This window comes from Papaver somniferum, chromosome 10 (genome assembly GCF_003573695.1).
Source record: "Papaver somniferum cultivar HN1 chromosome 10, ASM357369v1, whole genome shotgun sequence".
Lineage (NCBI taxonomy): Eukaryota > Viridiplantae > Streptophyta > Magnoliopsida > Ranunculales > Papaveraceae > Papaver > Papaver somniferum.
In genome coordinates, this window is record NC_039367.1 from 6,423,160 (window position 1) to 6,495,248 (window position 72,089).

Genomic DNA, 72,089 nt, shown 5'->3' on the forward strand with positions numbered 1-72,089 from the left:
ACTAGTTCAAATGACTCAAATGAACTAGTTAGAGAGTTGTTCAATTGCATGGAAATCTTATGTAACTACACAAGACACAATTGAAGCAAAAACGATTTGATTCACTCGAATCGGTTCATGAACTTTATAGCCACGGTTTGCAATTGCATTCCTTAGTTTATATAAATATAAGTTGAAAAACAATCATCTTTAGATATAACCAACTCAAGTTCGCGGACAGGGTTCGCGGACTTAAGTTCTCGGAAGGAGTTTTCAAACTCCAGCAGATTTTCTCGGGTCGAGAACTTCTGCCAGTTCGCGGATTGAGTTCACGGCTCTTGTTCCGGTTCTCTTGATCAACAAAGTTCGCAAATTTTGGTTCAAGGAATAAGGACTTATAGATATATGTGTTTCCACACAATGCTTATATCCAACATTGGTTATGTAATCTGAACTCTCATTTCAATCATTGAAACATTCTTAGAGGACATTATATAGTTGTTATTCACAAACCATTTTTCGTCAAAGCAATTTTCAAAGTGATTGAAACATAACATGACTTTCGTCACTAGGTAAATAGGCGAGATAAACTCGGCTCGAAATAGAAAATGTGTATAATCAAAGTCCATATAGCAAAACGACTTTTGTCTCAAGATAGGAGATACAATAGATAGACTTTTGAGTGATAGATAAGTTTAAGTCTTCACATACCTTTTTGTCGATGAAGTTCAACCAGTTCCTTGCGTAGTTCTTCGTCTTGTATGATGATCCCCCATAGAGTTCTTGAGCTCAACTACACTTTCTATCCTAGCCCGAGACTTAGCTATAGTAGAATATAAATCAAGACTTATAGTTTTGATCACTAACATGCTTGAGATAGCAACACATGCGAGTTCGACCGAGCAATGCTCTAACAATATCCCCCTTTGTCAATTTTAGTGACAAAACTATCAATACATATGAAATACAAAAAATATAAAGAAACTTTTGTAGCTCCTATTCCACATGCCTAATCTTCAACATTACTCGAAATTTTCGTCACTTCCAAGTACTCCAATGATCCCAAAGGTTGTAAGTTCAACATCATCGTTGTTGAAAATCCGTAGCTATAACAATGAGAAAACAAAGTTCTCGATCATTGTTATACATAGTCATAGTATCATTACACAGCATCAAAGTTCAATTGTATCACAACTTCGACAACAATACTATGGTGATATGTATCACTCCCCCTTAGTCAATACTCCATCTCACATGGAAACCACTCCCCCTTACATAATGAACCAAAAACCATATGTATTTGTAGTGTGACCTACATATTAATTCTCACACTTTTTGTCAATAAAATTGGCAAGGTACAAGAACGGGATCCTAATGAAATTTCCGAAAGAGACAATTCATGACCAAAAGAAAGCACATGTCAACTTGTTTAGATGCAATCATATAGACGAAGCTAAATGCTTTCATCAAGGAGTTTTAAAGATACAAGATAATCCCTATAATATTCCACAGCCGCACTCCCCACAAAGATTTGGCAATTAAGAACAAGTTCAAAAGAACTCTCCCCCATAATATGTCATTCCCGAAAGAACAACAAGAGAGACCTTAATTTCAAAATAAAAGAAGGATTTCTTTGGACATAACAAATCACATACGAATATGAATTTGAATCCAAACATACTTAATTAGATTAATCACAAGAGAACCCATAATTAATATAATCAGAAATATGCAACCAAATTAACCACAAAAAGTGATAAATTTAATTGTCATGCTCGACATAAGAGAACTTACGGAGCAAAAACTAAGTTAATCACAAAAAGATAATCAACTCAGTCGATAGTGCTCAACATACGAAAACTTACAGAGCCTCACAGTAATACATAAAAGATTATGGATCAGGGAAGATCAATACTGCGAGATACACAAGGATTCATTCTATTTTCCATCACTATTCGCATAATGACATTCAATAGACATAATCCTTGGAAACAAAAGATTTTAACCTATCTTCCATCAATGATTGACATAATAGGCTTAACTTTTGTATTTGTCAAAAGTCTATTCATTCTTTTATCAATACATGAATATCGACTTACGAAAGACTTAACTTTTGACAAGGTATGGGACAATCATAGTTCACGGACGCAAACACACATATCCCATAACAATTTGCAATATATAAAACCATAAAGATTAATACTGCAAAAATCATCTTCCAACAATTTTAGAATTTAAACAAATACACCTAAAAACATGAAGATGAAAACGTTGGACATAGCTATGTGTAATCACATTAATGACTATTCCAAACTCTAGTTATTCTTCTAAATAAAACTGTTGATGGTGGTTTTTAGTTTAGGGCTAAATTTGTAAAACCCTGCATTTAATAGGCCGTCACTGTGCAAAGAGACAGAGCCATGTGAAAGTGATAAGTGTTCAACCTCTTCACTGATGTGATTTTCAATTGAGTTGTAGTAGTAGGTTCGTTGAGACTTGTGAAAGCAATATATTTTAGACTTAATTTTAAAGCAAAGAAAATAAAGCAAATAAATGTTGATATGTTGTGAAAATTATGGAGAGGCTGGGGTTAGGATTTCAGCATTCATCAATACTTATGTGGTTCTAAATTAATTTATATCATGCAATTTAAACAATTGATTCGATTCTAAAGTATTGCCAAAATCAGATTCCCAAAATATCAAATGTTAGTCGCAAGTATAACGCATCAAGAGTCTAAAACTAAGCATGCATCATCAAGAGAAAACACATTTGATTAATAAAAATCATTTAATTTATTTTTTTATCAATGCAATTAATCATATAAAAATATTGCATAAATTTATAAAATAAATATTACCACATAATTCTTGAAAGAATGGCTTCCTCCGTCGCCCCAAGGATTGGGTTTAGCTCATCGCTAGGAAAACACGCTCAAAATTCATTTTTATTGCTCAAAGGTGGTGTACAAATGATGAAATGGGAGAGAAATCAATTAAAACCGGGTTTGTAACAGTTATAAGTGTTACAAACCGAACTGTTACAGGGAACGATAGAACCTAACTGTCGTTGTTACTGTAGCAAAACTTCCTTTGTGGGTCTATGTTCTTCGTGTTCTTCAGCTAATGCAGCAGCAGAAAAGATTTCTCTGCAGCTCTGATTTACGCACTGTCCTTCTCCAAACTCTCCGTAACTCTCGTAACTCGTTATATGACCCAAGGGACTCTATTTATACCTGAAAGATGCATCGACTCCTCCATAACTTCACAAATTCTCGGCAGTGAAAGAAAATATTTTCAGATATTTTCTTTCCTATTTTAGCTTCTTACGCGTTTTAAAGCTGCAAACTCTCCTTGTTTAACTCTTACACGCCTCTAGCATTCTCCCAACACATTCCAAACTCTCCCAGCAATAGCAGATGCGTGAAAATCTTCCCCCTTTTTCACGTACTCCCCTATTTTGCTCCATGACACGATTCAGCCAATTTTGATCCAAACGAACACCCTTAACAGGCCTGTTATGAAAAATCACAACTACCCACGAAGTTTCAGCCATTTAGTCTCTGTAGAACATCGTCAAAATCTTGATTAAAATCTTCCAGTTCACTACAAAGTTTTCCTGCCATTTTTTTCTTTTTAAACGAAAGCGAAGGTGCCCCCCTAACAAAACCAGCGGTGCGAATAGCAGGTGGCGATCTGCGGGTGCAAATAGCAGGTAGTGTGCCCCTTAGTAATTGGGTGCTGAGGATGAATTTGGGCTACGCATAACCTTGGGTGCCCCTTAGCCAAATCTGGGGTCCGTATAGCAAATGTCCTCCGGTGGTCCAAACAGCACTTTTTGAGCAATTTTTTCCACACAAGTGTATTTCTCCAAAAACACCTACACAAACATAAAAACACCATAATAAGTACAAATCAAGCACTAGCCATAGAGACACTGAGGACAATTCAGACACAAAAATGTGTCTATCAAATACCCCCAAACTTATTATTTGCTAGTCCTCGAGCAAATCTAATATAAAATGACTACACTTAGCACGTGCATCAAGATGTTAAACCGCTAGGTGGCCCTAGCGGCGGGGTGTTGTCCCCGGAGAGTTTACCAGAGGTGTACCCACAAAACCTTTACTCCAGACCCTAGCTACCTACGCAGAACCTTGGAAGGCACTAAAGAATCTCCTTGGTTGGCATATAATCATTGACTATAGGAGGAAGTACCCTGATGCGAAATTCCAATTGTTGTATACGAGTTTGCATTCAGCATACTAAAATTCATATATAAGTGACAAAGCTCTACTCAGATAGTTTCTAGATATCATAACCGGATTCAACCAATCACATGGAAAGATTAAGAAGATGGATAAAGAGAAAAAATAGATGGTTTAAAGTGAACGGTCTTTCTCATATCTGTCTGAAGGCCTCTGCCAAGATGAACCTATCCTAATGTACTGAGATACCGGTCTGACTAATATCAACACAACTGGCATATACAAGGGGACCAGTGGTCGATAAACCTAACTCTAGGTCAACACAACTGGCATATACAAGGGCATCAGTGGTCGACTTTATTGAATTTATTCTGGTTGGTCTGATGGTCTGGTCTCATTTTTTTTCATGGTATCTCAATCACCCTAATTCACCCTAGCAAAGGTAACAACTTGAATCGTGTTCCCCACCAAGTCACTTAAAAAATAAAATCAGAAGGATTAGGATTCAACGAGATATGGCGAAACTACCATGTTTTTTTTTAATTCTAACACCTGAGCTCTGTGCTTTTATGAATAGACTCTTTAGATGTTTCCATCTAATCAGATTGGTTCCTCAACTCCTATAACCAAGATGTTCCCATCCACTTAGATTGGTTAGTGCCAACCTTAATAAGCATAAATTTCTAGGCTCTGGAGTTTATTTATTGCAAATAAAAGCTAACAAAAAGTTTCTTCCCCACCCCCAAACTTAAATCTAACATTGTCCTCAATGTTTCTAATGAAAGAGCAATACCAAAAAGTAAGGTAACATGAGGAATCAGTAAAGAGAGAAGTCAGAAAGATAGTACCTGGGTGAAGAAACAAATCAAAAACTAATATACAACATACAATCGCCTCGATGGTCAATCAAGGGTAAACAGGGTCCTCCAGAGGGACCTCCTCAACATCACCTGTAGGAAAGGGCTCTAAAAAGGGTTTCAATCTCTGACCGTTAACCTTCGAAGAAATACTACCATCCGGTGTCTCGATCTCAACAGCTCCATGAGGAAAGACAATGCGAATAATAAAAGGACCCGTCCACCGAGAACGTAACTTCTCAGGGAAAAGATGCATGCGGGTATCATACAGAAGAACCTTTTGACCTGGAGAAATGACTTTCTTAAAATATTCATATCATGCACAAGTTTCATTTTGTTCTTATACTTCTTAGCATGACCGGTTGTCAGCCGACAAATATAATTTCACTTTCTTATACTTAACTACAATAATATAGTAAGTGGTAGGAAAGAGTTCGTTCCCACAGAGAGGACTGAGGTTGTCAAGTTGTTTCGGTTTCCTATGTAAAACAAGGGGGTTTTCTGATTTTTATATATCTAAAATAAAATAAAAGAAAACAAAGCAAAGTGAAGCACACAAATCAATTATGAGAAAGTATTGGTTAAGGACTTCGTTTTCATTTACTGACATGTTCTTGTCTTAATAACTAGAATTGATATTTAATCTCTCATTATCAAAAGCCCTAGAATACCTTGATCGCAAGAATATCCCGCTAATTCCCTCTTGTCATCAAAAAACACATTAAAAGATGCGAATATGAATTCTATCTAAGAGAAAAACCTAACGTGTAAAAGCACTAATCAAGTTTAATTCCCTAGATGCACTAAGGTTTATGAAATTAGGCTAATCAATGCAATCGAACGTGTAAAAGCACTAATCCGATTTAACAAAGGTCAAGATTCACATATAGTTACTAGGATATATCACTACAAGCAATAACCATATTTGTGCTACTTGTATCCGAGATGCATCACTTTTACGTATGAAACACCTTAAACTAGCTTTAGATGTGAATAAAGTTCAATTAATTGGCCACTCAACTAAACAAATATTCAAGTCATACATGGCGATATATATAGTGAATCAAGATCGATAATTGTGAGGCAAAACTAATTTATTAATAAAAGAAGCATGCTTTGTGAAATCAATTTAATCCATAACCAATAATAAAATCTAGCTCATATTCATGGAGTTCATAACAAGAATAAGAGAGGAGTTTCCATAAACCCTAGGCAAAAGGTGAAGAAGAAGATAATAATTATATATCCCTCATAAGAATTGAGAGAGGTTCCTTTTATGTCTTCTTTCTTTCTCCACCGATTTGTTATATTTAGGTCACGCCCAAAAATCAGTCTCTGGCACAGCCCATGAGTGAAGCCCAATCGAAACAGGTCCAAGTCCCTCTCTGGATCAAAACGGGTCAGGTGAGTCGAATCGGATCACCGAGTTAACTCGATTTTGTGCAAAATCCAGCAGAGTTTCCTCTGCTTTATAGAAAAATCTCCAGGATGCATTCAGGCCTTTCAATAATTCATCCCTGCAGTTTCCTACACATGCATCTATCAGCTGCAATGTAACATGCCTGCAACCCTCTTTCATCAACTCAGCCAACACCCTGTTAGCACATTACATGCCCCTAGCTATCAGCAGCTAACTCACAAACCAACTCCTTCATTCCCTTTACTTCATTTCAATTGCAACAGCCACAAACACAGAGCAAATACCCATTGCATCACCACCTAACTCAGCTGCATCACCACAAATTGCATCAAACTTTCAGTACTGCCGTTGCACTTCAACCCATCTCTGCCGTTATGCATTCCAGCACACACACATACATATGCAATCTCATTTATCGCCAATGCTGTACTTCACCAGATTCTTTACTTCTTATTGCCTTAGTTCAGCTGCAAGCTTATTGTGCAATTCCCATTTCCTGCAGCATAAACTCCATCTGTTGTCTGCAACAGAAAACCACCAACATACTTCCACCTTAAGCCAACTGCACCTGTAATTCCTATATGCACCAGCAGGCCTTTCCTTGCTTCATCTCAGCTGCTAGTTCAGCTCAACTGCAGCACCAGTTCAATTCCTCCAGCATCTCACCCTTGCCATTTTTCAAATACCACAGTGCCATTTACAGAACCATCCTTGCGCATTCTCCGTAGAAACAACATATGAGTTTATACATTCACTGCACTTCAATAACTAACCAAAATTTGTGCTCAACTACATCAGTACCATCTGTAGCTGCAACCCCCATCTCATCATACTCCACCAGAACCAACAACCATGATACTCTTCAGTCTTCTCTTAACCCTTGACAACCATGACTTCAACTCTTTCATTACTGTACTGCCATGAAAGCACCAACGTGAACACCATCATTAATTCACTATAATCCTCAACTTCAGCTGCTCACAGCTCATCTCAATTCATTTCTCGGATTAACAACAAATCCCTAATTTCTTCTTCATCTCTTCTCATCCTGAGCTTCTAGGTCTAGCCTGCAACCATGGCTCGTAGCTGCACCACCAAACCACCACTTCCTTATCTATCTGCAGATGCAACATCATCCCTACCAGCTTGCACTTGCCATACTCAACTGCACCTGCACTGTCACAGCTACGTTCCAGCCTCATCTGAGTTTCAGCTCAAATAATCCATGTAAAGCATCAATCCCACAAACTAGTAGCACAGCTCCATTTCAATTTCAGCATCACCTGAATCACTCTGCAACTCCATTTACAGCATAACCTGCAACATATCATGTCCATTTTCTGAGCACCTCAAGCACAGTCCATTAGAGCTTCTCCTCCATTTCTGAAGTCGACTGCAACAAAGCCTCCATTCTGCAAATTCATATCATAACAAGCCAGCATCACTTCAATCACCCAATAATCCGTCAAATCCCTTCATTTCTCATGAACCCATCTCTCTGATTTCGACGTAGAAAATACTCACCACAAACCCATTGTTCACATACCTTGCACTTCAGTTTCATCACATTGTAATTTTGAATCCCATCTCTTAATTCTGGCTTCAATCGATGGCCACAACTACAGCTTCATCATCTCACAGTTTCTGAACCCTAACAAATTATCCGCCATCCTAAATTCAAAAGCACAACACCCATAAACATCAACACCACTTCTTCTTTTGGCTCACAGAAAACCCTAACTTCGCCTTCTTAATCTCGGCTCAAAATTCAGTCTAAACCCATACAAATCAGACCATCAAACTCACCAGAACTTCAATTCCATCTATCAAATCATCAAGACTCTGAATCTCTTCCTTCTCAATGATTTCCTCCACCAGCAGCAGCCATCTTTTCTCCTCTAATTTCAGGTGATGTAGGAAAAAAGAAGGCAATGATATGAGGAATTATTTCTCTCTAAAGTTTAGGGATAGGTAATGATGATAATTTCTACAAGCATCCACTGTTGGATATAGGTCACCAAAGTGGTAATCCATTTACTTTTCCAGCTGGGTATACCCTATCATTGGCTAAGCTTCCAATAATACTGCCTCGTGAAATGACGCTTTAACCCTTTGTGCTCAAAATGGATGATTTCTTCTTCTTTCGATCCGAACGACTCCAAAGTACCTAAAAAACTCAAAATCAGACATAAGATACATAATTCACCCGAAAAGTAGCAAAGAAAGCATAAACAATAGATAAATATTAAGGTGTTTTCAACACCTATCAAACTCCCCCACACTTAGACTTTGCTAGTCCTCGAGCAAATCAAACAAAACAATTCTAAAAGATACATACAACTCTGTGTCATCGAGGCTACGGTCACACTTAGCACGTATAACAAGCCTGTAAACCCCTAGGTGTCCCTAGTGGACGAGTTATAGTCTCGTGAAGGTTTACAAGAGATATACCCACAAAACCTATATTTCCAACTTAGTAGTTCTCCGTAATAATAGCATCCAACGCGCTAAGAAGACATAGAGATTCTGCACACTAGTCATAAGAAGTTAGACACATAAATGAACACAATCTCATCCTTAAAAGTTGAGAGAGAAATAACCATCCCTTATTGAAAGAAATTCGGGTTCGGAGTGATCGAAAGTCTCGACTCTTCCTCACAAGAAAGGATTTTATGATATTGCTCTCAATAATAAACAACTTTTTATGGGTCACACATGTGTCGAGGTAGGAATGAAGAGAGAATCTTGCGACACATTGAATGGTAGGAAGGCCAAACCCTTCGATTTGTTTTGAAAACCCACATCTTTTATTCATTTTGAAAAACCCTTTTCTCTGAAGATCTCTAAGAAAGGAAATCAACCACTTAACGAAGGTGGGAATATGCTTACTTACCTCGTTATCCGTTCGGCGTGCAGTTAGCACCACTCTCACAACATCCATAGAAACGTCTTCGGTCTTCAACTCTTGATGATGAAATCTTGAACTTCGGTCTTCAACTGTCGATGATAACTCTTGAACTTCGTAGAATCTTGACAATGTGATTCTTTCCTCTAATTCCTTGTTGCTTGAAACTTCATTGTGGATATTCCTTCTTTCCATTGGATTTATTGAAAGAATACAAAACTAAAAACGAACTATACAAACCCAAAATATGATACAAAGGATTTTTCTTGTCTCTTTTTTTTCTTTTTTTTTCTTTTTTTTTCCTTTTTTTTCTTTTTTTTCATTTTTTTTTGACAAGGGACTTAGCATAACAATGACCATGTCCCAAGTTTTTTTTTTTGGAACAAGAGTAAATAATATACAAATATGATAAGATAAAAAATGCAAGTACAAAGGTCATGGTGTAAGTACTTTACCGCTTGATTCTTCACAACTTATATATCTCGATATCATAAACTTCTTGAATTCTCATCTCGATAATATTCGCTCTTGTACAATAGTCTTCAACTTGTAAAAATTCTGCTCCTTGTCTTGTTGCTATACTTGATCTGAAATCTGCTCATATATGTATTGTTGCTTGTAAACCTTGAACGTCTTCAACTTTCCTTCGAATTTGTGATGCTCCTCTTGTTGATGATGATGGTGTTTTTATGGACCTGTTGGTGTAGAGAGATAAAGTGGATGGTGCTAACTGCGAACAAAAATACAAGTGGTATGTAAGTTAGCAATTCGATGTCACCATTCATGATTGATAAAATAGCACTCAAGAGATCAAAATAGTGCTTCTATTGGTGGGAGGTTGGGTAGCTCACCATTCTACCCGGAATTAACGTACGGTGACACACACTCTAAAAGCACATATTTAGACAGGTACAAAGAAGTGAAGGTCGGTGCCTCTCATGATGTAACATGGGTAGTCTCCACTATAGGGGATCACAAATCTAATACCGAATTCAGTCTGCACCTCATTTGCCACTGGCATGGTTAAATCCAACTTTAACTCTCATACAAGTAAGAAACCCGATCACGTTCTCTGTCATCTCTAAGTTCAGCCACTCTTATGAGAATTTCGATGTAATCTTAGCGACATGTATACTATGTGACTCTAAACTAACTACAAGTTGGAGTTATTCATGCACTAATTTACAAAAAAGTTGAAAAATCATGAAAAATTTACAATGCAAGCTTAACCACTCCCCCACACTTAAACTTTACATTGTCCTCAATGTAAATTGAATCGTCCAAAGAAAGTCAAGGTGGGAAATCATATAATGATATGCGACAGGAAATCAGAAAAAGTAAATACAAGACAAGAAAAAGCTAAAAACAAAACAAGAATATAAAAATAAGACAAAAAAATACTCATCGTATGGGTTGCCTCCCATTTAGCGCTTGGTTTAAAGTCGTCGGCCCGACTATAACCTTGCAAGATTCATTCCTCATATACCAATAATCTGAAAAGTTGGGGATCCTTCCACGTAACCTTTTTTGCAAACACTAGCTTCACACAAATATCAGTTTCATAAAACATAAACGAAGCTATTAACCGATAGAAGTTTCCCCACACTTATTCTTTTCTACACTTGGAAGTGTATAAAGAACATAAAAATCAAGAACTTCTATGGTTTCTTTTTTGTAAACATCCATAGTATGAGAATCAGATGTTTCTAATGGCGGAAATCGAGAAATAAAGTCATTCAACAATATTCTCGAAGCACATACATTCAAACCAATAAGAGGTAAATGAGAAGAAACAATAGGAAAAGGGTTAGACAAACCTTGCACAATCTCTTGTAGAACGGAATCCTCTTCATCCTTGAAAAATTCAAGTGAACTGTTCACCTCTTGCATATCATGGTCCTCTACCAAACCTTGCAACCATTCTTCGTCCGTTTCTGCCTTAACCAAAATCTCGGCATCAACATATTCATTACAATCCTTTGCAAGCTCAATTGGGTCTTCCACAATATTGGTCATATCAGTTTCATTCTCAACACACTCCTCTTCGTTGTAAGGCACATACTCTTTTACGGATCCAAATTTTATTATAAGAAACTTTTTTAGAACACTCAAAAATGCAGCATCCTCAAGCTCCACCCTTTGAATAGGCTCTTGATCATTATTAAGATCAATGCTTGAGTAATCTACACAAGTGTCATCATAGTCCCTTTCATCTTCATATTGATCCCAGAATTCCATTGTATACCTTTGGGTAATGTCACCATGAGTTGCTTCAAACGACGTATCTTCATAATCATCGTCAATTTCATAGCTAACATAAGATTGGTTGTCTCTGAATTTAGTGTTGCTAACCTCAAACTCATCCTTTTGAATAGGAGAATGATCATTATTAAGATCAAGAGTTGAGTTAGCTACACAATTATCAACGAAAGTCCCCAAAGGTTGGCCTTTTTCAACATTAGCATCAATCAGATATTCATCACACACCACATGCACATTAAAATAATTATTGCTTTGAAAACAAAATTCTTCTTCATACCTTTCTTCCTTGTATTCATCAATGCTTCTTCGTAAGATAGCCATACCTTCACGAAGTTCTTGGAGTTGCTCGTTTGTAGCCTCTTTATCTTTTTGAAACTCTTGTTGTAAAAAGTTGGAAAAGTTGTCTAACAAGTTAGAGACTTGTTGTTCACGAGCATAAGAATCCTCCAATCCTTATGGTTGTTCACACACATACCCGCCATAAGGTTGTTGAGGAAAACCATAAGGATCCATGGAATATTGGTCATAGACAATGAATTGGTTTTGATTATACCCTTGGAATTGTTGGAAGTTGTCATGTTGTTGTGATTGTTGGAAACCGTATCCATTGTTCCAATATGCTCCATCCATGAGAAATAAGTACCTGAAACACGATTCTCAAAACAAGGTTAAAAACCAGAAAATAAAACAAAACTAAATACAAGAAACTAAGAAACCAAAAACAAGTGACAACCGCTGCCTCCCCGGCCGCGGCGCCAAAATTTGACCGGTTGTCAGCTGACAAATATAATTTCACTTTCTTATACTTAACTACAATAATATAGTAAGTGGTAGGAAAGAGTTCGTTCCCACGGAGAGGACTGAGGTTGTCAAGTTATTTCAGTTTCCTACGTAAAACAAGGGGGTTTTCTGATTTTTATATATCTAAAATAAAATAAAAGCAAACAAAGCAAAGTGAAGCACACAAATCAATTATGAGAAAGTATTGGTTAAGGACTTCGTTTTTCATTCACTAACATGTTCTTGTCTTAATAACTAGAATTGATATTTAATCTCTCATTATCAAAAGCCCTAGAATACCTTGATCGCAAGAATATCCCGCTAATTCCCTCTTGTCATCAACAAACACATTAAAAGATGCGAATATGAATTATATCTAAGAGAACAACCTAACGTGTAAAAGCACTAATCAAGTTTAATTCCCTAGATGCACTAAGGTTTATGAAATTAGGCTAATCAATGCAATCGAACGTGTAAAAGCACAAATCCGATTTAACAAAGATCAAGATTCACATATAGTTACTAGGATATATCACTAAAAGAAATAACCATATTTGTGCTACTTGTATCCAAGATGCATCACTTTTACGTATGAAACACCTTAAACTAGCTTTAGATGTGAATAAAGTTCAATTAATTGGCCACTCAACTAAACAAATATTCAAGTCATACATGGCGATATATATAGTGAATCAAGATCGATAATTGTGAGGCAAAACTAATTTATTAATAAAAGAAGCATGCTTTGTGAAATCAATTTAATCCATAACCAATAATAAAATCTAGCTCATATTCATGGAGTTCATAACAAGAATAAAGAGAGGAGTTTCCATAAACCCTAGGCAAAAGGTGAAGAAGAAGATAATAATTATATATCCCTCCTAAGAGTTGAGAGAGGTTCCTTTTATATCCTCTTTCTTTATCCACCGATTTGTTGTATTTAGGTAACGCCCAAAAATCAGTCTCTGGCACAACCCATGAGTGAAGCCCAATCGAAACAGGTCCAAGTCCCTCTCTGGATCGAAACGGGTCAGGTGAGTCGAATTGGATCACCGAGTTAACTCGCTGTAGTGAAAAATACAGCAGAGTTTCCTCTGCTTTATAGAAAAATCTCCAGGCTGCATTCAGGCCTTTCAATAATTCATCCCTGCAGTTTCCTACACATGCATCTATCAGCTGCAATGTAACATGCCTGCAACCCTCTTTCATCAACTTAGCCAACACCTGTTAGCACATTACATGTCCCTAGCTATCAGCAGCTAACTCACAAACCAACTCCTTCATTCCCTTTACTTCATTTCAATTGCAACAGCCACAAACACAGAGCAAATACCCATTGCATCACCACCTAACTCAGCTGTATCACCACAAACTGCATCAAACTTTCATTACTGCAGTTGCACTTCAACCCATCTCTGCCGTTATGCATTCCAGCATATACACACACATCTGCAATCTCATTTATCGCCAATGCTGTAATTCACCAGATTCTTTACTTCTTATTGCCTTAGTTCAGCTGCAAGCTTATTGTGCAATTCCCATTTCCTGCAGCATAAACTCCATCTGTTGTATGCAACATCAAACCACCAATATACTTCCACCTTAAGCCAACTGCACCTGTAATTCCTATATGCACCAGCAAGCCTTTCCTTGCTTCATCTCAGCTGCTAGTTCAGCTCAACTGCAACACTAGTTCAATTCCTCCAGCATCCCACCCTTGCCATTCTTCAAATACCATAGTGCCATTTACAGAAACATCCTTGCGCATTCTCCGTAGAAACAACATCTGAGTTTATACATTCACTGCACTTCAATAACTAACCAAAATTTGTGCTCAACTACATCAGTACCATCTGTAGCTGCAACCCCCATCTCATCATACTCCACCAGAACCAACAACCATGATACTCTTCAGTCTTCTCTTAACCCTTGACAACCATGACTTCAACTCTTTCATTATTGTACTGCCATGAAAGCACCAACGTGAACACCATCATTAATTCACTATAATCCTCAACTTCAGCTGCTCACAGCTCATCTCAATTCATTTCTCGGATTAACAGCAAATCCCTAATTTCTTCTTCATCTCTTCTCATCCTGAGCTTCTAGGTCTAGCCTGCAACCATGGCTCGTAGCTGCACCACCAAACCACCACTTCCTTCTCTATCTGCAGATGCAACATCATCCCTACCATCTTGCACTTGCCATACTCAACTGCACCTGCACTGTCACAGCTACATTCCAGCCTCATCTGAGTTTCAGCTCAAATAATCCATGTAAAGCTTCAATCCCACAAACTAGTAGCACAGCTCCATTTCAATTTCAGCATCACCTGAATCACTCTGCAACTCCGTTTATAGCATAACCTGCAACATATCAAGTTCATTCTCTGAGCACCTCAAGCACTGTCCATTAGAGCTTCTCCTCCATTTCTGAAGTCGACTGCAACAAAGCCTCCATTCTGCAAATTCATATCATAACAAGCCAACATCACTTCAATCACCCAATAATCCGTCAAATCCCTTCATTTCTCATGAACCCATCTCTCTGATTTCGACGTAGCAAATTCTCACCACAAACCAATTGTTCACATACCTTGCACTTCAGTTTCATCACACTGTAATTTTGAATCCCATCTCTTAATTGTTGCTTCAATCGATGGCCACAATTACAGCTTCATCATCTCACAGTTTCTGAACCCTAACAAATTCTCCTTCATCCTAAATTCAAAAGCACAACACCCATGAACATCAACACCACTTCTTCTTTTGGCTCACAGAAAACCCTAACTTCGCCTTCTTAATCTCGTCTCAAAATTCAGTCTAAACCCATACAAATCAGACCATCAAACTCACCAGAACTTCAATTCCATCTATCAAATCATCAAGACTCTGAATCTCTTCCTTCTCAATGATTTCCTCCACCAGCAGCAGCCATCTTTTCTCCTCTAATTTCAGGTGATGTAGGAAAAAAGAAGGCAATGATATGAGGAATTCTTTCTCTCTAAAGTTTAGGGCTAGGTAATGATGATAATTTCTACAAGCATCCACTGTTGGATATAGGCCACCAAAGTGGTAATCCATTTACTTTTCCAGCTGGGTATCCCCTATCATTGGCTAAGCTTCCAATAATACTGCCTCGTGAAATGACGCTTTAACCCTTTGTGCTCAAAATGGATGATTTCTTCTTCTTTCGATCCGAACGACTCCAAAGTACCTAAAAAACTCAAAATCAGACATAAGATACATAATTCACCTGAAAAGTAGCAAAGAAATCATAAAAAATATATAAATATTAAGGTGTTTTCAACACCTATCATAGCACTATCGTATGCATCTCTACGAATCTCTTCCAACTCATTGAGCTGGAGTTTCCTATGAGCTCCTTCCTTGTCTAGTGAAAAATTTAGCTTCTTAACAACCCAATATACTCTATGTTCTAACTCAACAGGTAAGTGACATGCCTTGCCATACACAAGTCGATAAGGTGATATTCCAATGGGGGTCTTAAACGCAGTACGGTAAGCCCGTAAGGCATCAGTAAGCCTAGACGACCATTGTTTCCGATAGGATTAACTGTTTTCTCTAATATACGCTTTATCTCCCTATTGCAAACCTCCACCTGACCACTAGTCTGTGGATGATATGGGATAGCTACCTTATGTGTAATACCATATTTCTTCATCAAAAGCCTAAAAGGTCAATTATAAAAGTGCGACCCTCCATCACTAATTATAGCTCGCGGTGTACCAAAACGTGTAAGTATATTATCTTTCAAAAACTCAATCACAACCCTATGTTCATTAGTCTTACACGCAACCGCCTCAATGCACTTAGATACATAGTCTACAGCGACAAGGATGTAAAGGTTACCAAAATAATTAGGAAACAGACCCATAAAGTCAATATCCCACACATCAAAGACCTCAACAACTAAAATAGGGTTCAAGGGCATCATATTCCTACGGGAAATGGTTCCTAACTTATGGCAACGCTCACAAGTAACACAATGACTATGGGAGTCTTTAAACAACGAAGGCCAACAGAATCCATACTGCAATATCTTAGTAGCAGTCTTCTTAGCACTAAAGTGACCCCCACAAGCATGATCATGACAAAAGGAAATAATACTGGACTGGTCACTCTCAGGTATACATCTCCTAATAATCTGGTCTGGACAATACTTCAACAAATAAGGATCATCCAAAAAGAAGTGTTTCACCTCGGCTAAAAACCTAGAACGATCTTGTTTACCCCAATGTTGGGGCATTCGACCAGTAACAAGATAGTTCACTATATTTGCATACCAAGGTAATTGGGTAACAAAAACAGTTGTTCATCAGGAAAGCTATCCCTTATAGGAAGGGAATCATCAGGGGAATCAATAACTATCCTAGACAAGTGGTCTTCTACTACATTTTCGGCACCCTTTTTGTCTCTAATGTCTGTAAAAAACACTTGCAACAAAATAATCCACCTAATAAATCTAGGTTTCGTATCCTTTTTAGAAAGAAGATATTTTAAAGCAGCACGATCAATATATATTACGATCTTAGAACCTAAGAGATAGGGTCTAAACTTGTCTAAGGCAAACACAATGGCTAATAGTTCCTTCTCGGTAGTGGTATAGTTCAACTGGGCATCATTCAGAGTTTTGCTAGCATAGTAAATCATATGAAGTAATTTGATTTCTCACTGACCTAGCACAACACCAATAGCATAATCTGAAGCATGACACATGATCTCAAAGGGTAGGTTCCATTTGGGTTCCTGGACTATGGGGGAGGTAGTGAGTAAAGTATTAAAGACAAACTTAATCTGAAGCATCATCAAAGACAAACTTAACGTATTTTGCAAGCAAATTGCAAAGAGGTCTAGAAATCAAGCTAAAATCCTTAATGAATCGACGATAAAAACCTGCATGCCCTTAAAATGACCTAATATCTCTTACGGTTTTTGGGACCTGTAAAGTTTTAATAAGGTCAACTTTGGCTCTATCTACCTCTATACCCTTCGAAGATACGATATGCCCTGGAACAATTCCTGAACGAACCATGAAGTGACATTTCTCCCAATTAAGCACTAAATTTTTTTCCTTACACCTAGTCAAAACTAATGACAAATGATGTAAGCACTCATCGAAAGATGAACCAAACACTGAAAAATCATCCATAAAGACCTCTAAGAACCGTTCTACCATGTCAGAAAATATGCTCAACATACAACGCTGAAAGGTCGCAGGGGCATTACATAGCCCGAAAGGCATGCGTCTATACGCAAAGGTACCAAAGGGACAGGTAAAAGTGGTTTACTCTTGGTCTTCTGGGGAAATAAAAACATGATTATAGTCGCAGTATCCATCTAAAAAGAAATAATGGCTACGTCCAGCTAATCTCTCTAGCATTTGGTCGATGAAGGGAAGGGGAAAGTGGTCCTTCCTAGTGACCTTGTTCAATTTTCTATAGTCAATACAGACACGCCAACCCATGGTCACCCGGGTTCGGATTAACTCATTATTCCCATTCTGGACTACAGTTATACCGGATTTCTTGGGAACAACCTGAACGGGGCTGACCCACTTACTGTCTGAAATGGGGTAGATAATGCCTGCATCTAACAACTTAAGAACCTCGGTTCGAACTACTTATTTCATATTAGGGTTCAGTCGACGTTGCATCTCCCTAGAAGGTTTGGTGTCACTCTCTAATAGATATGATGCATACAATCAGTAGGGTGTATACCCTTAATGTCTGCTATGGTCCACCCTAACGCTTCCTTGTTGTTCTGAAGGACGGTTACTAGCCTACTTTCATGATCACTATCCAAGTCGGATGCTACAATCACAGGTAAAGTCTCAGACGGGGCGAAAAACACATATTTCAGGGTATCTGGTAATGGTTTTAGGTCTAACTTAGGAGTCTCTTCTAACGAAGGAACTAGGATAGACTTAGAAACTGGTAGTGGTTCGAACTTAGGTTTTCATCCATTATTAGTGTCTAACAAAGGGGTTGAGTCTAACAAAGCATTCACCTCATTAATCACATTACCATCATCAAAATCAGTCCCAAAGTGAGCTAGGCATTTCTCTAAAGGATCTTCTAACAAAGTGTTTGGTAATGACTCCTCGACTAATGTTCCTATCATGTTCACCTCTTCTATGTTCGAGTCATCTAGTTTAGAGGGTAGCTTACTAATATTAAAAATGTTCAGCTCAATAGTCATATTACCAAAAGACAAATTCATAATACCGTTTCGACAGTTAATGATCACATTGGATGTAGCTAAAAACGGGCGACCTAAAATCACTGGTATTTGGTTCTCTGGGTCAGGGACATGTTGGGTATCTAGGATAACAAAATCCACTGGATAAATAAACTTTTCGACCTCAATAAGAACGTCCTCGATCACACCACGAGGAATTTTAACGGACCTATCATCTAACTGAAGTGTCATCTGGGTAGGTTTCATCTCACCAAGTCCTAGCTTAAGGTACACATGGTATGGAAGTAAGTTCACACTGGCTCCTAAGTCAAGCAAAGCTTTCTCAACACGGTACTTACCTATTATGCAAGAAATGGTAAGGGACCCTGGGTCTTTATACTTAGGAGTAATGGTATTTTGAATAATGGAACTCACGTGACTAGATAGAAAGGCTTTCTTATGGACAGTAAGCTTTCGCTTTCGCGTACACATATCCTTAAGGAACTTGGCATAAGCGGGAATCTGCTTAATTTCATCTAATAATGGAAGGTTGATAGTTACCTGCTTAAAAACCTCCAATATATCATTAAAGGTGGACTTCCTCTTAGTTGGAACTAGAAGCTGTAGGAATGGGGCTCTAAGAACAAAGTCGGGCTCAATATGACCCTCATTGGTCTCTTTAGAGACTCTATCAGTCTCCTCAATTTCTGGTTCAGAGGGTGAACTACAGCATCTTCACTATCAGGCATGGAAACCTTGTTGTCTATCACTCTACCACTTCTAAGGGTTTTAATAGCATTTACATGATCAGATGGTCTTTCACCTATTTCATTAATTCCTCTAGGGTTGGGTTGAGTTTGACTAGGAAAATTACCTCTTTCTCTTAAAGACTCATTATTCTGACTAACCTGGGTTTTCAACTCGGAAATGGCCTGAGAGTTAGCCTGACCTATTCTCTTATTTTCTTCTAAACCTTGAGCAACAGATTGCTGAAACTGCACAGTGTTCCAAGTTAACAAAGCAAGAGACTCTTCTAAACTCATAATCTTCTTATCCGAAGGGTTCTGAAACTGTGCCGGAGCTGAAGGATTCTTAGTATAACCAAAACCTGGGGGAACCTGAGAGTTACTAGACTGACCTTGATTCTGGCCCTTAGACCAAGAAAGGTTGGGATGGTTTCTCCAGCTAGGGTTATAGGTTTCTGAATATGGGTCAAACTTCTGACGGTTATCGAATCTAGTGTTGTTATAAAGAGCATTGCCTTGCTCCTCAACAGTATGGCCTTCCCAAGAAGGCTCTATTATACCACTATTACCACTAGAATGACCTAATTCTAAGGCTTCTAACCTTTTGTCTGTGGTTGCTATTTTAGCATCTGACTCATAAGATCCTTCTACCCTATTTACATTTCTTCTACTTAGAAGAATTGTTTTCTGGGGTTCCCTATTATTTTCCCACTGTTGGGTCTTATCGGCGATTTCATTCAAAAATGTCATCGCCTCATCAATAATTCTATTCTCAAACCCACCTGTGCATAAGGACTCAACCATGGTTGTTGTTGAATAATCTAAACCCTCGTAGAGGATCTGAACTAACCTAACCATCTCTAAACCATGATGAGGACATTGAGATATTAAGTCATTGAACCTTTCTAAATACCTATATAAAGATTCTCCCTCTTGTTGAGTAAAAGTACAGATTTGTGTCCTAATAGACGGTTTTGTGCCTTGGGAAAAACTTCTGTATAAAGGCAGATGTAAGTTGGTCATAGGTTTCAATTGACTCAGAAGCCAAACTATACAGCCAAGATTTGGCTTTATCTTTTAAGGAAAAGGGGAATAACCTAAGTTTCAACGCATCATCACTAAGGTTTTTGATTTTCAGATTACTACAAACTTCCTCAAATTCCCTAACATGAAAATAGGGGTTCTCATTCTCTTTTCCTAAAAAGATTGGGAGCATCTGTAAAGTCCCAGGTTTGAGTTCATAATTTGCCTCGGTTTCAGCTAACTTGATACAAGACGGACGAGAGGTCCTAGTTGGGTTTAATAAAGCTTTCAAAGTTGCCATTTCTGACACTACCAAAGGACTATGAGTATTTTCTTCACTAATTGTCAAGTTTTCAAAGCTGAAATTTCCAAAGACAGGGGTCTCAAAAGAAGAGTCTTCGATCTCCCCTCCTTCACAAGAAGAACTACTAGGTTTGTCACTAATCAAACGACCTAGAGTGTTTCTTTTCCAAGCCCGCTTTCTAATAACGTCGGGCATACACTAGAAAACAAAAGAAAAAGAAAGAAATCCTAAAAGAAAGGGAGGTTCTATGCAAACACAAACAAGGCTGACTCAACCACAACAAACCTACTGATTTCTAGCAAACAAAAAGCATGATGACTCCACTTAGATTGTTTCTAGACCAGCTTCTAGTCCTTCGAAAGGGAATTCGTTACAATTTAAGCAAACCCTCTTGAATCAATCTGAGATAAAGTAAGTTGAATCGAGACGAGGGAAGCTCAGTGGAGCTTTGATACCCAAGGCCTCACCGGCGTTACAAGGCGGCGTATTCAACTCACAGAAACCATCATGAACTTTGAAGCATGCTTAAAAGAGTAACCAATATTTTTCGAATGACTTTCCTATTAAGCTCGTTACCCTATAGGTCTCGTTCTAGTCAAATTTTAGGCTTAGGTTCGCGTTTGGTTTCGTTTTCCTAAGGCGGGCAAGAAGAGAACGGTGATGAAATCTGAACCTTTATCTTTTATGGCCAGTCCTTGCCCTTTACTAGGAAATTAAAGCAGTCGTTTTCAAATCCTCAGCATATATGCAAACGAAGGAATATGGTAACTCACTGACAGGGATTCGCGAGTGTTTCGACAAACTTACTTCCCGTACCAAACGGGGGATGAACCGTTGTAGACGACTCGGGCCACGACTCCTATGTCATGTACGAACCCGAGGGGCCGAGGAGATATCTTAATCGCCGTCATTCTCTGCAAACAATTGATATTTAAACTACCCTCCGTAGGGTTTTAAAAAAAATAAATAAAGTCCCAAAGTCTACAGACCAAAAATAAAGTGCAAAAGAAAAAGATAATCTAAAAAAAATAAAAAAAATCTCTCTCTCTCTCTCTCATTTTTTAATTAATTTTTATTCTTCTTTTCTTTCACTCCTTTCGCTTTGCTTTTACTCCAAATCTTTAGGTATTCACCAAAAGCTTTGGCAAATTTTTCTTTCGCTCCAAACTCCAAAATCTGTAAGGAAAAGACAAAAACCCAAAAACGTAAAGAAGAACAAACAAAATAAAAATGAAAACAAATAAAAACCTAAAAAAAAAAAAAAAATCTAAAAACTCTAGCCTAAAGACAAGTCCCCGACAACGGCGCCAAAAATTGATGTGATTTTCAATTGAGTTGTAGTAGTAGGTTCGTTGAGACTTGTGAGAGCAATAGATTTTAGATTTAATTTTAAAGCAAAGAAAATAAAGCCAATAAATGTTGATATGTTGTGAAAATTATGGAGAGGCTGGGGCTAGGATTTCACCATTCATCAATACTTATGTGGTTCTAAATTAATTTATATCAAGCAATTTAAACAATTGATTCGATTCTAAAGTATTGCCAAAATCAGATTCCCAAAATATCAAATGTTAGTCGCAAGTATAACGCATCAAGAGTCTAAAACTAAGCATGCATCATCAAGAGAAAACACATTTGATTAATAAAAATCATTTAATTTATTTTTTATCAATCCAATTAATCATATAAAAATATTGCATAAATTTATAAAATAAATATTACCACATAATTCTTGAAAGAATGGCTTCCTCCGTCGCCCCAAGGATTTGGTTTAGCTCATCATTAGGAAAACACGCTCAAAATTCATTTTTATTGCTCAAAGGTGGTGTACAAATGATGAAATGGGAGAGAAATCAATTAAAACCGGGTTTGTAACAGTTATAAGTGTTACAAACCGAACTGTTACAGGGAACGATAGAACCTAATTGTCGTTGTTACTGTAACAAAACGACTGCCTCTGTGGGTCCATGTTCTTCGTGTTCTTCAGCTTATGCAGCAGCAGAAAAGATTTCTCTGCAGCTCTGATTTACGCACTGTTCTTCTCCAAACTCTCTGTAATTCTCCGTAACTCGTTATATGACCCAAGAGACTCTATTTATACCCGAAAGATGCATCAAATCTCCTCCATAACTTCACAAATTCTCGGCAGTGAAGAAAATATTTTCGGATATTTTCTTTCCTGTTTTAGCTTCTTACGCATTTTACAACTGCAAACTCTTCTTATTTAACTCTTACACGCCTCTAGCATTCTCCCAGCAACAGCAGACGCGTGAAAATCTTCCCCCTTTTTCACGTACTCCCTGTTTTGCTCCATGACACGATTCAGCCAATTCTGATCCAAACGAACACCCATAACAGGCCTGTTATGAAAAATCACAACTACCCACGAAGTTTCAGCCATTTAGTCTCTGTAGAACATCGTCAAAATCTTGATTAAAATCTTCCAGTTCACTACAAAGTTTCCCGCCAATTTTTTTCTTTTTAAACGAAGGAGAAGGTGTCCCCCTAACCAAATCAGGGGTGCGAATAGCAGGTGGTGCTCTGGGGGTGCAAATAGCAGGTAGTGTGCCCCTTAGTAATTGGGTGCTGAGGATGAATTTAGGCTACTCATAACATTGGGTGCCCTTTAGCCAAATCTGGGGTCCATATAGCAAATGTCCTCTGGGGGTCCAAATAGCACTTTTTGAGCAACTTTTTCCACTCAAGTGTATTTCTCCAAAAACACCTACACAAACATAAAAACACCATAATAAGTACAAAATCAAGCACTAGCAATAGAGACACTGAGGACAATTCAGACACAAAAATGTGTCTATCAAATACCCCCAAACTTATTATTTGCTAGCCCTCGAGAAAATCTTATATAAAATGACTCCACTTAGCACGTTCAGCAAGCCGTTAAACCGCTAGGTGGCCCTAGCGGCGGAGTGTTGTCTCCGGAGGGTTTACCAGAGGTGTACCCACAAAACCTTTACTCCAGACCCTAGTTATCTATGCAGAACCTTGGAAGGCACTAAAGAATCTCCTTGGTTGGCATACAATCATTGACTATAGGAGGAAGTACCTTGATGCGAAATTCCAATTGTTGTACACGAGTTTGCACTCATCATACTAAAATTCATATATAAGTGACAAAGCTCTACTCAGATAGTTTCTAGACATCATAACCGGAGTCAACCAATCACATGGAAAGATTAAGAAGATGGATAAATAGAAAAAATAGATGGTTTAAAGTGAACGGTCTTTCCCATATCTGTCTGAAGGCCTCTGCTAAGATGAACCTATCATAATGGACTGAGATATCGATCTGACTAATATCAACACAATTGGCATATACAAGGGGACCAGTGGTCGGTAAACCTAACTCTAGGTCAACACAACTGGCATATACAAGGGCACCAGTGGTCGACTTTATTGAATTTATTCCGGTTGGTCTGATGGTCTGGTCTCATTTTTTTTACATGGTATCTCAATCACCATAATTCACCCTAGCAAAGGTAACAACTTGAATCGTGTGCCCCACCAAGTCACTTAAAAAATAAAAACAAAAGGGTTAGGATTCAACGAGATATGACGAAACTACCATGTTTTTTTTTAATTCTAACACCCGAGCTCTGTGCTTTTATGAATAGACTCTTTAGATATTTCCATATAATCAGATTGGTTCCTCAACTCATATAACCAAGATGTTCCCATCCACTTAGATTGGTTAGTGCCAACCTTAATAAGCATAAATTTCTAGGCTCTGGAGTTTATTTATTACAACTAAAAGCTAACAAAAAGTTTCTTCCCCACACCCAAACTTAAATCTAACATTGTCCTCAATGTTTCTAATGAAAGATCAATACCAAAAAGTAAGGTCACATGAGGAATCAGTAAAGAGAGAAATCAGAAATATAGTACATGGGTGAAGAAAGAAATCAAAACTAATATACAACATACAATCGCCTCGATGGTCAATCAAGGGTAAACAAGGTCCTCTAGAGGGACCTCCTCAACATAACTTGTAGTAAAGGGCTCTAAAAAGGGTTTAAATCTCTGACCGTTAACCTTCGAAGAACTACTAGCATCCGGTGTCTCGATCTCAACAGCTCCATGAGGAAAGACAGTGCGAACAATAAAAGAACCCGTCCACCGAGAACGTAACTTCCCAGGGAAAAAATACAAGTGGGTATCATACAGAAGAACTTTTTGACCTGGAGAAAATGACTTTCTTAAAATATTCTTATCATGCACCCTTGTAGATGAAGAGGCCCGCCCACTGGAGAGTAATCAGTCATCCAATTTCAACACACGTGAAGATTTGGAATGACTTCTACGAAATCGAGATATAGAAAACCCGGTGGACATGCACCAACATCAACCTCCGTATCCTCCTGATGTGCAAAGAGTTCATCTTCCGAGGGGATATTCTTTCCCCAATTCTCCCTTTATGACGGCACTGGTAATGCGCGTGAACATATCTCTCGATTTTTAGAATCATTGAGTGAGCACGAATATAATCATGTCCTCCTCTTGAAAGAATTTTCAAAGTCACTTACTGGAAGAGCGTACACCTGGTACAACAACATTGCACCAAACAACATATCCAACTGGTGTGAGATGGTTGCAGCTTTCTACAAGAAGTATTTCTTTGTATCTAATCAAATCAACTTTTCAGACTTAGGAAGGATGTTCCAACGAAACAATGAATATCCAAATGATTACGTCAAAAGATTCAGAATTCATGCACTGGATTGTCACGACCCAAACGTGACTTAGCAACAATTGGTGGAGTCTTGCATCAATGGCATGGTTTCCATTTACCGTGCCTTATTGGAGAATCTACGCTTCTAGACGTTCTCTGAACTTCATGAAGCCGCTAAGCGGTCAGTCACAATAGCACCAGCATTGTTAGAAAGAACCAGGCCGACCAAGAATTAAGATGCACGAGAAACTAGAGAAAACAGACGCCTCATCAACAAGCAATATAACACTGGCCCATTTGTAAGCGTGGTGGGTGAAGGAGGCAAAAGGAAAGCTTCAGCGGCAGAACATCCACCCAGACATGCATCACTAGCACATCAGGCGGCTCCACCTCGAAAGGCCGCGACTAAAGATCCTGTGCAACACCAAGAAGCCGGATAAGCTTCCCTGGATTTCCCTTTCCCAATTGAGGAGGTATTTGAACTCTTGGAAGCATGGATTCAAGATGATGCCATCAAGATGCCTCCTATCAGGTGTCCGCCAACTGAAGAGTAAATGGCAAATCCCAAGTATAGTCGCTATCACAGATTTTTCCATCACCCGCAATGAATGAAATAGGTCGAAACGCATCTTCAAGGAGAAGGTGGAGGTGGGAGAACTTCAACTAGGCAATGAGGGAGTTCACAGAGATCCCCTTCCAGTCAGGAGATGTATGCTTTCTGGGGACTCTGTCCACAAGGCGACGCAGTCCATGATGCAGCGTGTGCGTGAAATCCTCTATTTCTCCAAAGAGCGGCATCAAGATATATTTTACAGCCCTCAACCGTGTCGTGTCGGGCAGGCGACTCTTTTCTGTCGAAAAAACTTCTCCCGAATCCCAACCTCTCTCGGGAAACACCGTTGGAAAGTGCAACTGGGGACTGCTGACCACTGCTCACCTGAAGGATGTCGAGTTCGATAGCGTACTAATTGACGCGGCCTCTGACTTCAACATTGTTACTGTCAATACTTTGAGAGCTGCGGGGGTTTCAAAGAAACAGGCTACTCACTCCCCAATTATGGTCAAAAACCCGGAAGGAGAAACAATGAACGCTTACGGCTACATCAATCTCGAAATCAAGGTGAGAGATGCTTTAACACACGGAAAATTCCACATTTTCAAAGAATGCCCAAATTATGACATGATTCTGGGGCGCTCGTGGGTACATGGCAATAAATAAAAATTAGAAGTATCCCCTCTGCCGGTGTCAATACCCGAAAGAATTTCCAACAAGCCATCCAACCCTGAAGATTACATGTTGTCGGACCAACAACTTACCAATGTAACTCAATTACCTAGAGAGAGCCCGTCGACGTTCATCCGTAGATTCCGAACACAAGTCTTATTGAACAACCCTTTCTGCACCCAGTCACTTATCCTCTCGGCCAGGCATGGGGACTCGGTCCAGTTATCAACCCGGGCGTCACTAAGGGATGTGAATGGGATGCTGGGCCTTTTAAGTGTTTTGTCAAAAATTTGGAGGTTGTCTTAGTCGAGAATGATAAACCTCAGAATCAAGTAGCTGTGCAACATCAAAACCCATTCCAAGTCGGAGATATGGTAGTAAAAGTAGCCGCTCAACCTCCTTCGTCCAACTCCACAGACTCAACATACCTAGTAGCAGAAGTTATTTTTGGAGGCTACTGCAAGCTCATCAACACGGACAAGTTAGAAGGTGTAGTAATACATGTCCGGTGGCTCAAACCCTTCAAAGTCTAAAAAGTCACCCCACATCTTGCCTCAAAATTCTTCTTAGTATTTCCTTCAGCAAATTTCCTTCTCATGCTATATTTGTAATTCCTCCAAAATGATTGCACTGCTTGCATTCATAATTAGGGTTTCGATTTTAATTAAAAGTGTCTTTCTTTCAAAAAAATAAGTTTTACTGAATCTCAAAGGGAAAAGAACCAAGTAAATACGAACCCTCACAAAGCCATTACCCATCAATTCGAAACCAGAAAAAATCAAACCCTACAAGAAATATCTTATTCAAAGGTACTGAAGAAGGGAATATGCTAGGAAGAAGATCAGCAAGCAACGACATAAGAACATCTAGCTTCAACTTTCGCATGACGAGGTTTCTCTACTTCTCGCGACGGGTTTCCAAGCTTGTGGCAGCTCACACTTCTACATACCCAGGCGGCATGTCACAGACATCCTATGAAAATCCGATAAAAGGTTGGTCAAACCCTTAACTATTGCTACTGTTTCTCCTGTTTTGATTTACGGTTGCCAACGACATGCGGAGGAATTATTGTGGAAGTGGTCAGACGGGATATGACATACCAGCTAGCATTATTGCTACGATATTTATGCGTTTTGACTTTCCATCCGCTAGATCGCTCTGGAAAAGCAGAAAAACTTGTTTATCACAAAAAGAGGTTTTGGAATTCTTTCAGAGATTTTATTCATTCATCCAATTAAAGATATGAAATTATCAAAGCGACATAAATGAAACAATATTACTCGGTAAAGCACGGCTCCAGTCACATGAACAAAAAAAAATTGAAGTATCAGAAACATCTACAAACTACCAAAACTACCAAAAAGATTGTTCTTTTATTAAAGGAAATGATGAATTGGGAAATCTAGTTGTCAATGCCAATGTTAAGGTCAGCAGTGCCTCCACTAGAATTCTCTCAAGCACTTGCTCCATCACCCTCTACGGAAGCAGACATCGCCTCCGGAAGCCGTTCCAGCAGCTACCTCAGCATCCTCAGTTGTTGCATCCTCTCCAAAGCCTGTTGCAGCACCATCTCCAAAGCATGTTCCAGCATCATCTCCAAAACTTGCTTCAGCAGTCTCTCCAATGGCTCCAACATTGTCTTCAACACCCTTTCTAATGGATGCTTCAATAGCATCTTTAACAGTTGCTTCAGCCTCTCCAATAACAGTTTCGGCATCCTAGGCCGCGCCGGAATCCTTCTTAGCAACTGCTCCAACAACCTCTTGGGGATACTCCGGTTCGTCAACATCAGAGTCAAGAATTACGATGCCGTTATGAACAGGATAATTGAACTTACTCTCACCTGGGGGTTTCTTAGGCTCGATCCTTCGCCGCTTCACTCGAGCGGCGAACCTTTCGGCACTGGCACTAGGTTGCTGAGATGTCTCGTTAGGTTGACACGCCTTAACACACTGGGACGCTTCATCATGTCTCCACTTTTCTTCCATATTGACGAAGCCATGAAATCTTGAGCACGCGTCCGAAAAATACGTAGATGAGAGAGAGGCATACCTCGTATGATCCGGTCGGCTTCACGAAACAAAGGATCGATTTTGTTCAATACTTCTTCATGTGCAGAAATCTTGGGTTTGTCAACTTCAAATCTCTTCTCTGAATCATAGGAAGGATGATCATTTCCAGGAGTTCCCATTATATACTGCAAAGAAGCATTATGCCTGCATCAACAACCTATGTGGTAAAAGAAGATAAAAGATGAGCTAAGAGAGTATATAGAACAATACCTGAAAGAAAGATGAATGCAATTCTATGGTGATCTATATGAAATAAAATGCTTAAAGTGGTCTTTTGTATCATGCAGACTGATGAAACCTGAGAAAAAAAACACTCTTTGGCCTATCGTATATTAAGGCTCTAGAGACGGGATGTTAAATGGATTATATACTTATCTATCTGGGATAATTGACTCATCTGGACTGCTGATGGAAGGAAGCTCGCTGCTACATAAGAAAATCCGATGGAGCAACCGGTACAGAAGCAAAGCCGATGAAGCAACCGCTACAGAAGTAAAACTGATGGAGCAAGGAATGAAAGACGGACGACGCATTTTATGTATGTAACAATTTTGAATTCGAACAGAAGAAAGTTTCCTTTTGGGCCACGCCCAGAAGAAGGCATCTGAGCCCGCAATATCAATGTTCCATGACACCCATCACCATGGGCAAGCCAGCAGCGCCAGCGTCAACAGTCCCTAGCCGAAGTTGCAGCGCCATCATCAGCGTTCCGTGGCCAAAGTCACAACGCCAACATTAGCACCCCGTAACCAAAATTGCAACGTTGGTGCCAATACCCTATGGTCAAGATGGAAATATGCCATACCGCCAACACAAGGATCTTAGGATACTCACGCCTTCTGTCAAAGGTTAGTCGAATCTTTCCTAGAAACCTCTCCATGTCTTTCCCTTTTGATTTTATCCTTGTATGTCACCATCTCATGCTTACCCCGAAACAATGCTACTGTTACGAGCTAAGCAGGGGACTTATAGTTGATGGTGGCTTTTAGTTCAGGGCTAAATTAGTAAAACTCTGCATTTAATAGGCCCTCACTCTGCAAAGAGACAGAGCCATGTGAAAGTGATGAGTGTTCAACCTATTCACTGGAGCATTTATTGAGCAACTCAATATATATATATATATATATGTATATATATATGTATGAAATTTATCCAGAATGGTGCATGTAGCAACAATCCCATATATTCTTTAAATTTTGGCACCTTGCCTGTATTATTCAGTTAATATAAGTTCTTTGAATGCCTTCTATGCTATGTTCCCCGAATGAACCCTTAATATTGATATGTCATGACAATTTGTGTTCACTCGCAGCAGAGTAGCACGAATTTCCAAGTATCAAGGATAAGGTCTTTGCATAAAGTATTCAATCAGAAAGCGTACTGCTCTCTGACAATGAACTTAAACAACTCTGTGTAAACACATAGAATTCAATCAATTTTGTGATAATTCATAGGATCCAGACATTACCCTGACTAATTTGCAAAATTAGGGTTTTGTGCCTTGCGCAGTATATCAGACCTTGCCTGTCGAAATTAATCCTAGGAAAACTAGGCAATTAATCCGCCATGGATTAGTAGGTGCAAAATCTTGCCCAGAATCAGAAAACAAGAAATAAAGGAGACGCAGAATAGGAGCAGTAGAAAAGGGAGGCGTGGCCATGCCTCAGGACAGCTGGTGCAATTTTCCATTTGCCACGCCCCATTTTGCCTAACCGGCCTTATTTTCCTCGACCAATCAGGTCTCCTTAAACCCACCACACGCACATAAGTTGTGGCTGGGCTAATACTTGCCGGCCATATTTCTCATCGACCAATCAAGTCGCTTTAAACTTGCCACACCCACACCAGAAGTGTGGCTACACCCCCTCTCTTTTCGACCAATCAGGTTGCTCTAAACCTACCGCAGTATTAAAAAAGAGAGGATAAATTGCGCCAATACCAAATTGGCTTTCCAAAGTTGCGCCAATGCGCTTACTGGCATGCCAAACGTGCATGCCCAAAGTGCCGGACGTGCCACTTTGCTGCAGAAGCATGCCGAACGTGGCAACATGCCATAAATAGTGCACTTACGTGCCAACCCATCTTCTGTTCATGGCCAACGTCATAACAGACTTCAATGTGGTTATCCTAACCAGAAACACGAAACTTGCATGGTCTAAACCCTAATTTCCAGTCATGGTACAAGTTATGCCACTTCGATCCCCACAACATGCCACAAGCCGTGCGGGACCCAAGAAACCCTAATAAAGACGCCATATCATAGCCACTCGCGGAAATCCTTACTCGTGTGGCCGTTTCCACATGATGTCCTGGCTATGGTTCCTTTGGCGTGGATATGGCACCATTTGCACAAAACATTGATGCGCCACGGCCACATGCCACATGACGCATGTTGTATGCACTAATTAGGGTTTTGGCACGTCAAACCCTAATTTAGGAAAAGTTGTTACGCCAACCAAGCCAAGTAACGTTTCCCAGAGTATTGGGATTGATGTGGAAACAAGACCATTGTTGCCACGCCACATTTGGGTCTATCACCAATGTGCCAAAATCTAGCGGCCATGGATACACCAGGCGCTACTTGCACCATCGTGCCACTGGCATGCGCTAACTATGTCAGCCACTCCACCGTGCCGCAACGCACATGCTAATAATGGTTTCGATACGCCAAACCCTAATTTAGATAAAGTCTCCATGCCAACTAGGTCAAGTGATTCTCCTAAGGCCTTAAGTTTAATTTAGCAACAGGGCCAATGTTGTCGGAGCCATATTTGGGTCTAACACCAATATGCCAAAACAGCTGCCACGGCTATGCCACTGGCATGCCGCTATACCATGGATACGCCAGGCGCCACTTTTCTATACAACAGGATGTGTCCAAAATCAATGGCCATCCTTTCTCATAAGCTACAATCTCAGCCGTTCAAATTCGCCATGGAATTCACAGGTCTGTGGCAAGTTTTAGGCGGCCAGCCAAGGCAAGCCTAATAGCATCACATGCTATTTTCCTATGGCAAGTCTCCTGACTTTTACTAGCCACACATAGCAATCTGCTACACGTTTTTCACGAAAACACTCGAGACATCAAACATGTTACAAACTGGGGGATGCTCATCAGGGTATTGGTCTGGCGGTTTACAGGGTGCGGCGTGCAACACGTCCGTCATAAGAAAGTGTCAGGAAAACAGGGCAGTTAGTGGAGGAAACAAGTAGTGGGTGTAAACGAACCCGCTTCCTTCATAGTGGAGGCATGGTTTTTGGCAGTTACACATTACTCCACTTTTCCATCACTCAATCACTCCCACTTCCTACGAGACCAGGGTGTATTCAATTATGAATTGTATAAATAGGTTTTACCTATTTTCCATAAAACAACAAGTTTTGGTGAGAACAACAACAAAGTATCCAGAAAAATACCAAAGAACTGATAGCTTTCATTCCGCAAGCTAGATCCAAATTCTGATACAATTCATAAAATAGCCACACCTTCAGAATTAACCATTCTGGTCTCAACACTTTCTTCGCTTCCCTCTCTAAGATCAACCCTTATCCTTTATTTTGTGACCGAAGCAAGACTGGAACGACCATTTGTTGGTTTAGGCCAGGATTGTACAGATTGATCTCTCGAATCTAAAGTACTCTTGTGCAGTGCATTTGTTTTAGGTTTAGACTCGTTTCTCATCCACAACCCAAATTTACCAAAACCAGCAGAAACAATTTTCACCCATAAACAAAAACAATAAAAGAAGATTTAGTAGGCTATAAGACCTTTGAAGAATTCTTTATCGTCCCCGAACTCCTTGTCATCAACAACCATTGGGACATAAGGTTCATTAAGATAGGAGTTGATATCAATAAACCTTCTTGACTGATGTCGAACCAGGGCCTTCTGAATCTCATGAGTCTTATACACAAAATCATTTATTTGTTGAATCTCCTTTCGCATCTCCTTCATCACTTCAAGAATGTCAGAAAACTTCTGAGAATTTGAAGGAACGGCTCTTGGCTTCTTCACGTTCCTTCTTTTTCTTTTCAAGGTAGGAGACAATGGAGATTTCTATTTTTCCTTCATGATTGATGGCTTAACAATCATATTAACATCTTTCCATCAGAAGACATCATGCTTGTAGTATCCATAGACGTATGGGTTTGTGAGAGAAAATCACAATTTAAACTCAACAAGTAGTCTTGAGATAAAAAGAGGTTTCAGGGAAGGAAAAAGGAATGTAGGGTTACGCAACCTTTTAACAGGTTCGTGCACGCACAACTGTGAACCCTAGAGAGAGTAAAATTGTCGAAAATAACCATTTCTTTTATTGATAGACATGGAAGAACAAAAACTAAGAAAAGAAGAGAAAAAAGTTTTCCTAAAGCCTGAGAGGTACACAACCTTGCTCTTTTGATCAGGCACATGAGACAAGTTTTACAAGTCAACACAATCAAGTTGTGTTGCGGTGAACAACAATTTGTCCACCATGTTCCTCTTGAGAGGAATCGTCATACCTCTGTCTATCAAAACGATTTGACCATACTTTCTTCTCTAATGGTCTTGTTTTGTCCTTGGAAACTAACTTCTCAGACGAAGATAAAATCCTACATACCTCAACGGTCTTCTGAGCAAGTTTAAGCTTATTTGCTAATCGATTTGCTCTTCGTTGAAGTTTGTTGACGTGCCTCAATTAGTGTTTGTACTTGTAACACTTTGATAGTTCATGACCCTTTAGTGAACAAAATGAGAATTGTCAATCTTGGATAATATTCAGGCATATTAGATGTGCACGCAGCTAGACACATAGTGGAACCTGAAACATTACAAACAGATTTTCCAAAGAATGGGTCAATTTTTTCTTCTAGATTGGTTGAGTTTTCTTCTGAAAGAATATCGAGATTGATGTATGTACTGCTAAAATTATCAAAATAAATATTTTCACCAAGAAGTGCAACACTTGATTTCTCGTCTTCATTGGAATCATAGTTGTCAGACATTTCATCAACAGTTGCAGCAAGACCTTTGTTCCCAGTGTATTTTCTACGATTTGGGCACTCGTTTGCAAAATGACCAAATCCATTACACTTAAAGCACTGAGGCATATCCTCGTCATCAGTTTCATCAGTGTCCCTGTTTTTAAGAGGAATATGATTATGAGGTTTAACTGATGCTTAGGCTTATCTCTGGAGAACTGTTTACTTCTCTTCAACAGAAGATCCCTAAACTGTCTTGTGATCATCGAGACCGACTTGTCAAGATCTTCATCTGATGAATGAGTCTCAGAGTGATCATTTTCAGAGATATAAACTTTTTTACTTTTATCAAGTAATTTTGTGTCCTTTAGTGCTTTGAACGCAACATCCTTAGATTTGGATGAATGCTCGTGATCAAAGATCTTAAGCTTCCCAACCAGCGTATTTCTTAAGAGATTATCAAGGTTATTTCCCTCAACGATGGCATGCTTCTTAGAGTCGTATCTAGATGGCAGCGATCTGAGAATTTTCATCAGAATGTCCTTTTCAGGAATAGCCTTACCCAATGCAATAGATACATTAACAATTTCAGACACTCTGTGATTAAAATCATCAAATGTATCTTCATCTGCCATACGAAGGTTTTCTCAATCGGAATTAAGGTTTTGAAGCCTAGCTTCCTTTTGACTGGAGTTACCTTCGAATACGGTTTCTAAGATATCCGACGTATCTTTAGACCTAGTGCAATTTGACACATGGTGCTGGAGATTTGGGGTAATGGCATGTATGATGGCATTCAAACCGTCGGAATTTTGCTTTGCAACAAGTATCTCGGCAGGACTTTATTCACCAATATTCTTGGAAACGTTTACATCTCCAACTTCCACAACGGGAGCATCATAGTCATTAACTACATATACCCATGATTGAAAATCACGTGCTTGAAGAAAACCTCGCATAGAAATTTTCCACCATAAGTAATTAGAGCCATCGAAGACTGGTGGTACGTTAATAGAGATATCACCTCTGTCCATAGAGTCAGATCGCTACAAACACAGACTTGTAAGGTCTTAAACGTGTTTTCCTGCTCTGATACCAATTGAAAAAGCGGGGGTACAACAACCACACCCAATATTTCGCTTAGCAATCTGTATGGACAAACTCTAATATACTTTCAAGAGAATCAACTAGACTCAATCTTAATATAGTATATCAAATAATTATATCTCTCTTTCTCGATTCAATTATTACTCAAGCAAATAGAAATCTGCGAGTCTAATTGAATACAAGAGAAAACACTTGAATGGTACTAAATACCAATGTTCAAATATCAATCAATTTCAATCAACAACCAAAGGTCGGATTTCCAATTGATTGATTCAAACGCACACCTGTGATATTTCTATTATATAACAAAATATAATGCGGAAAAGAAATAACACAGACACCAGAATTTTGTTAACTTGACATTTTTACAACTTGAATTGGGGGACCAAAAATCATTCATCAACTCCCCATTTTACTAGTCATGGTCGTTTCCATATGTTTCCGAATAAGCGGCAAAGATGGTTGTCCACTGCTAATGCCAAATCCGATGTTCAGCCATGTTGGTTGTCCGCTGCCGACCCGACGTTCAACCATGTTGGTTGTTCGTTGCCGACCTGACATCCAGCCATGTTGGTTGTCCGCTGCCAACCCGATGTGCAATCATTTTGGTTGTGTTAGCTGTCCGCTGCCAACCCGATTTGCAGTTATGTTAGTCGTCCGCTGCCAACCCAATCTCAATCCATGTTGTCTGAACATTGCCAACGCATTGGCCAAGGGCCAATGTTCCTTTTTCTACTCAACGGAAGGTTTGGATGAAGCTTCATATCGGGTCATGGTGCATCCTTTAGCATGCACCGTTCTAAAAAATATGGGGTGTTACATTATTCTCCCCTTTAAAGAATTTCGTCCCCGAAACTGAAAACAAAAACTATTGTGGGAAATCTCTTCGGTTCAGATTTCCTAAGCAAACCATACCAGATGCTCAGAAATCATGGGTTTCTTCAAGTTGTCATGAAGAACAATTTAGACCTTTTGAGAAAAGTTCGCATACCGCCTGCCCGGGAATCCAAAAGAGTCTACAACGTCACCAAGAATCTCAATTGGTCAGTTGCCAAAAGGACATATCAACATGATATCCTAAATATGCATCCCATACTACACACTCAGGAGTCCCTAAAGTTCATAAGTTTAATGTCAACAACATCTAGTACTGTGTGGAACAGGATCCAGTTGCCCACCGTCCCTGACGGTCATCCAGGTTGCCACTCGTAAGTGGGATGCTAGTCGGGCCTGACAATGCAAACCGTTGGCCAGTTTCCAACGTGTGGGTATGATCATTCCCACTATCTACCACCGTCCCAGACAGTCTTCCGGATATACTCCTAAGTGGGGTGCCACTTACGCCACGCAAACTCACAGCACTCAAACAAGCTCAACTCGATTTGCTTAGTAACTGGCATACCAGTTACAAACTTCTTTCCGCGCAAAATTTTGCCTACTCTCCAACTTTATTTCCTTTTTGAAGGAAAATTACTCGTTGAAGAGTCCACTCCGCACAGTCCCTAGAGTTATCCGGAACCTGGCTCTGATACCAACTGTGATGGACCGGAAAATTACACCTTTAGCGCGTTGCCCCGCAAGCCGTAACTTCCCTGATGCGCCATGATGAAGCTACGATCCAGGCCTTAAAGCTAGGCAAATGCACGTCCATTTTCCCTTACAAGCATGCTCGTGGAGCATGATGTATCTAACTTAGCTTCCACACCGTTCTAACTTACCCTTGTTCCGCGAAGGGTTTATTAAAAAAACAAAAACCTTCATAAAGCGGCAAAAACAGCATTTTGAGGCCCTAAACGATGGAATTTGGCTAAATTCTGGTGACCATGTGGATCTAGAGATCGACATGTCTTGATCTTTGGGTCGTTTTCCATCAAAATGGACTTCTCTTGAGCAAAATTATGACACTGGGGTTTTTAGCCTATATCGAACGCCTTGATAGGATGTATGAGCATCCAAGGAATGAAATGCAATTAGCCTCATCAAGTTTGGACACAATCATCTCTTGCATCGAGTTACCGAGCCACATGATATGAGAGGCCATAATGTCGCAATCATCTCCCAATTAGATGATATGAGCGACAAAGTGCTGGACCGGCAATGCTGCAACTCATTGCAGCTGCCTACGTACCCTTTCTTACTCTAAAGGGATCATGCACAGACCGTAGTTCATCCAAAAGGACAAAAACTTAAGCCAACTCGTTTGCACGGTCGTGGCCAAGCTATAATAGTAATGGCCTAGTATGTATAGGTCGTTCCGTCAAAATGCATCCAAGTGATGAGCACTTGGTCTACGGCATGGAATAGTGATGCTCATGCTTAACACGCTCCATTGGTAAGGCTATGCATCTGTAAATGAGGCCAAAGCATCATTTATACTCTTCTGTCTAAGCTATGAAGCTTACTTGGTACATAGTCCGCATATGCACCATCAACCAACTACCCGTCCCTATATATATGTTAATTTGACATTTTTACAACGCAAATTGGGGGAGAGAAATCATTCATCAACTCGCCAGGCCATGATGGCTGCACCTTACCATTCTTTCCAACTGCGATGTACATCCGTAATGGTTGTACATTCAGTTCTGGATTACATGCCAGTTTCAATAGGTCCGGCCATGATGGATGAACATTTACTGAGCCATGTCCCGTGAAGGGCCGTGATGGCTGTACTTTCGTCTTTGGACCATAGGCCACTCCAATGTCCAACCGTGATGGTTGTACATCTCTAAGGATATCTCACTTGGTGCATGGTCCGTATATGCACCTTCAACCAAGTACCCCTCCCTATATATGTTAACTTGACATTTTTACAACTTGAATTGGGGGACCAAAAATCATTCATCAACTCCCAATTTTACTATTCATGGTCGTTTCCATATGTTTCTGAATAAGAGGAAAATATGGTTGTCCACTGCCAATGCCAAATCCGATGTTTAGCCATGTTGGCTGTCCGCTGCCAACCCGACGTTCAGCCATGTTGGTTGTCCGCTGCCGACCCGACGTCCAGCCATGTTGGTTGTCCGCTGCCAACCCGATGTGCAGCCATGTTGGCTGTATGCTGCCAACCCGATCTGCAGTCATGTTGGTTGTCTGCTGCCAACCCAATCTCCATCCATGTTGTCTGAACATTGTCAACGCATTGGCCAAGGGACAATGTTCCTTTTGCTACTCAACGGAAGCTTTGGATTGAAGCTTCATCTCGGGTCATGGCGCATCCTTTAGTATGCGCCATGCCAAAAATATGGGGTGTTACATCATTCACCCATTTAAAGAATTTTGTCCCCGAAACTCAAAACAAAAACTATTGTGGGCAATCTCTTCGGTTCGGATTTCCTGAGCAAAAGTCCCATACCAGATGCTCAGAATTCATGGGTTTCTTCAAGTTTTCATGAAGAACAATGTAGACCTTCTGAGCAAACTTCCCATGCCGCCTGCCCGAGAATCCAAAAGACTCCACAACGTCACCAAGAATCTCAATTGGTCAGTTGCTAAAAGGACATATCAACAAGGTATCCTAAATGTGCATCCCATACTACACACTCAGGAATCCCTAAAGTTCACAAGGTTGATGTCAAAAACATCTAGTACTGTGTGGAAAAGGATCCAGTTCCCCACCGTCCCTGACGGTCATCCAGGTTGCCACTCGTAAGTGGGATGCTATCCGGGTCTGACAACGCAAACCATTGGCCAGTTTCCAACGTGTGGGGATGATCAGTCTCATTATCTACCACTTTCCCATATAGTCTTCCGGATATCCACTCATAAGTGGGGTGCCACTTAGGCCAGGCAAACTCACAGCACTCAAACAAGCTCAACTCGATTTGCTTAGTAACTGGCATACCAGTTACAAACTTCTTTCCGCGCAAAAGTTGGCCTACTCTCCAACTTTATTTCCTTTTTGAAGGAAAATTACTCGTTGACGAGTCCGCTCCCCACAGTCCCTAGAGTTATATCGGAACCTAGCTCTGATACCAACTTTGATGGACCCGAAAATTCCACCTTTGGCGCGTCGCCCCGCAGGCCGTAACTTCCCTGATGCGCCATGATGAAGCTACGATCCGGGCCTTAAAGCTTGGAAAATGCACGTCCATTTTCCGTTGCAAGCATGCTCGTGGAGCATGATGCAGCTAACTTAGCTTCCACACCGTTCCAACTTAACCTTGTTCCGCGAAGGGTTTATTAAGAAAACAAAAACCTTCATAAAGCGGCAAAAACGGCATTTTGAGGCCCTAAACGATGGAATTTGGCTAAATTCTGGTGACCATGTGGATCTATAGATCGACATGGCTTGATATTTGGGCCGTTTTACATGAAAATGTACTCCTCTTGAGCAAAATTATGACACTGGGGGTTTTAGCCTATATCGAACGCCTTGATAGGATGTATGAGCATCCAAGGAATGGAAGGCAATTAGCCTCATCAAGTTTGGCCACAATCATCTCTTGCATCGAGTTACCGAGTCAGATGATATGAGAGGCCATAATGTCGCAATCATCACCCAATTAGATGATATGAGCGACAAAGTGCTGGACCGGCAATGCTGCAACTCATTGCGGCTGCCTACGTACCCTTCGCTACTCTAAAGGGATCAAGCACAGACCGTAGTTCATCCAAAGGGACAGAAACTTAAGCCAACTCGTTTGCACGGTCGTGGCCAAGCTATAATAGTAAAGGCCTAGTCTGTATAGGTCGTTCCGTCAAAATGCATCCAAATGATGAGCACTTGGTCTGCGCATGGAATAGTGATGCTCATGCTTAACAAGCTCCATTGGTAAGGCTACGCATCTGTAAATGAGGCCAAAACATCATTTATACTCTTCTGTCTAAGCTATGAAGCTTACTTGGTACATAGTCCGCATATGCACCATCAACCAACTACCCCTCCCTATATATATGTTAATTTTGACATTTTTACAACTCTAATTGGGGGAGAAAAAATCATTCATCAACTCACCAGGCCATGATGGCTGCACCTTACCATTCTGTCCAACTGCGATGTACAACCGTAGTGGTTATACATTCAGTTCTGGATCACAGACCAGTTTCAATAGGTCCGGCCATGATGGCTGAACATTTACTGAGCCATGTCCCGTGAAGGTCCGTGATGGCTGTATTTTCGTCTTCTGCCCATAGGCCACTCCAATGTCCAACCGTGATGGTTGTACATCTCTATGGATATCTCACATGGTGCATGGTCTGTATATGCACCTTCAACCAAGTACCCCTCGCTATATATGTTAACTTGACATTTTTACAACTTGAATTGGGGGATCAAAAATCATTCATCAACTCCCCATTTTACTATTCATGGTCGTTTACAAATGTTTCCGAATAAGAGGAAAAGTTGGTTGTCCACTGCCCATGCCAAATCCGATGTTCAGCCATGTTGGTTGTCCGCTGCCGACCCGACGTTCAGCCATGTTGGCTTTCCGCAGCCGACCCGATGGGCAGAAATGTTGGTTGTCCGCTGCCAACCCGATTTGCAGTCATGTTGGTTGTCTGCTTCCAACCCAATCTCCAGCCATGTTGTCTGAACATTACAACGCATTGGCCAAGGGCCAACGTTCCTTTTTCTACTCAACGAAAGCTTTGGATGAAGCTTCATCTCGGGTCATGGCGCATCCTTTAGCATGTCCATGTTAAAAATTATGGGATGTTACATTATTCACCCCTTTAAAGAATTTCGTCCCCGAAACTCAAAACAAAAACTATTGCGGGCAATCTCTTCGGTTCGGATTTTCTAAGTAAAATTCCCATACCAGATGCTCAGAAATCATGGGTTTCTTCAAGTTGTCATGAAGAACAATTTAGACCTTCTTTGCAAACTTCCCATACCGCGTGCCCGGGAATCCAAAAGAGTCCACAACGTCACCAAGAATCTCAATTGGTCAGTTGCCAAAAGGACATAACAACAAGGTATCCCATACTACACACTCAAGAATCCCTAAAGTTCACAAGGTTGATGTCAACAATATCTAGTACTGTGTGGAACAGGATCCAGTCACCCACCGTCCCTGACGGTCATCTAGGTTGCCATTCGTAAGTGGGATGCTAGCCGGACCTGACAGCGCACACCGTTGGCCAGTTTCCAACATGTGGGGATGATCAGTCCCATTGTCTACCAACCGTCCCAGACGGTCTTCCGGATATCCATTCGTAAGTGGGGTGCCACTTAGGTCAGGAAAACTCACAACAGTCAAACAAGCTCAACTCGATTCGCTTAGTAACTGGCATAACAGTTACAAACTTCTCTCCGTGCAAAAGTTGGCCTACTCTCCAACTTTACTTTATTTCCTTTTTGAAGGAAAATTACTCGTTGACGAGTCAACTCCGCACTGTCCCTAGAGTTATCTCGGAACCTGGATCTGATACCAACTGTGACCGACCGAAAATTACCCCTTTAGCGCGTTGCCCCGCAGGCCGTAACTTCCCTGATGAAGCTACGATCCGGGACTTAAAGCTAGGAAAATGCACGTCCATTTTCCCTTGCAAGCATGCTCGTGGAGCATGATGTAGCTAACTTAGCTTCCACACCGTTCCAACTTACCCTTGTTCCGCGAAGGGTTTATTAACAAAACAAAAACCTTCATAAAGCGGCAAAAACGGCCTTTTGAGACCCTAAACGATGGAATTTGGCTAAATTCTTGTGACAATATGGATCTATAGATCAACATGTCTTGATCTTTGGGTCGTTTTCCATCAAAATGGACTCCTCTTGAGCAAAATTATGACACTGGGGTTTTTAGCCTATACCGAACGCCTTGATAGGATGTATGAGTATCCAATGAATGGAATGCATTTGGCCACAATCATCTCTTGCATCGAGTTGCCGAGCAAGATGATATGAGAGGCCAGAATGTCGCAATCATCTCCCAATTAGATGATATGAGCGACAATGTGCTGGACCGGCAATACTGCAACTCATTGCGGATTCCTACGTACCCTTCCCTACTCTAAAGGGATCAAGAACATACCGTAGTTCATCCAAAGGGAAAGAAACTTAATCCAACTCGTTTGCATGGCTGTGGCAAAGCTACAATAGTAATGGTCTAGTCTGTATAGGTCGTTTCGCCAAAATGCATCCAAGTGATGAACACTAGGTCTGCGGCATGGCATAGTGATGCTCATGCTTAACACGCTCCATTGGTAAGGCTACGCATCTATAAATGAGGTCAAAACATCATTTATACTCTTTTGTATAAGCTATGAAGCTTACTTGGTGCATAGTCCGCATATGCACCATCAACCAACTACCCCTCCCTATATATATGTTAATTTGACATTTTTACAACTCAAATTGGGGGAGCATAAATCATTCATCAAATCCCCAAGCCATGATGGCTGCACCTTACCATTCTAGCCAACTGCGATGTACATCCATAATGGTTGTACATTCAGTTCTGTCTCACAGGCCAGTTTCAATATGTCCGTCCATGACGGCTGAACAATTACTCAGCCATGTCCCGTGAAGGGTCGTAATGGCTGTACTTTTATCTTTGGCCCATAGGACACTCCAATGTCCAGCCGTGATGGCTGTACATCTTTAAGGCTATCTCACTTGGTGCATGATCCGTATATCCACCTTCAACCAAGTACCCCTCCCTATATGTGTTAACTTGACATTTTACAACTTCAATTGGGGGACCAAACATCATTCATCAACTCCCCATTTTACTATTCATGGTCGTTGCCATATGTTTCCGAATAAGCGACAAGGATGGTTGTCCACTGCCAATGCCAAATCCGACGTTCAGCCATGTTGGCTGTCCGCTGCCGACCCGACGTTCAGCCATGTTGGTTGTCTGCTGCCAACCCGATCTGCAGTCATGTTGGTTGTCCGCTGTCAACCCAATCTCCAGCCATGTTGTCTGAACATTACCAACGCATTGTCCAAGGGCCAATGTTCCTTTTTCTACTCAACGAAAGCTTTGGATGAAGCTTCATCTCGGGTCATGGCGCATCCTTTAGCATGATCCATGCTAAAAAATATGGGATGTTACATTATTCACCCCTTTAAATATTTTCGTCCCCGTAACTCAAAACAAAAACTATTGTGGGCAATCTCTTCGGTTCGGATTTCCTAAGCAAAAGTCTCATACCAGATGCTCAGAAATCATGGGCTTCTTCAAGTTGTCATGAAGAACAATTTATACCTTCTGAGCAAACTTCCCATACCGCCTGCCCGGGAATGCAAAAGAGTCCACAACGTCACCAAGAATCTCAATTGGTCAGTTGCCAAAAGGACATATCAACAAGGTATCCTAAATGTCCATCCCATACTACACACTCAGGAGTCCCTAAAGTTCACAAGGTTGATGTCAACAACATCTAGTACTGTGTGGAACAGGATCCAGTCGCCCACCGTCCCTGACGGGCATCTAGGTTGCCACTCGTAAGTGGGATGATCAGTCCCATTGTCTACCCACCGTCCCAGACGGTCTTCCGGATATCCACTCGTAAGTGGGGTGCCACTTAGTCCAGGAAAACTCACATCATTTAAACAAGCTCAACTTGATTCGCTTAGTAACTGGCATAACAGTTATAAACTTCTTTCCGCGCAAAAGTAGGCTTACTCTCCAACTTTAACTTTATTTCCTTTTTGAAGGAAAATTACTCGTTGACGAGTCCACTCCGCACAGTCCCTAGAGTTATCTCGGAACCTGGCTCTGATACCAAATGTGACGGACCGGAAAATTAACCCTTTGGCGCTTGGCCCCGCAGGCCGTAACTTCCCTGATGCACCATGATGAAGCTACGATCCGAGCTTTAAAGCTAGCCAAATGCACGTCCATTTGCCCTTGCAAGCATGCTCATGGATCATGATGCAACTAACTTAGCTTCCACACCATTCCAACTTTCCCTTGTTCAGCGAAAGGTTTATTAAGAAAACAAAAACATTCATAAAGCGGAAAAAAAAGGGCCTTTTGAGACCCTAAACGATGGAATTTGTCTAAATTCTGGTGACCATATGGATATATGATCAACATGTCTTGATCTTTAGGACGTTTTCCATCAAAATGGACTCCTATTGAGCAAAATTATGACACTGGGGTTTTTAGCCTATATCGAACGCCTTGATAGGATGTATGAGCATCAAAGGAACGGAATGCAATTAGCCTCATCAAGTTTGGACACAATCATCTCTTGCATCGAGTTAACGAGCCAGATGATATGAGAGGCCAGAATGTCGCAATCATCACCCAATTAGATGATATGAGCGATAAAGTGCTTGACCGGCAATGCTGCAACTCATTGCGACTTCCTACGTACCCTTCCCTACTCTAAAGGGATCAAGCATATACCGTAGTTCATCTAAAGAGACAGAAACTTAAGCCAACTCGTTTGCATGGCCGTGGCCAAGCTATAATAGTAATGGCCTAGTCTGTATAGGTAGTTTCGTCAAAATGCATTCAAGTGAAGAACACTTGGTGTGCGGCATGGCATAGTGTTGCTAATGCTTAACACGCTCCATTGGTAAGGCTACGCATATATAAATGAGGCCAAAGCATCATTTATACTCCTCTGTCTAAGATATGAAGCTTACTTGGTGCATAGTCCGCATATGCACCATCAACCAACTACCCCTCCATATATATATGTTAATTTGACATTTTTAAAACTCAAATCGGGTGATCAAAAATCATTCATCAATTCCCAGGCCATGATGGCTGCACCTTACCATTCTAGCAAACTGCGATGTACAGCCGTAATGGTTGTACATTCAGTTCTGTCTCACAGGCCAGTTTCAATATGTCCGGCCATGACGGCTGAACATTTACTGATCCATGTCCCGTGAAGGGCCGTGATGGCTGTACTTTCGTCTTTGGCCCATAGGCCACTCCAATGTCCAGCCGTGATGGGTGTACATCTCTAAGGCTATCTCACTTGGTGCATGGTCCGTATATGCACCTTCAACCAAGTACCCCTCCCTATATATGTTAACTTGACATTTTACAACTTGAATTGGGGGACCAAAAATCATTCATCAACTCCCCATTATACTATTCATGGTCGTTGCCATATGTTTCCAAATAAGCGGTAAGGATGGTTGTCCACTGCTAATGCCAAATCCAATGTTCAGCCATGGTTGGTTGTCCGCCGCCAACCTGACGTTCAACAATGTTGGTTGTCCGCTGCCGACCCGACTTACAGCCATGTTGGTTGTCCGCTGCCAATCCAATGTGCAGCAATGTTGGCTGTCCGCTGCCAACCCGATCTGCAGTCATGTTGGTTTTCCGCTACCAATCCAATCTCCATCCATGTTTTCTGAACATTACCAACGAAAACTTTGTATGAATCTTCATCTCGGGTCATGGCGCATCCTTTAGCATGCTCCATGCTAAAAAATATGGGATGTTACATTATTCACACCTTTAAAGAATTTCGTCCCCGAAACTCAAAAAAAAAACTATTGTGGGAAATCTCTTCGGTTCGGATTTCCTAAGCAAAAGTCCCATACCATATGCTCAGAAATCATGGATTTCTTCAAGTTGTCATGAAGAACAATTTAGACCTTCTGAGCAAACTTCCCATACCGCCTGCCCGGGAATCCAAAAGAGTCCACAACGTCACCAAGAATCTCAATTGGTCAGTTGCCAAAAGGACATATCAACAAGGTATCCTAAATGTTCATCTCATACTACACACTCAAGAATCCCTAAAGTTCACAAGGTTGATGTCAACAACATCTAGTACTGTGTGGAACAAGATCTGGTTTCCACTCGTAAGTGGGATGCTAGCCGGGCCTGACAGCGCACACCGTTGGCCAGTTTCCAACGTGTGGGGATGATCAGTCCCAATGTCTACCCACCTCCCCAGACGGTCTTCCGGATATCCACTCGTAAGTGGGGTTCCACTTAGGCGAGGAAAAATCACAGCAGTCAAACAAGCTCAACTCGATTCGCTTAGTAACTGGCATAACTGTTATAAACTTCTTTCCACGCAAAAGTTTGCCTACTATCCAACTTTAACTTTATTTTCTTTTTGAAGGAAAATTACTCGTTGACGAGTCCACTCGGCACAGTCCCTAGAGTTATCTCGGAACTTGGCTCTGATACCAACTATGACGGACCAGAAAATTACGCCTTTGGCGCGATTTCCCGCAGGACGTAACTTCCCTGATGCGTCATGATGAAGCTACGATCCGGGTCTCAAAGCTAGGCAAATGCACGTCCATTTGCCTTTGCAAGCATGCTCGTGGATCATGATATAGCTAACTTAGCTTCCACACCGTCCCAACTTACCCTTGTTCCGCAAAAGGTTTATTAAGAAAACAAAAACCTTCGTAAACCCGCAAAAACGGCCTTTTGAGGCCCTAAACCATGGAATTTGGATAAATTCTGGTGATCATGTGGATCTATAGATCAAGATGTCTTGATCTTTGGGCAGTTTTACATCAAAATGGACTCCTCTTGAGCAAAATTATGACACTGGGGTGTTTAACCTATGTCGAACGCCTTGACAAGAAGTATGAGCATCCAAGGAATGGAATGCAACTAGCCTCATCAAGTTTGTCCACAATCATCTCTTTCATCGAGTTACCGATCCAGATGATATGAGAGGCCAGAATGTCACAATCATCTCTCAATTAGATGATATGAGCGACAAAGTGCTGGACCGGAAATCCTGCAACTCATTGTGGATGCCTACGTACCCTTCCCTACTCTAAAGGGATTAAGCATAGACCGTAGTTCATCCAAAGGGACAGAAACTTAAGCTAACTCGTTTGCATGGCCGTGTCCAAGCTGTAATAGTAATGGCCTAGTCTGTATAGGTCGTTCCGTCAAAATGCATCCAAGTGATGAACACTTGGTCTGCGGCATGGCATAGTGATGCTCATGCTTAACACTCTCCATTGGTTAGGCTACGCATCTATAAATCAGGCCAAAGAATCATTTATACTCTTCTGTCCAAGCTATGAAGCTAAATTGGTGCATAGTCCGCATATGCACCATCGATCAACTACCCCTCCATATATATATATATATGTTAGTTTGACATTTTTACAACTCAAATTGGGGGAGAAATAATCATTCATCAACTCCCCAGGCCATGATGGCTGCACCTTACCATTCTGGCCAACTGCGATGTACAGCCGTAATGGCAGTATATTCAGTTCTGTCTCGCAGGCCAGTTTCAATATGTCCGTCCATGACGGATGAACACTTACTGTGCCATGTCCCGTGATGGTTGTACTTCCGTGTTTGACCCATAGGCCACTCCAATGTCCAGCCGTGATGGATGTACATCTCTAAGGCTATCTCACTTGGTGCATGGTCCGTATATGCACCTTCAACCAAGTACCTCTCCATATATATGTTAACTTGACATTTTTACAACTTGAATTGGGGGACCAAAAATCATTCATCAACTCCCCATTTTACTATTCATGGTCGTCGCCATATGTTTCCGAATAAGCGGCAAAGATGGTTGTCACTGCCAATTTCAACTCCGATGTTCAGCCATGTTGGTTGTCCGCTGCCAACCCGACGTTCATCCATGTTGGCTGTTCGCTGCCGACCCGACGTCCAGCCATGTTGGTTGTCCGCTTCCAACCCGATGTGCATCCAGGTTGGTTGTGTTGGCTGTCCGCTGCCAACCAGATCAGCAGTCATGTTGGTTGTCCGCTGCCAACCCAATCTCCAGCCATGTTGTCTGAACATTGCCAACGCATTGTCTAAGAGCCAATGTTCCTTTTTCTACTTAACGGAAGCTTTGGATGAAGCTTCATCTCGGGTCATGGCGCATCCTTTAGCATGCGCCATGCTAAAAAATAATGGATGTTACATTATTCACCCCTTTAAATAATTTCGTCCCCGAAACTCAAAACAAAAACTATTGTGGGCAATCTCTTCGGTTCGAATTTCCTGGACAAAATTCCCATACCATATGCTCAGAAATCATGGGTTTCTTCAAGTTGTCATGAAGAACAATTTAGACCTTCTAAGCAAACTTCCCATACCGTCTGCCCGGGAATCCAAAATAGTCCACAACATCACCAAGAATCTCAATTGGTCAGTTTCCAAAAGGACATATCAACAAGGTATCCTAAATGTGCATCCCATACTACACACTCAGGAGTCCCTAAAGTTCACAAGGTTGATGTCAACAACATCTAATACTGTGTGGAACAGGATCCAGTTGTCTACCGTCCCACACGGTCATCCAGGTTGCCACTCGTAAGTGGGATGCTAGTCGAGCCTGAAAATGCACATCGTCGGCCAGTTTCCAAGGTGTGGGAATGACCAGTCCCATTGTCTACCCACCGTCCCAGACGGTCTTCCGGATATCCACTCGTAAGTGGGGGGCCACTTTGACCAGGCAAACTCACAGCACTCAAACAATCTCAACTCGATTCGCTTAGTAACTGGCACAGCAGTTACAAACTTCTTTCTGCGCAAAAGTTGGCCTACTCTCCAACTTTAACTTTATTTCCTTTTTGAAGGAAAATTACTCGTTGACGAGTCCACTCCGCACTATACCTAAAGTTATCTCGGAATATGGCTCTGATACCAACTGTGACGGACCGGAAAATTACGCCTTTGGCGCGTTTCCCTGCAGGCCTTAACTTCCCTGATGCGCCATGATGAAGCTACGATCCGGGCCTCAAAGATACCCAAATGCACGTCCATTTTCCCTTGAAAGCGTGCTCGTGGAGCATGATGCGGCTAACTTAGCTCCCACACCGTTCCAACTTACCCTTGTTCCGCGAAGGGTTTATTAAGAAAACAAAAAACTTCCTAAAACGGAAAAAACGGCCTTTTGAGGACCTAAACGATGGAATTTGGCTAAATTCTGGTGACCACGTGGATCCATAGATCAACATATCTTGATCTTTGGGCTGTTTTCCATCAAAATGGACTCCTCTTGAGCAAAATTATGACATTGGGGTGTTTAACCTATGTCGAACGCCTTGACAGGAAGTACGAGCATCCAAGGAATGAAATGCAACTAGCCTCATCAAGTTTGGACACAATCATCCCTTGCATCGAGTTACCGAGCCAGATGATATGAGAGGCCAGAATACCGCAATCATCTCCCAAATAGATGATATGAGCGACAAAGTGCTGGATCGGAAATGCTGGAACTCATTGCGGCTTCCTACGTACCCTTTCCTAATCTAAAGGGATCAAGCACAGACCATAGTTCATCCAAAGGGACAGAAACTTAAGCAAACTCGTTTGCATGGCCGTTGACAAGCTATAATAGTAATGACCTAGTCTGTATAGGTCGTTCCGTCAAAATGCATCCAAGTGATGAACACTTGGTCTGACGCATGGCATAGTGATTCCCATGCTTAACACGCTCCACTGGTAAGGCTACACATCTATAAATGAAGCCAAAGCATCATTTATACTCTTATGTCTAAGATATGAAGCTTACATGGTGCATAGTCCGCATATGCACCATCAACCAACTACCCCTCGCTATATATATGTTAATTTGACATTTTTACACTCAAATTGGGGGAGAAAAAATCATTCATCAACTTCGCAGGCCATGATGGCTGCACCTTACCATTCTGGCCAACTGCGATGTACAACCTTAATGGTTGTACATTCAGTTCTGGCTCACAGTCCAGTTTCAACATGTCCGTCCATGACGACTGAACATTTACTAAGCCGTAATGGTTGGACACTCCAATGTCCAGCCGTGATGGCTGTACATCTCTAAGGCTATCTCACTTAGTGCATGGTACGTATATGCACCTTCAACCAAGTACCCCTCCCTATATATGTTAACTTGAAATTTTTACAACTTGAATTGAGGGACTAAAAATCTTTCATAAAATCCCCATTTTACTATTCATGGTCGTTGCCATATGTTTCCGAATAAGCGGCAAAGATGGTTGTCCACTTCCAATACCAATTCCGATGTTCAGCCATGTTGGCTGTCTGCTGCTAACTCGACGTTCATCCATGTTGGTTGTCCGCTGCTGACCCGATGTCCAGCCATGTTGGATGTCCGCTGCCAACCCGATGTGCAGCCATGTTGCATGTCCTCTGCCAACCGATCTACAGTCATGTTGGTTGTCCGCTGCCAACCCAATCTCCATCCATGTTGTCTGAACATTGCCAACGCATTGGCCAAGGCCCAATGTTCCTTTGTCTACCCAATGGAAGCTTTGGAAGAAGCTTTATCTCGGGTCATGGCGCATCCATTAGCATGCGTCATGCTAAAAAATATGGGGTGTTACATTATTCACCCCTTTAAATAATTTCGTCCCCGTAACTCAAAACAAAAACTATTGTGGGAAATCTCTTCGGTTTGGATTTTCTGAGCAAAAATCCCATACCAGATGCTCATAAATCATGGGTTTGTTCAAGTTTTCATGAAGAACAATTTAGACCTTATGAGCAAACTTCCCATACGCCTGGCCGAGAATCCAAAAGAGTCCACAACGTCACCAAGAATCTCAATTGGTCAGTTTCCAAAAGGACATATCAACAAGGTATCCTAAATGTGCATCCCATGCTACACACTCAGGAATCCCTAAAGTTCACAAGGTTGATGTCAACAACATCTAGTAATGCGTGGAATAGGATCAAGTTGCCCACCATCCCTGATGGTCATCCAGGTTGCCACTCGTAAGTGGGATGCTAGTCGGGCCTGACAACGCACACCGTTGGCCAGTTTCCAACGTGTGGGTATGATCAGTGTCATTGTCTACCCACCGTCCCAGACGATCTTCCGGATATCCACTCGTAAGTGGGGTTCCATTTAGGCGAGGCAAACTCACATCACTCAAACAAGATCAACTCGATTCACTTAGTAACCGACATAGCAGTTACAAACTACTTTCCGAGCAAAAGTTGGCCTACTCTCCAACTTTAAATTTATTTCCTTTTTGAAGGAAAATTACTCGTTGACGAGTCCACTCCGCACTATACCTAGAGTTATCTCGGAATCTGGCTCTGATACCAACTGTGACGGACCGGAAAATTACGTCTTTGGCGCGTTGCCCCGCAGGCCTTAACTTCCCTGATGCGCCATGATGAAGCTACGATCTGGGCCTCAAAGCTACACAAATGCACGTCCATTTTCCCTTGCAAGCATGCTCTTGGAGCATGATGCAGCTGACTTAGCTTCCATATTGTTCCAATTTACCCTTGTTCCGTGAAGGGTTTATTAAGAAAACAAAAACCTTCTTAAAACTGCAAAAACGGCCTTTTGAGGCCCTAAACGATGAAATTTGGCTAAATTCTAGTGACCATGTGGATCTATAGATCGACATGTCTGGATCTTTGGGCCGTTTCCATCAAAATAGACTCGTCTTGAGCAAAATTATGACACTGGGTGTTTAGCCTATGTCGAATGCTTTGACAGGAAGTATTAGCATCCAAGGAATGGAATGCAACTAGCCTCATCAAGTTTGGACACAATCATCTCTTGCATCGAGTTACCGAGCCAGATCATATGAGAGGCCAGAATGTTGCAATCATCTCCTAATTAGATGATATGAGCGACAAAGTGCTGGACCGGAAATGCTGCAACTCATTGCGGCTGCCTACATACCCTTCCCTACTCTAAAGGGATCAAGAACATACCATAGTTCATCCAAAGGGACAAAAACTTAAGACAACTCGTTTGCATGGCCATGGCCAAGCTATAATAATAATGGCCTAGTCTGTATAGGTCGTTCCGTCAAAATGCATCCAAGTGATGATAACTTGGTCTACGGCATGGCATAGTGATGCTCATGCGTAACACGCTCCATTGGTAAGGCTACGCATCTATATATGAGGCCAAAGCATCATGTATACTCTTTTGTCAAAGCTATGAAGCTTACTTGGTGCATAGTCCGCATATGCACCATCAACCAACTACCCCTCCCTATATATATGTTAATTTGACATTTTTACAACTCAAATTGGGGGAGCAAAAATCATTCATCAATTCCCCAGGCCATGATGGCTGCACCTTACCATTATGTTCAACTGCGATGTACAACCGTAATGGTTGTACATTCAGTTCTGGCTCACAGGCCAGTTTCAATATGTCCGTCCATGACGGATGAACATTTACTGAGCTATGTCACGTGAAGGGTCGTGATGGCGGTACTTCCGTCTTTGGCCCATATGCCACTCCAATGTCCATCCGTGATGGCTGTACATCTCTAAGGCTGTCTCACTTGGTGCATGGTCCGTATATGCACCTTCAACCAAGTACCCCTCCCTATATATGTTAACTTGACATTTTTACAACTAGAATTGGTGCCCCAAAAATCATTCATCAACTCCCCATTTTACTATTCATGGTCGTTTCCATATGTTTCCGAATAAGCGGCAAAGATGGTTTTCCACTTCCAACGGCAACTCTGATGTTCATCCATGTTGGCTATCCGCTGTCAACCCGATGTGCATCCATGTTTGCTGTCCTCTACAAACCGATCTACAGTCATTATGGTTGTCCGCTGCCAACCCAATCTCCAGCCATGTTGTCTGAACATTCCTAACGCATAGGCTAAGGGTCAATGTTCCTTTTTCTACTCAACGGAAGCTTTGGATGAAGCTTCATCTCGGGTCATGGCGCATCCATTATCATGCTCCATGCTAAAAAATATGGGGTGTTACATTATTCACCCCTTTAAATAATTTCGTCCCCGAAACTCAAAAAAAAAACTATTGTGGGCAATATATTCAGTTGGGATTTCCTGAGCAAAAGTCTCATACCAGATGCTCAGAAATCATGGGTTTCTTCAAGTTTTCATGAAGAACAATTTATACCTTCTGAGCAAACTTCCCATACCGCCTACCTGGGAATCCAAAAGAGTCCACAACTTCACCAAGAATCTCAATTGGTCAGTTGCCAAAAGGACATATAACCAAGGTATCCTAAATGTGCATCCCTTACTACACACTCAGTAGTCCCTAAAGTTCACAAGGTTGATTTCAACAACATTTAGTACTGTGTGGAACAGGATCCATTTGCCCGCCGTCCCTGACGGTCATCCAGGTTGCCACTCGTAAGTGCGATACTAGTCGGGCCTGACAATGCACACCGTTGGCCAGTTTCCAACGTGTGGGTATGATCAGTGCCATTGTCTACCCACCATCCCAGACGGTCTTCCGGATATCCACTCGTAAGTGGGGTTCCATTTAGGCCAGGCCAACTCACATCACTCAAACAAGCTCAACTCGATTCGCTTAGTAACTGGCATAGCAGTTACAAACTACTTTCCGCGCAAAAGTTGGCCTACTCTCCAACTTTAACTTTATTTCCTTTTTGAAGGAAAATTACTCGTTGACGAGTCCACTCCGCACTATACCTAAAGTTATCTCGGAATCTGGCTCTGATACCAACTGTGACGGACCGGAAAATTACGCCTTTGGCGCGTTGCCCCGCAGGCCTTAACTTCCCTGATGCGCCATGATGAAGCTACCATCCGGGCCTCAAAGATACCCAAATGCACGTCCATTTTCCCTTGCAAGCATGCTCTTGGAGCATGATGTAGCTAACATAGCTTCCATACCGTTCCAACTTACCCTTGTTCCGCGAATGGTTTATTAAGAAAACAAAAACCTTCATAAAACGGCCTTTTGAGGCCCTAAACGATGAAATTTTGCTAAATTCTAGTGACCATGTGGATCTATAGATCGACATGTCTAGATCTTTGGGCCGTTTTCCATCAAAATGGACTCGTCTTGAGCAAAATTATGACACTGGGGTGTTTAGCCTATGTCGAATGCCTTGATAGGAAGTATGAGCATCCAAGGAATGGATTGAAACTAGCCTCATCAAGTTTGGACACAATCATCTCTTGCATCGAGTTACCAAGCCAGATCATATGAGAGGCCATAATGTCGCAATCATCTCCTAATTAGATGATATGAGCGACAAAGTGCTGGACCGGAAATGCTGCAACTCATTGCGGCTGCCTACATACCCTTCCCTACTCTATAGGGATCAAGCACAGACCATAGTTCATCCAAAGGGACAAAAACTTAAGACAACTTGTTTGCATGGCCATGGCCAAGCTATAATACTAATGGCCTAGTCTGTATAGGTCGTTCCGTCAAAATGCATCCAAGTGATGAACACTTGGTCTGCGGCATGGCACAGTGATGCTCATGATTAACACGCTCCATTGGTAAGGATACGCATCTATAAATGAGGCCAAATCATCATTTATACTCTTCTGTTAAGCTATGAAGCTTACTTGGTTCATAGTCCTCATATGCACCATCAACCAACTACACCTCCCTATATATATGTTAATTTGACATTTTTGCAACTTAAATTGGGGGAGCAAAAATCATTCATCAATTCCCCAGGCCATGATGGCTACACCTTACCATTCTGGCCTACTGTGATGTACAACTGTAATGGCTGTACATTCAGTTCTGGATCACAGGCCAGTTTCAATATGTCCGTCCATGACGGATGAACATTTACTGAGCTATGTCACGTGAAGGGCCGTGATGGAGGTAATTCCGTCTTTGGCCCATAGGCCACTCCAATGTCCAGCCGTGATGGCTTTACATCTCTAAGGCTATCTCACTTGGTGCATGGTCCGTATATGCACCTTCAACCAAGTACCACTCCCTATATATGTTAACTTGACATTTTTACAACTTGAATTGGGGGACCAAAAAGCATTCATCAACTCCCCATTTTACTATTCATTGTCGTTGCCATATGTTTATGAATAAGCGGCAAAGATGGTTATCCACTGCCAATGCCAACTCCGATGTTCAGCCTTGTTGGTTGTCCGCTTCTAACCCGATGTGCAGCCATGTTGCTTTGTTGGTTGGCCGCTGCCAAACCGATCTACAGTCATGTTGGTTGTCCGTTGCCAACCCAATCTCCAGCCATGTTGTCTGAACATTCCTAACACATTGGCTAAGGGTCAATGTTCCTTTTTCTACTCAACGGAAGCTTTGGATGAAGCTTCATCTCGGGTCATGGCGCATCCATTAGCATGCGCCATGCTAAAAAATATGGGGTGTTACATTATTCACCCCTTTAAATAATTTCGTCCCAGAAACTCAAAACAAAAACTATTGTGGGCAATCTATTCGGTTGGGATTTCCTGAGCAAAAGTCTCATACCAGATGCTCAGAAATCATGGGTTTCTTCAAGTTTTCATGAAGAATAATTTATACCTTCTGAGCAAACTTCCCATACCGCCTGCCCGGGAATCCAAAAGAGTCCACAACTTCACCAAGAATCTCAATTGGTCAGTTGCCAAAAGGACATATAACCAAGGTATCCTAAATGTGCATCCCTTACTACACACTCATGAGTCCCTAAAGTTCACAAGGTTGATGTCAACAACATTTAGTACTATGTGGAACAGGATCCAGTTTCCCGCCGTCCCTGACGGTCATCCAGGTTGCCACTCGTAAATGCAATACTAGTCGGGCCTGACAATGCACAACGTTGGCCAGTTTCCAACGTGTGGGTATCATCAGTGCCATTGTCTACCCACCGTCCCAGACGGTCTTCCATATATCCACTCGTAAGTGGGGTTCCATTTAGGCCAGGCAAACTCACATCACTCAAACAAGCTCAACTCGATTAGCTTAGTAACTGGCATAGCAGTTACAAACTACTTTCCGCGCAAAAGTTGGCCTACTCTCCAACTTTAAATTTATTTCCTTTTTGAAGGAAAATTACTCGTTGACGAGTCCACTCCGCACTATACCTAAAGTTATCTCGGAATCTGGCTCTGATACCAACTGTGACGGACCGGAAAATTACGCATTTGGCGCGTTGCCCCGCAGGCCTTAACTTCCCTGATGCGCCATTATGAAGCTACCATCCGGGCCTCAAAGCTACCCAAATGCACGTCCATTTTCCCTTGCAAGCATGCTCTTGGAGCATCATGTAGCTAACTTAGCTTCCATACCGTTTCAACTTACCCTTGTTCCGCGAAGGGTTTTTTAAGAAAACAAAAACCTTCCTAAAACTGCAAAAACGGCCTTTTGAGGCCCTAAACGATGAAATTTGGCTAAATTCTATTGATCATGTGGATCTATAGATCGACATGTCTGGATCTTTGGGCCGTTTTCCATCAAAATGGACTAGTCTTGAGCAAAATTATGACACTGGGGTGTTTAGCCTATGTCGAATGCCTTAGCAGGAAGTATGAACATCCAAGGAATGGAATGCAACTATCCTCATCAAGTTTGGACACAATCATCTCTTGCATCGAGTTACCGAGACAGATCATATGAGAGGCCATAATGTCGCAATCATCTCCTAATTAGATGATATGAGCGATAAAGTGCTGGACCGGAAATGTTGCAACTCATTTCGGCTGCCTACATACCCTTCCCTACTCTATAGGGATCAAGCACAGACCATAGTTCATCCAAATGGGAAAAAACTTAAGACAACTCGTTTGCATGGCCATGGCCAAGCTATAATAATAATGGCCTAGTATGTATAGGTCGTTCCGTCAAAATGCATCCAAGTGATGAACACTTGGTCTGCGTCATGGAATATGATGCTCATGCTTAACACGCTTCATTGAAAAGGCTACGCATCTATAAATGAGGCCAAAGCATCATTTATACTCTTCTGTTAAGCTATGAAGCTTACTTGGTTCATCGTCCGCATATGCACCATCAACCAACTACCCCTCCCTATATATATATGTTAATTTGACATTTTTGCAACTCAAATTGGGGGAGCAAAAATCATTCATCAATTCCCCAGGCCATGATGGCTACACCTTATTATTCTGGCCTACTGCGATGTACAACCGTAATGGTTGTACATTCAGTTCTGGCTCACAGACCAGTTTCAATATGTCCGTCCATGGCGGATGAACATTTACTGAGTTATGTCACGTGAAGGGACGTGATGGCGGTACTTCCGTCTTTGGCCCATAGGCCACTCCAATGTCCAGCCGTGATGGCTTTACATCTCTAAGGCTTTCTCACTTGGTGCATGGTCCGTATATGCACCTTCAACAAGGTACCCCTCCCTATATATGTTAACTTGACATTTTTACAACTTGAATTGGGGGACCAAAAAGCATTCATCAACTCCCCATTTTACTATTCATGGTCGTTGCCATATGTTTCTGAATAAGCGGTAAAGATGGTTGTCCACTGCCAATGCCAACTCCGATGTTCAGCCATGTTGGTTGTCCGCTTCCAACCCGATGTGCAGCCATGTTTCTTTGTTGGTTGGCCATTGCCAAGCCGATCTACAGTATGTTGGTTGTCCACTGCCAACCCAATCTCCAGCCATGTTGTCTGAACATTGCCAACGCCTTGGACAAGGGTCAATGTTCCTTTTTCTACTCAATGGAAGCTTTGATGAATCTTCATCTCGGGTCATGGCGCATCCTTTACCATGAGTCATGCTAAAAAATATAGGGTGTTACATTATTCACCCCTTTAAAGAATTTCGTCCCCGAAAATCAGAACAAAAACTATTGTGGGCAGTCTCTTCGGTTCAGATTTTCTGAGCAAAAGTCCCATACCAAATGCTCAGAAATCATGGGTTTCTTCAAGTTTTCATGAAGAACAATTTAGACCTTCTGAGCAAACTTCCCATACCACCTTCCCGGGAATCCAAAAAAGTCCACAACGTCACCAAGAATCTCAATTGGTCAGTTGCCAAAAGGACATATCAACAAGGTATCCTAAATGTGCATCCCTTACTACACACTCAGGAGTCCCTAAAGTTCACAAGGTTGATTTCAACAACATTTAGTACTGTGTGGAACAGGATCCAGTTGCCCGCCGTCCCTAACGGTCATCCAGGTTGCCACTCGTAAGTGCGATACAAGTCGGGCCTGACAATGCACACCGTTGGCCAGTTTCCAACGTGTGGGTATGATCAGTGCCATTGTCTACCCACCGTCCCAGACGGTCTTCCAAATATCCACTCGTAAGTGGGGTTCCATTTAGGCCAGGCCAACTCACATCACTCAAAGAAGCTCAACTCGATTTGCTTAGTAACTGGCATAGCATTTACAAACTACTTTTCGCGGAAAAGTTGGCCTACTCTCCAACTTTAACTTTATTTTCTTTTTGAAGGAAAATTACTCGTTGACGAGTCCACTCCGTACTATACCTAAAGTTATCTCGGAATCTGGCTCTGATACCAACTGTGACGGATCGGAAAATTACGCCTTTGGCGCGTTGCCCCGCAGGCCTTAACTTCCCTGATGCGCCATGATAAAGCTACGATCCGGGCCTCAAAGATACCCAAATGCACGTCCATTTTCCCTTACAAGCATGCTCTTGGAGCATGATGTAGCTAACTTAGATTCCATACCGTTCCAACTTACCCTTGTTCCGCGAATGGTGTATTAAGAAAACAAAAACCTTCATAAAACGGCCTTTTGAGGCCCTAAACGATGAAATTTTGCTAAATTCTAGTGACCATGTGGATCTATAGATCGACATGTCTGGATCTTTGGGCTGTTTTCCATCAAAATGGACTCGTCTTGAGCAAAATTATGACACTGGGGTGTTTAGCCTATGTCGAATGCCTTGACAGGAAGTACGAGCATCCAAGGAATGGATTGAAACTATCCTCATCAAGTTTGTCCACAATCATCTCTTGCATCGAGTTACCGAGGAAGATGATATGAAAGGCCATAATGTCGTAATCATCTCCTAATTAGATGATATGAGCGACAAAGTGCTGGACCGGAAATGCTGCAACTCATTGCGGCTGCCTACATACCCTTCCCTACTCTATAGGGATCAAGCACAGACCATAGTTCATCCAAAGGGACAAAAACTTAAGACAACTTGTTTGCATGGCAATGGCCAAGCTATAATAATAATGGCCTAGTCTGTATAGGTCGTTCCGTCAAAATGCATCCAAGTGATGAACACTTGGTCTGCGTCATGGCATAGTGATGCTCATGCTTAACACGCTCCATTGAAAAGGCTACGCATCTATAAATGAGGCCAAAGCATCATTTATACTCTTCTGTTAAGCTATGAAGCTTACTTGGTTCATAATCCGCATATGCACCATCAACCAACTACCCCTCCCTATATATATGTTAATTTGACATTTTTGCAACTCAAATTGGGGGAGAAAAAATCATTCATCAATTCCCCAGGCCATGATGGCTACACCTTACCATTCTGGCCTACTGCGATGTACAACCGTAATGGTTGTACATTCAGTTCTGGATCACAGACCAGTTTCAATATGTCCGTCCATGACGGATGAACATTTACTAAGCTATGTCACGTGAAGGGCCGTGATGGCGGTACTTCCGTCTTTGGCCCATAGGCCACTCTAATGTCCAGCCGTGATGGCTTTACATCTCTAAGTCTATCTCACTTGGTGCATGGTCCGTATATGCACCTTCAACAAGGTACCCCTCCCTATATATGTTAACTTGACATTTTTACAACTTGAATTGGGGGACCAAAAAGCGTTCATCAACTCCCCATTTTACTATTCATGGTCGTTTCCATATGTTTCTGAATAAGCGGCAAAGATGGTTGTCCACTGCCAATGCCAACTCCGATGTTCAACCATGTTGGTTGTCTGCTTCCAACCCGATGTGCAGCCATGTTGCTTTGTTGGTTGGCCGTTGCCAAACCGATCTACAGTCATGTTGGTTGTCCACTGCCAACCCAATCTCCAGCCATGTTGTCTGAAAATTGCCAACGCCTTGGCCAAGGGTCAATGTTCCTTTTTCTACTCAATGGAAGCTTTGATGAATCTTCATCTCGGGTCATGGCGCATCCTTTAGTATGAGTCATGCTAAAAAATATGGGGTGTTACATTATTCACCCCTTTAAAGAATTTCGTCCCCGAAAATCAGAACAAAAACTATTGTGGGCAATCTCTTCGGTTCAGATTTTCTGAGCAAAAGTCCCATACCAAATGCTCAGAAATCATGGGTTTCTTCAAGTTTTCATGAAGAACAATTTATACCTTCTGAGAAAACTTCCCATACCACCTTCCCGGGAATCCAAAAAAGTCCACAACGTCACCAAGAATCTCAATTGGTCAGTTGCCAAAAGGACATATCAACAAGGTATCCTAAATGTGCATCACATACTACACACTCAGGAGTCCCTAAAGTTCACAAGGTTGATGTCAACAACATCTAGTACTGTGTGGAACAAGATCCAGTTGCCCACCGTCCCTGACGGTCATCCAGGTTGCCACTCGTAAGTGCGATACTAGACGGGCCTGACAACGCACACCGTTGGCCAGTTTCCAACGTGTGGGGATGATCATTGTCATTGTCTACCCACCGTTCCAGACGGTCTTCCGGATATCCACTCGTAAATGGGGTGCCACTTAGGCCAGACAAACTCACAGCACTCAAACAAGCTCAACTCGATTCGCTTAGTATTTGGCATAACAGTTACAAACTTCTTTCCGCGCAAAAGTTGGACCACTCTCCAACTTTAACTTTATTTCTTTTTTGAAGGAAAATTACTCGTTGACGAGTCCACTCCGCACTATACCTAAAGTTATCTCGGAATCTGGCTCTGATACCAACTGTGACGGACCGGAAAATTACGCATTTGGCACGTTGCCCCGTAGGCCATAAATTCCCTGATGCGCCATGATGAAGCTACGATCCGGGCCTCAAAGTTAGGAAAATGCACGTCCATTTTCCCTTGCAAGCATGCTCTTGGAGCATGATGCCGCTAACTTAGCTTCCACATCGTTCCAACTTACCCTTGTTCCGCGAAGGGTTTATTAAGAAAAAAAACCTTTCTAAAACGGAAAAAACGGCCTTTTGAGGCGTTAAATTATGGTGACCATGTGGATCTGTAAATCAACATGTCTTGAACTTTTGGACGTTTTCCATCAAAATGGACTCCTCTTGAGCTAAATTACGACACTGGGGTTTTAAGCCTATGTCGAACGCCTTGATAGGAAGTATGAGCATCCAAGGAATGGAATGCAACTAGCCTCATCAAGTTTGTCCACAATCATCTCTTGCATCGAGTTACCGAGGAAGATGATATGAAAGGCCAGAATGTCGCAATCATCTCCCAATTAGATGATACGAGCGACAAAGTGCTGGACCGGCAATGCTGCAACTCATTGTAGCTGCCTACGTACCCTTGCCTACTCCAAATGGATCAAGCACAGACCGTAGTTCATCCAAATGGACAGAAACTTAAGCCAACTCGTTTGTACGGCCGTGGCCAAGCTATAATACTAATGGCCTAGTCCGTATAGGTCGTTCCGTCAAAATGCATCCAAGTGATGTACACTTGGTCTGCGGCATGGGATAGTGATTTTCATGCTTAACAAGCTCCATTGGTAAGGCTACGCATCTATAAATGAGGCATAAGCATCATTTATACTCTTCTGGCTAAGTTATGAAGCTTACTTGGTGCATAGTCCGCATATGTACCATCAACCAACTACCCCTTCCTATATATATGTTAATTTGACATTTTTACAACTCAAATTGTGGGAGAAAAAATCATTCATCAACTCCCCAGGCCATGATGGATGCACCTTACCATTCTGGCCAACTGCGATGTACAGCCAAAATAGTTGTACATTCAGCTCTGGATCACAGGCCAGTTTCAATATGTCCGGCCATGTACGGTGAAGGGCCGTGATGGCTGTACATCCGTGTTTGGCCCATAGACCACTCCAATGTCCAGCCGTGATGGATGTACATCTCTAAGGCTATCTCACTTGGTGCATGGTCCATATATGCACCTTCAACCAAGTACCCCTCCCTATATATGTTAACTTGACATTTTTACAACTTGAATTGGGGGACCAAAAATCATACATCAACTCCCCATTTTACTATTCATGGTCGTTGCCATATGTTTCCGAATAAGCGGCAAAGATGGTTGTCCACTGCCAACACCAACTCCGATGTTCAACCATGTTGGTTGTCCGGTGCCGACGCGACGTTCAGCCATGTTGGCTGTCTGCTGCCGACCCGGCGTCCAGCCATGTTAGGTGTCCGCTGCCGACCCGACGTCCAGCCATGTTGGTTGTGCGCTGCCAACCCGATGTGCATCCATGTTGGCTATTCGTTGCCAACCCAATCTGCAGTCATGTTGGTTGTCTGCTGCCAACCCAATCTCCAGCCATGTTATCTGAACATTGCCAACTCATTGTCCAAGGGCCAATGTTCCTTTTTTACTCAACCGAAGCTTTGGATGAAGCTTCATCTCGGTTCATGGCGCATCCTTTAGCATGCGGCATGCTAAAAAATATGGGGTGTTACACTATTCACCCCTTTAAAGAATTTCGTCCCCGAAACTCAAAACAAAAACTATTGTGGACAATCTATTCGATTCGGATTTCCTAAACAAAAGTCCCATACCAGATGCTCATAAATCATGGGTTTCTTCAAGTTGTCATGAAAAACAATTTAGACCTTCTGAGCAAACTTCCCATACCGCCTGCCCGGGAATCTAAAAGAGTCCACAACGTCACCAAGGATCTCAATTGGTCAGTTGCCAAAAGGACATATCAACAAGGTATCCTAAATGTGCATCCCATACTACAGACTCAGGAGTCCCTAAAGTTCACAAGGTTGATGTCAACAACATCTAGTACTGTGTGGAATAGGATCCAGTTGCCCACCGTCCCTGATGGTCATCCAGGTTGCTACTCGTAAGTGGGATGCTAGCCGCGCCTGACAACGCACACCGTGGCCAGTTTCCAACGTGTGGGGATGATCAGTCCCATTGTCTACCCACCTTCCTAGACGTTCTTCCTGATATCCACTCGTAAGTGGGGTGTCACTTAGGCCAGACAAACTCACAGCACTCAAACAAGCTCAACTCGATTCGCTTAGTAACTGGCATAGCAGTTACAAACTTCTTTCCGCGCAAAAGTTGGCCCACTCTCCAACTTTATTTCCTTTTTGAAGGAAAATTACTCGTTGACGAGTCCACTCCGCACAGTCCCTAGAGTTATCTCGGAACCTGGATTTGATACCAACTGTGACGGACCGGCAAATTACGCCTTTGGCGCGTTGCCCCGTAGGCCGTAACTTCCCCGATGCGCCATGATGAAGCTACGATCCGGGCCTTAAAGTTAGACAAATGCACGTCCATTTTCCCTTGCAAGCATGCTCGTGGAGCATGATGCAGCTAACTTAGCTTCCACACCGTTCCAACTTACCCTTGTTCCTCGAAGGGTTTATTAAGAAAAAAAACGTTCCTAAAACGGAAAAAACGGCCTTTTGAGGCCCTAAATGATGGAATTTGGCTAAATTCTGGTGACCATGTGGATCTATAAATCAACATGTCTTGATCTTTGGGCCATTTTCCATCAAAATGGACTCCTCTTGAGCTAAATTACGACACTGGGGTTTTAAGCCTATGTCGAACGCCTTGATAGGAAGTATGAGCATCCAAGGAACGGAATGCAACTAGCCTCATCAAGTTTGGCCACAATCATCTCTTGCATCGAGTTACCGAGGCAGATGATATGAAAGGTCAGAATGTCGCAATTATCTCCAAATTAGATGATCTGGCTCTCCTTAGGTTCCCAAACTCTCGACACACCTTCTATATGACCCAAGACATCTATTTATATCAAAAATACCGATTAAATCTCTCCCAAATCTTCCAAAATCTCTTTCCTTCTTTTCACGGCAAAGTTGCGGAAATTTCTTGTTTTAGAATTTCTACGTGTTTCTGAGCTTTCCTTTTTATTCTAAACTCTTCCTTAGATAGGTACAAATCTTTGGGAAGGTTTACAGCACTTTAATCTCTCTAAAATTCCCTAAAACAGGTCACACACGTGACTTTCCATATTTTCTGTTGTGAGAAAAATCCGTCGATTGAGCCCGGTCTAATCGATTTAAACACCCATATCAGATTCCTAGACCCATAAGGAGTCTATCCTATGAAAATCAGAGGTTTAATCGACTTAAAACTCCTCCAAATCACGATTGCCAAAACTGTTCTTCAATGCACCTATTTTCCCGCCAAAACCTGGTTTTTGAAATGTTGAAAATGGTTGCCCCTTATCCAGGGTAGGGGTGCGATTAGAAACTGCCTGGAAATAGGATGACCCTTAGTAATTAGGTTACCCCTTATCCAAAGTGAGAGTCCGAATATCAAATGTCCTCCGGGTGCTTTCCGACAACTTTTCGAGCCAATTTTTTAATACCTACAAATAAATAAAACACCATAATAAGTACAAAATGAGCCCTAACAATATATAGAATCGAGACAAATCGGACACAAAAATGTGTCTAATACCCACAAACCTATTATTTGCTAGTCCTCGAGCAAAAATAAAATAAAAATAAAATCCTAACTCACTGTCGCAGGCATCGTCGATTGCATTTAGCGTATGCAATAATCCTTTAAACCCCTTGGTGTCCCTAGTGGCGGAGTGTTGTCTCCGGAGGGCTTACCAGAGGTATACCCACAAAACCTTTATACTCCATACCCTAGCTATCTACACAGAACCTTGGAAGGCACTAAAGAATCTCCTTGGTTGGCATACTTATTGACTACAGGAGGAAGTACCCTGATGCGAAATTCCAATTTTTGTACACGAGTTTGCACTCAAGCATACTAAAATTCATATGAAGTGACAGAGCTCTACTCAGATAGTCGCACTATGGACATCAATATCCGGAGCCAAAACTAATCACATGGATAGATCAAGAAGATAGATAAAGAAAAACATAGATGGTTTTGATGTTTATTAGGTGAACGGTGTTTCTCATATCTGTCTGAAGGCCTCCGCCAAAAGGAACCTATCCTAATGGACTGAGATACCGGTCTGACTAATATCAACACACTGCATATACAAGGGTACCAGTGGTCGGTAATCCTAATTCTAGGTCAACACAACTGGCATATACAAGGGTTCCAGTGGTCGACTTTATTGAATTTATTCCAGTTGGTCTGATGGTCTGGTCTCTTTTTCTTCTTCTTCATTTTTTTTTTCTTTTGTATCTCAATCACTCTAATTCACCCTAGCATTGGTAACAACTTGAATCGTGAGCCCCGCCTAATCACTTAGAGAAACATAGTTTAAAAACAAAACAAAATAAAAACAGAAGTGAAAAGGACTCAACGAGATATGGTGAAACTATCATTTTATTTCTAACACCTGAGCTCTGTGCTTTTATGAATAGACTCTTTAGATGTTGCCATCTAGTCAGATTGGTTCCTCAACTCCTACAACCAAAATTCTTCCATCCACTTAGATTGGTTAGTTCCATCCTTAATAGGGATAAATTTCTAGGCTCTGGAGTTTATTTATTGCAACGAAAAGGTAACAAAAAGTTCTACCCCACCCCCAAACTTAAATCTAACATTATCCTCAATGTTTCGAATCAAAGAACAGTACCAAAATTATAAGTAACATGAGGAAATAGTAAAGAGAGAAGTCGGAAAGATAGTACCTGGGTGAAGTGTAACCAAAAACCTACAAAAATATTATACAACATACAAAATTGCCTCGATGGTCAATCAAGGTAAACAGGGTCCTCCAGAGGGACCTCCTCAACATCACCTGTAGGAAAAGGCTCTAAAAATGGCTTCAATCGCTGACCGTTAACCTTCGAAGAACTACTACCATCTGGTGTCTCAATCTCAACAGCGCCATGAGGAAAAACAGTACAGACCACAAAAGGACCGGTCCACCAAGAGCGCAACTTCCCGGGGAATAGATGCAAACGAGTGTCATACAGAAGAACTTTTTGACCTGGAGAAAATGACTTTCGTAAAATATTCCTATCATGCACAAGTTTCATTTTGTTCTTATACTCCTTAGCACTATCGTATGCATCTCTACGAATCTCGTCCAACTCATTGAGCTGGAGCTTTCTTTGAGCTCCTGCCTTGTCAAGTGAAAATTTTAAGTTCTTAATAGCCCAATAGGCTCGATGCTCTAACTCAACAGGAAGGTGACATGCCTTGCCAAATACTAAACGTTAAGGTGACATTCCAATGGGTGTCTTAAACGCAGTAAGGTAAGACCATAAGGCATCAGTAAGCCTCGACGACCAGTCTTTCCTATTTGGATTAACTGTTTTCTCTAGAATACATTTAATTTCCCTATTGGAAACCTCTACCTTACCACTAGTCTGAGGGTGATATGGGGTTACTACTTTATGGGTGATACCGTATTGTTTCATTAAAAGAGCAAACGGTCTATTACAAAAGTGTGAACCTCCATCACTAATTATAGCTCGCGGCGTACCAAAATGTGTAAGTATGTTCTCTTTCAAAAACTGGACTACGGCCCTGTGGTCATTCGTTTTACACGGAACCACCTCAACCCACTTAGACACATAGTCTACAGCGACAAGTATGTAAAGATAACTAAACGAAATAGGAAATAGACCCATAAAATCAATGCCCCACACATCAAAGACCTCAATCACTAAAATAGGGTTCAAAGGCATCATATTTCTACGGGAAATGGTTCCTAACTTCTGGCAACGCTCACAAGAAACACAATGACTATGGGAATCTTTAAACAACAAAGGCCAGTAAAATCCACACTGCCAAATCTTAGCAGTAGTCTTCTTAGCACTAAAATGACCCCCACATGCATGTTCATGACAAAAGGAGATAATACTAGACTGGTCACTCTCAGATACACATCTCCTAATAATCTGGTCTGGACAATACTTAAACAGATAAGGATCGTCCCAAAAGAAATGCTTAACCTCGACTAAAAACCTAGAGCGATCTTGCTTACCCCAATGTTGAGGGGTTCGACCAGTAACAAGATAATTCACTATATTTGCATACTAAGGTGATTGGGAAACAGAGAACAATTGTTCATCAGGAAAGCTATCCCTTACAGGAAGGGAATCACTAGGGGAAGTAACAACTAGCCTATACAAGTGGTCTGCTACTATATTTTCTGCACCCTTTATGTCTCTAATGTCTGGGGAAAATTCCTATAACAATAGGATCCATCTAATCAATCTAGGTTTGGTATCCTTCTTAGATAAAAGGTATTTCAAAGAAGCATGATCTGTATAGATTATGATCTTAGAACCTAATATGTAGGACCTAAACTTATCCAAGGCAAACACGATGGCTAAAAGTTCCTTCTCGGTAGTTGTGTAGTTTATTTGGGCATCATTCAGAGTTTTGCGAGCATAATAAATCACATGAAGTGATTTGTTTTCTCATTGTCCTACAACGACGCCTATAGCATAATCTGAAGAATCACACATAATCTCAAAGGGTAGGTTCCAGTTAGGTGCCTGGACTATCGGGGCAGTAGTGAGTAAAGTTTTAAGCTTCTCAAAAGCCTCTAAACAAGCATTATCAAAGACAAACTTAACATCTTTTGCAAGCAAATTGCAAAGAGGTTTAGAAATCAAGCTAAAATCCTTAATGAATCGATGGTAAAAACCTGCATTCCCTAGGAATGACCTAATATCTTTTATGGTTTTTGGGACCTGTAAAGTCTTAATAAGGTCAACTTTGGCTTTGTATACCTCTATACCCTTTGAAGAGACGATGTTCCCTAACACAATTCCTGATTTAACCATGAAATGACATTTTTCCCAATTAAGCACTAAATTTTTTTCCTTACACCTAGTCAACACTAATGTCAAATGATGAAAGCACTCATCGAAAGATGAACCAAACACTGAAAAATCATCCATAAAGACCTCTAAGAACCGTTCTACCATATCAGAAAATATGTTAATCATACAACGCTGAAAAGTTGCAGGGGAATTACATAGCCCGAAAGGCATGCGTCTATACGCAAAGGTACCAAAGGGATAGGTAAAAGTGGTTTTCTCTTGGTCTTCTGGGGTAATAACGATCTGATTATAACCGGAGTATCCATCTAAGAAGCAATAGTGACTATGTCCAGCTAATCGCTCTAGCATTTGGTCGATAAAAGGAAGGGGAAAGTGATCCTTCCTTGTGATCTTGTTCAATTTCCTATAGTCAATACACACACGCCATCCCGTGGTCACTCGGGTTGGGATTAATTCATTATTATCATTCTGGACTACAATGATACCTGATTTCTTGGGGACAACCTGAACAGGGCTGACCCAATTACTATCTGAAATTGGGTAAATAATACCCGCATATAACAACTTAATCACCTCTTTTCTAACTACCTCTTTCATGTTAGGGTTCAGTCGACGTTGCATCTCCCTAGAAGGTGTGGAGTCTTCCTCTAAATGAATCTGATGCATACACACAGTAGGACTTATACCCGTAATGTCTTCTATAGTCCACCCTAAAGCTTCCTTATTGTCTTGAAGTACATTTACTAGCCTACTTTCCTGATCACTATCCAAATTGGAAGCTAGAATCACAGGTAAAGCCTCAGATGGGCCTAAAAACACATACTTTAGAGTATCGGGTAATGGTTTAAGGTCCAACTTTGGGGGCTCTTCTAAAGAAGGAATTAGGGTAGTCTCAGAAACTAGTAACGGTTCGAACCTAGCTTTCCATCTATCAGTGTCTAACACAGGGGTAGAATCTAATAGAGAATTCACCTGTTCAATAGTGCCATCGTCGTCAAAATCTAAACCAAAATGGGATAAAAAACTTTCTAATGGGTCTTCAGACAAGATGTTTGGTAATGACTCCTGAACCAAGGCTTCTATCATGTTCACCTCCTCAACACATGTGTCATCTAGCTCATGAGGTTGCTTACTGACATTAAAAATGTTCATCTCCATAGTCATATTACCAAAAGATAAAATCATCACACCATTTAGACAGTTAATGTTCGCATTAGACGTAGCTAAAAAAGGGCGACCTAAAATCACAGGTATCTGGTTATCTGGGTCAGGGACAGGTTGGGTATCTAGGACCACGAAATCCACTAGATAAATAAACTTGTTGACCTCAATAAGAACATCCTTGATAACACCTCGAGGGATTTTAACAGACCTATTAGCTAACTGCAGTGTCATCTGAGTAGGTTTCATTTCACCAAGTCCTAGCTGTAAGTATATATGGAATGGCAGTAAGTTCACACTGGCTCCTAAGTCAAGTAAAGCTTTTTCTACCCGGAAGTTACCTATTGTGCAAGCAATGGTAGGAGAACCTGGGTCTTTGTACTTTGGAGTTGTGGTGTTCTGAATGATTGAACTTACGTGACTAGCTAAAGAGGCTTTCTTATGGATGCTAAGTTTTCGCTTTCGCGTACACATATCCTTAAGGAACTTGGCATAAGCAGGAATTTGCCTAATTGCATCTAATAAGGGAAGGTTTATGGTAACTTGCTTAAAAACCTCCACTATGTCATTAAAGTTCGATTCCTTCTTTGTTGGTACTAATAGCTGAGGAAATGGGGCTCTAGGCCTAAAATCAGACCTTTCAGGAACCGAATTCACATCATCAGAAACTTTATCAGTCTCTTCAGCTACTGGTCCTGAGAGGTGAGATCCTGAGGGGTGAACTACAGTATGTTCACTATCGGGCATGGTTACCTTATTGTCTACAACTCTACCACTTCTAAGGGTTCTAACAGTATTCAATTGATTCGATGGTTTTGCACCTAATTCATGAACTCCTCTAGGGTTGGGTTGTGTTTGACTAGGAAACTTACCTTTTTCTCTCAAAGAATCACTTATCAGACCAACCTGGGTTTTTAACTCGGAAATAGCCTGACTATTTTCTTGTCCTATCCTGTTACTAGCTTGTAGACTCTGTTCTACGGATAACTGGAATTTTGCAGTTTGCTGAGTTAACAAGGCGAGAGATTCCTCTAAACTTAGGATTTTCTTATCTGACTGATTCTGAAACTGAGCTAGTCCTGAAGGATTCTTAGTATAGCCAAAACCTGGGGGAGCATTAGAATTACTAAACTGACCTTGACTTTGGCCCTTAGACCACGAAAGGTTCGGATGGTTTCTCCAACCAGGATTATAGGTTTCTGAATATGGGTCAATCTTTTGACGGTTATCAAATCTAGTGTTATTATAAAGAGCATTGGCCTGCTCTTCAATATTCTGGCCTTCCCAAAAAGGCTCCACTCTACCACTAGTCTGGCCCACTTCTAAGGCTTCTAACCTTTTTGCTATAGCAGCAATTTTGGCATCTGATTCATAGCCTCCTTCTACCCTATTAACGTTTCCTCTACTTAAAAGAATTGTTTTCTGGGGTGCCCTACTATTTTCCCATTGCTGGGTTTTTTCGGCGATTTCATTAAAAAATTCCATCGCCGCATCAACAGTTTGGTTTTCAAATCCACCAGTGCATAGAGACTCAACCATGGTCGTTGTGGAATAATCTAAACCCTCATAAAGGATCTGAACTAGCCTAACCTTTTCTAAACCATGATGAGGACACTGGGATAATAAATCATTGAACCTTTCCAAATACCTATATAAAGATTCTCCTCTTGTTGTGAAAATGTGCATATTTGCGTCCTAATAGACGATGTTTTGTGCCTAGGGAAAAACTTATTGAAAAAGGCAGATGTAAGTTGTTCATATGTCTCAATTGACTCGGAGTCCAAACTATACAGCCACGACTTGGCCTTATCTTTCAGGGAAAATGGGAATAACCTAAGTTTCAAAGCATCATCATCTAAGCCTCTAATTCTTAGAGTACTACAAATTTCCTCAAAATCCCTAACATGGTAATAAGGGTTTTCATTTTCTTTCCCTAAAAAGATTGGGAGCATCTGTAAGGTCCCAGGTTTCAGTTCATAGGGTGCCTCCGTTTCAGCTAACTTAATACACGAAGGACGGGTAGTCCTAGTTGGATTCAACAAAGCTTTCAAAGTTGCCATTTCTGGCGCTATCGGAGCAACAGGATTCTCTCCTCAGTCAAAGAACGTTCAAAAACAGACTCTTCAAAAGGGACTTTCTAGATTAAGGTAATCGAGACGCTTCGAACTACTAGGTTTCTCTTTAACAAATCTACCTAGTGCGTCTCTTTTACGTTCAGGCATACAATAGAATTTTCTAAATTGGAAGGGTAAGCAAACACAGATCAAGGCCGACTCAACCAAATCAAACCTATTGATTTCTAGCAAACAAAAAGCATGATGGCTCCACTTAGATTGTTTCTAGACCAGCTTCTAATCCTTCGAACGGGAATTCGTTACAATTTAAGCAAACCCCTCTGGAATCAATCCGAGTTAACGTAAGTTGAATAGAGGCGAGGGAAGCTCGGTGGAGCTTTGATACCCAAGGCCTCACCGGTATTACAAGGCGGCGCAGTCACGCATTCAACTTACAGAAACCGTCAAGAACTTCGAAGTATGCTTAAAAGAGTAACCAATATTTTTCGAATGACTTTCCTGTTAAGCTCGTTACCCTATCGGTCTCGTTCTAGTCAAAATTTTAGGCTTAGGTTCGCGTAGGTTACGTGTTCCTAAAGCGGGCAAGAAGAGAACGGTGATGAAATCCGAACCCTTATCTTGTATGGCCAGGCCTTGCCCTTTACTAGAAAAATAAATGTCCGTATTCAGTCCTCAACATATATGCATACGAAGGAGTCCAGTAACTCGCTGACAGGGGATTCGCGAGTGTTTAGAATCTTACCTCCCGTTCCAGACGGGGGATGAATCGGTTGTAGTCGACTCGGGCCACTGACTCCGATGTCTAGTGTACGAACCCAAGGTGCAGAGACAATATCGTAATTGTCCTCCTTCTCTGCAAACAGTTTATATTTAAAGTACCCTTCCGTAGGGTAATAAAAAAATAATGTCCCAAAGTCCAAAAGTCCAAAAAATAAAGAAAAATTACAAAAATAATAAACCCTAATACAGTTTTTTTTTTAAAAAAAATAAACAAACCCTAAACTAAAATTGTCTAAAATTTGTCTTCTTTTCTGTTCTTTTTGCTTTAATCTTTAGCTCCAAGTCTTTATGAAATCACCAAACTCCTTGGCTCAATTTTCTTTATGATCCAGAACCTGTAGACACAAGATAAATACCCAAAACAAAAAAACAAAAATAAAAAAAAAATAAAAAAAAAAAAAAAATAAAAATAAATAAATAAAAAAATCTAAACCCTAAAAACAAGTCCGCGTCGGCGGCGCCAAAAATTGATGATGATTTGTAGATAGTGGTAAAAGTGGTTCGATTCTCAGACTTGTGAAGGATATTAATTAGACTTAAATTCTAATATTAAAATAGAAAACTCACTAAAAATTATAGCAAACTCAATCAAAGATGATATCAATACTAAAAAAACACTGAGGCTAAGATTCCACTATTTTCCAAGTTCAAAGTGATTAAACCAATACTTATATTTATGCAATTTTCTCGTTTAATTTGATTCTAAAATATTGCAACAAGTAGATTTTCAAAAGTAATAATTTTAAATACCAAGTATGAAGCATCAAAAGTCTTAAAACTAAGCATACTCCATCAAAATATATCACAATCACTCAAATAAAAATCATATTCAATAATAGTTCAAGGCAAAAAATCATATAATTATTGCAAATAAAAAGATAAAATAGAATATACCACTATTTGTTGGAAAAA